Source organism: Nymphalis io, chromosome 25 (genome assembly GCF_905147045.1).
Source record: "Nymphalis io chromosome 25, ilAglIoxx1.1, whole genome shotgun sequence".
Taxonomy (NCBI): domain Eukaryota; kingdom Metazoa; phylum Arthropoda; class Insecta; order Lepidoptera; family Nymphalidae; genus Nymphalis; species Nymphalis io.
The window spans coordinates 5,182,230-5,254,318 of record NC_065912.1 but is presented as its reverse complement, the minus strand read 5'-3'; the positions used below and the strand labels follow the sequence as shown (position 1 = coordinate 5,254,318).

The following is a 72,089-nucleotide window of genomic DNA, read 5'->3' as shown; positions in this document are numbered from 1 at the left end:
TTATTTTTCTTTAACACTGCAAAACGTGTAGTCTCGTTAATGTCATTTTACAACTGAATTATTAAATGATGAGTTTATGAATCCGCAAGAAATGCACGAAAACGTGATCATAAAAGTATATAAATACATTTCTATGTCTGTCCGTTAGCGATAAACTCAAAAAATACCGAACGAATTTTCATACGGTTTTCAACAATACACATAGAGCTTCATGAAGAAGGTTTAGGTATGTAATTAATTACTGTTTTGTGTAAATTGGCCGATATATACGCTGATTTTTAAAAGATCTCGGAAAAAATCACACCGACTGGGTAGGTACCACCCATTCAACAGATATTCTACCGCAATACAGCAGCGCTTGATATTGTTGTGTTCCGGTTTGAAGGGTGAGTGAGCCAGTGTAATGGCAAGCACAAGGGACATAAAAACTTAGTACCCAAGGTTGGTGGCGAGGATGTAAGCGATGGTTGACATTTCTTACAATGCCAATGTCTAAGGGCGTTGGTGACCACTTACTATCAGGCCCATATGCGCGTCCGCCTTCCTATTTTATATATATAAAAAATACGATATGAACTTTTACGATAGGATAAGCAGGGCCGACTTGTAAACATTTTAGCATTAATTATAAGCCTATTATTGAAAACTATATGTATGTATACCTATGTAACATAACGTTACAACCTACGGATCGAGCAGCAACATATAACTTGAGCTAACACAGAGCAGCCAGTGGTTTAATAGAAATATATCATATGTAACCAACTTCATCAACTCTATATTGATCAGAGATTTAATTATTCGTAAATTAATTAGTCTCATATGTTCTCATGAACATTTATTATTATAATTAACTTTATAATGAGATGAGCGTGAATAAATGAACATACATTTCCATTAACCATTCTTTATGAGGTTAATGTTTTCATCCATATTTTAGTTAATACAAAAACTATTAAAACGATTGATGTAAATGACGAATAATCAATGAATACGATACCGATGATTGTTGAATGATTTTAAATTAATAATTCGTATAATTATTCCAATGAATAATCTTATAATAATCACTTCTAATCATTATTATTATAATTTTGACATACAGTCTTTTAATAGACTGTCACACAAAATATGTAAGTGTAAGTTGTACACACACACACACACACTAACGCACCATACATTATGATTCTAATACATATAATATAAATTACTTTGTGGTAATTCTTTAGTATTAATTAAATAATTAAAATTAATTTAGAAAAAGGTTTTTCTTTTTTATAATTTCCCTTCGATAGAGAAAGTTGATCTATCAAAGTTGTATCTATCACAGCACCCCTTTTTAATTTGTCAAGCGTGAGTCAATCGTCGTAATAAACTGCTCCCCTATAATAACTTAATTATGACCCAATTTCACTGTCGGTTTGTTTGTCGTTTCTTTGTTCAAAAGTATCGTTTTATTGGATGTACTATATCTTTTAAATTATGATATATATACTTTATTTTTTATATATATTTTTTTATTTATTTTATTTTGGACAACCAACAGTAGATACATTAGATAGTTAAATAGAGGTTGAAAAGGTTTTTTGACACATGTTCTACATCATGCCTCACATTATACTATATAGTCATTGAATAAAGTTAATAGTTAACAATTACAAGTCCATAAAAACAAATTTAGAGAACAAAAGAAAAACAAAAAAAAAACAATTTTAGAGAACAAAAAAGTTAAATGTAGTTCGCTATGTAGCGATAAGGTCTTAAAGTTGTATGCTACTCATAATTAGGTTGTATCCATGTTTTGTAATTACTTTTTTAATATTTGCGGTGTACCTTAGTATTCTTCGTCGTCGTGACACTTCGCCATCACTTCGCCTCACGAGCCTTCGCCATATGTCCCTGTCAGTGGTAAGCCTCGTGCATTCATGCAAGGGACCGCCAACAGTTGTTTTTATTTGGTCGGTCCATCGCATGGGCGTCCTTCCACGTGGTCTGTTGCCATCCACCTTGCCTTGAATGACAAGGCGCTCTATGGAGTTATTTCCTTGCCGGGAGACGTGTCCAATAAAAGTTAGTATGCGCTTTCGAACCAGCGCCGAAAGACGCTGTTTGATGCCGAGTTCTTGAAGAATGGAGATATTGGTGCGAAATTCGGTCCACGAAACTCTTAGCATTCCTCTCCAGCACCACATCTCCAGAGCAATACCTTAGTATACCTAATAATAAATGAGTACCGAGATAAGTAAAGAGCAGTATGATTAGACGAATTTTTTGTAATGCGTAACTACTAAAACAATATACATAAAACATAAAGGAAGATGCAGCGTGTTTCGGTTAAAGTTTTAGAATAAAATTTTACTTATATAAGCTGCGCTAAGGATATTTGAGAGTATTACGTGTGTAAAGGATGACATTATATTTACTGTATTTATATATTCGTCGGTGGTCTTGTAGCTGATGTAAGGCCGCGGACCCGGAGGTCCTGAGTTCAAATCACAGGTCGGGCCAATAAAAAGTTATTTGGTTTTTCCGTCGAAAATTCTCTATAGCAGCCGGAATCTGGAAGTTGATAGTGTGTACACTTCCGTGCCTCGGAAAGCACGTAAAGCCGTTGGTCCTACCCCTGAACTCTTTTCGGGCGTGTCGGATTGCCGTCCCTTCGGATTATGGAAGTTTGGGAATAGAGAGTGCACTTGTGTTTGCGCACACTTGTGCACTGTACTGCCTCCTGCGCAGTTGGCTATTCTCTCTTGAGATTGGCCGCCATGGCCGAAATCGGTCTGGAAAACCTTATTTATATATTAAAAAATACATTGCATTCCCAACCGCTGTTTGATTCGTTTATATATACATATATATATATATATATATATATACATATATATATATATATATATATATATATATATATATATATATATACGTATAGTGTTTATAATGAGCAGCGTGGTGGAATAAGCTCTAAACCTTCTCCTCAAAAGGGAGACAAGGCCTTAGCCCAGCAGTGGGACATTAACGGGTGGTTATTGTATCCTAATCACTGTTTGATATAAATATGTAAAAATATAATTGACATAAAAATAAAATAGACTGAATTTATTATTTCACTGAAACACACTACCCTTTTTAAATTTTTACATCAATAGATTTAAATTGCTGTATTTATTTAATTTAAAAACAAACAAACTTTACATATTCATAAATCACAAATACTGTTATCTCCTTCTCACACATATAATTCAAAAGTGATAGCATATTTAAGTCGAGTTAAATTATTTTATATACTCTACAATAAATATAATGAAAACCATGAATGAAAGATTTTGCGGTTGTAACGATAATATGAACTGATAAAATTATAACAAGGCGTGTTTAGAAACATCAATAACGGTAAGGACTATGAGCCATAAAGTCCCTTCTGCAACCAATTAACTTATTGCATACGCGGGGTTACACAAAGAGTAATCAACAAACAGACGTGGTGTTCATTATTAAACGCAATGAAACTATTTCTTACTGCTTCGGAATCTATAATATACATATATATATATATATTCATATATATTACAATTCATTACGAAATCACCTAAACTATCCTCCCGATTGACTTAAAATTTGTCACAGTAATCCTTCCTCTGGCGTGGTTGGTATTGATTTGCCTTTCACGTCGAAGGTTGTGGGTTCGATTCCCACCCAGGACAGACATTTGTATGCATGAACATATCTGTTTGTCCTGACTTTGGATCTAATCATCTATATAAGTTTTTTTTTTTTATATGTCCGTGATGGCAAATGACTCTACTCCACCTGATGGTAAGTGGTAGTAGAGTCCAAACGCGACGACGGCCAGTACAGACGGGAAAAACGTTCTGCACTAGCCGCCTTCGCCTTGCCGGCCCGCAAGATGCCTCTTCACGCCTCGTTTGAAGGAACCCGGGTTGTAAGAGGAGGGGAACACGTGAGCTGGTAAGGAATTCCATTTTTTGGAAGTGCGACAAAGAAAGGAGTTGCCAAATTTCTTTGTTCGCGATGGAATTGATGTCACAGTTAGTTAGTATCTGTTTACTAAAGAAAAGTATTATATGTAGTATATCAGTTGTCTGGTTTCTATTCTGGTTTTCATAGGACAAGGTCTACTTAGTTTGGGAACAGATGGCCGTATGCGAAATAAAAAAAGAAATTGAAAAAAAAATATGGAAGGATTAGGGATTTAAAACGATGACATCGAGATCTTCATAAGCAAGTAACCAAGGACGATAACAAAACACTAAATTGAAGCAGTTATTGCTTGTAAGTAACAACATCTGTTAATCATTCTTCTCGTTTATGTGATGATGTCTGGGCTTGGCTTCATGAATGCGAAATAGCAATACAAGCAAAGCAATGTTGATTTGTTATGTACAACACAAGTAGGTATATAATACTTCTCGCCTTCGACATATACAAAATCGACATTGGATGGATGTTATCGATACTACAAAGATTATTTTTATATTCATATTTTTACTTTGATTGCAAATTATTTTAAAATAATTATTTTCCGCTTCCGCTTTTCGCTTTAAAATGAATTAAAATTACATTTTAAAGCGTTTCACTATTTCATTATATATTTGAAACAGATGATAGCGTATATGTATATAGTAAGAATATTTTTGCCACATCTAAACCATTATTCGAACATTATAAAAGCAATTGGTCCCCGTTCTATTGAGTTTTAACGCGCTTTTGTGGGTTAAGAAATTGGTCCAGTTTTATATGAGCCGTCCATCCTCTACAGCCCTTTTATTTTACAAAAGCTATAGAGGTCGTCTTGAATTGGTTGTCCGATGAAATTTATTTGTTTGTGATTGAATTATAATCGATCTTAGTTTCGTGATAAGAATCTTTATAACACTATAACTTTCATTAATAAATGTATTGGAGGCTGATGGAATATCTGTTTCATTAACAATTATATCTAGTTGAAATGTCATTAATTTAATATTATTTACAGAGTTAATTCGTCATTGTCTATTTTGTGTCTATGTCAGGAATTACATCAGAATCATCGTATTTTATTAAAACTCTAAATAAACTATTAAATGAAAAAGTTGTTGTATACGCAGATAAATACATAACCTCATAATGAATGTTGTGTCTAAAAGTAAAAAATATATAAAATTTAGAACATATATTTTGATTTATTAATGATAACAAACTATTTCTTCCATGTCTCATCCAACCTTACGTATAAACGTAGGTGCTTAGTACACAGTGATTCCGCTCTTTCTGTAATTATTGATTTGACATTCGAAAGAAGAAGACACAGCATTGTTTCATTAATCACCCGTTAAGTAACGCTTAATTTTTTTTAACGGTTTTTATATTATTAAGTATTACTAATTCAATTAATTTCAATAAACTGTGAAAAAATATAATTTTTTCATATTAAAATATTATTTATAAAAATAGGGTACGGTTGTCTACGTTCTTAGAATATATTTAAAACAGCATGATATAACAATTTAAAGCTATATGAAACTATTCTAAAAAAATCTAAATCGTAAAGTACATTTACCTACTACTACTAAATGAATATATATATACATATAATATAAATATAATTATGAAGAGATTGAAAATAAAAATGTTTATTGAAGTATTAAATTTAATTTAAAAAATATTAAAATCTAATATTTTATGATTTGTACGTATATTACATTATATAAATAATTATATATTACATATTATAAATACATTATTCTATTATAAATAAATATGCTTGATTTTTTAATTTCTACCTTATACAAGCTTTTAACACTTCGTTTTAAAAAATAAACTTACGTATGACAGCAGATAAAAAAACTATTGTACCAAAATGGTATCGAATAAACAATAACCAGCAGTTGTATAACAATCTGTTGTCAAAACAAACAAAACACTTTAGCTGCCTGTCACAGACCCGTGACAACGAATTTAAAAAAAACTTGGGTTAGGGTTGACACATATAAAAAAATATCAAGCATTATATATTCTTCATTTTAATATGTATGACCTAGTAATAAAAAAGATATTCATATAGCTAGCTGCTTCACAAGTGTAGCTGTTTGCCGTTAGAATATCTGATGAGTACCTATCAAGACGGGCTGGCACAAAAACCTTAGCACCAAGAGGTAAAAAAATTATTTCTTTTATGATTTTAATTTACACGTAGTGCAGCTGATCGATAAAAGCTTGTTATTAATATCTTTGACAACCCTACTATTTCAATTCAAATATGGAGTGAGCTACAATAAAACTGTGGGGTGTGATCGAATTATACCATAACTGCGCATCTGATATAATCGTTTGATGGCGCATTGATATACTGATGTGGGGTGCGCGAATTTAATTATTTATCTATTTGTCTTCTAACCTACATGTACTTTCCCTTTGGATAATTGATTTTGCTTTTATTAACTTGCTTAATATGAAGTGTGACTGAATTACTAAATTTTATTTTTATATAGAATTGGTAAGCGGCCGGGAAAATAGGCCACGTGATGGCAAGTTGTCATCATCGCTCATAAATATTGGCATTGTAAGAAATATAATACCATTCCTTGCATCTCCAATGCACCACCAACCTTGGGAACTAAGATGTCCCTCGTACCTGTAATTACACTGGCTCACTCACCATTCAAACCCGGAACAGAACGATATTAAAAACTGCTGCTCATGATTCAAATGTGCTTTTAATAGTAAATTCCCAATAGCACTGCTAGTACAGCTCTATGACGTACGCCACTATGGCCACGTAAGTCACAGAGCCTAGGTTTTCATTCGGTCATACTGCCTTCGGTGTACATTCGACTTACGTACATTTTTACGTTATTTTCACAATAGTACAACGCAAAATCTGATGATCGAGCCACCCCGCGTACTCAAATACATAGCTATTACCATGTTTATTTAACTTATAAATATTACTTTTAAGCAAAATTTTCCATGGTTGTCTAATGTAGCTAACCTAAAAGCCGAGATTGTCCAGTGTGAAAAGTTGTGGGTTTAAAACTCCGAATTTTCATGTGTTTATGATTCGGCTCGTGTTTCGTATAAAAATCTGACTCATGTGCATACAACTCCTGTTTAAAAAGAGGAGATTTTCAACAATGGGTAACAATTTACAGGCATTTACCTCAGTTATTCTGGATTGGAATTAAACCGAATGTATGGTAAATTCGGCTCCATCGTCCCGCTATAGACATGAAAACTCATGCCTTTATTAAAATCAAATAACTATTTTTTGAATAACACAAAAACCATCAGCAAATTTCACGACACAATACGATCAAACCAAGCGTGAGAAAGCAACAATAAAGTTCATCGCATTGGGACAACATTCACCCCTTCTAATTTATATCTCTTTTGAACAAGATGTTATCCATTCATTGAGCGGACAGTCAAGTGCAGAATTCACTACTGCACCAACGCTTTGCAGATTATGGGAATCACGCCTGGTTTCCAATTCTACAAGGACGTTTGTATTATCAACAATGTCATCTAAAACTAAACTCTATTACACACTGTAGAAGGTTTAATTTTGTTTGTGCATGATATGGATTACTGTCATTTTTGATTTCATTTGTGCAATAGCGTAAGTGTTTCGCTTATGGTTTTCTATTTCCAACCGTATTTCTTTAATAATATGGTTCAATTTACAATGTCTCAAAGAATCAATATCGTGTCGGTTAACGCGCGTAATCTCTCGGGGTTACCGTGGCCCCAAGCTTTGTAGGGTTGGATTGCTAGTTTATGAAGGCGCACTTGTTTCTGGGGAATTACAAAAACAGTTATTGTATGAGAGGGGACTTTATGAGTTAATAAAACGTGAAAATTGGCAGTGTGTAATGTGGCGCGCTTGAGATTCAATTGTCTAATGATATTTTTATTAATGGGATTAGCTTATGTTTGAAAAATGATGTATTGTGTCAATTGAATTCCAAATTCAAATACAAAAAAAAATAATCGAAATATAGAAATCATTCGAAATCATTTGCTGATACCATAACAATTCAAGAAACATTTAAGTTCAAGGGAAAAATCAATCATGCGTAAATAAGGAGGATGTAAATATTCATATGATATTCAAAAAACTTAATTTCTCGCAAGAAGTATTCAGAAATGTCTTTTTGATATTCACAACACAGTTTGTTTTATATCCGTACGAATACTAGTCATCATACGGAATATGAATTAAGGAATATTCTAGAAAGAAGCAATGTTTATTAGTTTGGATTATGTGAAGGTAATCGGGAAAATATCGTCCACATCTCCAACATGATATGATAAAATCATAATCTCTTTTCAAAATCGATTTAGTATAATCATGGGAGAATTCCTCACTTTTAGTTCCGTGTGACGATTCCCAAATTATAATTTGTCTCTCGAGACTGAAGTTATGATGGGGTATATCGTCAAACCAGAGATGTTGATCCCGCTCTTTAGGGTTCCTATTTATTTTTACAACACAAAACTGTTGTAGTACGAATATTCAAGGGTCATAATACAGTGGTCTTTCAATACATATTCACACGAATATTATGTTATTTGAGACACAAGGATTATCTAGCGATAAGTGAGTTGATAGCTATGGGGTCAAAAACGAACATTACAGAAATATTATATTACTGATTTTGTAAGATTATTTTAGCTAAAATTAGTCCAATTTAATTGTAATACTGTTTATTTTAAACATATTAATAATCTATGTACAAGTAGACTGTTAATTCGACACACGAAAACTTTCTGTTTCGAATGTGAAGGTAGATTAAAAAAAAATAATGCGGTAAGATGTATAATCATTTTGCATAGTACGGTCGGTTACAGTCGCTGGACACGATATTTGTGCACAGACGTTTTTTTTTGCCGTGACAAACTACGATTGATTCGCTGTGTGTAAACACGGTCGTCGAGTTGTATGGATCACTATTGAAGTTAGTTAACTGACACGGCAACACGGGGCGATGGCCACGGACTTTTTCGCGGTAGAAATTATTTGCCTAGCCGTTATATCGACGGATGTTTTGTCATTGGTATGTATGAGTAGACAAATATTGTAAATATAAATGTAGTTATTCTAATTTCGAATCCAACCCAAGTTTGTTTGGAATATATAGTGATTTATGAAAAGCAGTGACTTGGAATGAGAGCGCTTTTGCTAAATAAATTGTCACATAAGACCTTTATAAGACTCGTATTTAATAATAAGTAGTGCAATTGACGAATTTATAAACATTAGATTGTATATATATATTCAGTTTAAGCAGATCTCTCAACGACATGAGCAGACCCGTTTCCCGCAGGTGTTGACGTCCTGAATATTTGAGCACAAGACGGTCAAGGGTCAGATCTAGCTGTCATCTGTCAAAGTCAATTTTAACTTAAAATTTACTCTTTATTTTCATTTTTTTTATTCAAGCGGGGAACATAAAAGCATTATCGAGTAGGGGCGAAAATAATAGGGAGAGAGAATTTTTAACATTGAAAAGTTGATTCATTAAATATTTAACGCTTTAGTTTTTTTTTATAGAGACGGGGCAAAGACAATTAGAGTGGCACTTTAATTGTTATTATTGTCTGTAAATAAAAAAAAAAAACTTTAAAATGGGGTATAGGGTAAAACTGTTATTTTGAATTATTTATATATATTATATATGTATAGTATATTGTGTATAATTTAGTATATTATATTTTGTTATGATTAAATTGTGTTAAAAAAACATTCTTTTAGTCGTTTTAGTTAGCACTATTTAAGAGCCTACTTAATTAAAATAGATATATTTTGATTTTCCCGTATATTATATAAAAAAATTATTACTTCATGTACTGAAAAGTTTGAAATATAAAAGATACTTTTTTAATAAAAATTGCTTAGGTTTTCCATTCCATCTGTATATTTCTCAGAAACTGCTAATGCGATTTCGATAGGAGTTTTGTTATTTTAATTCGTTAAATTCATGTTGTTTTTACTAAAAAAACACTATCATAATTATAGGTACAGTTTATAAGGAAGAAGTCTAGCGATATAGCTGTCATTAATTGTGCGTAATCCTTTCTTAATGAACTTCGACACAGCGGTCGTAGTCCGATGTGAAGGCAAGCCGATATAAAAGGATAGAGTTGAGACTCTTTACCAACATTGCTCCCTTTACATACTTTCCGCGGCGTGAGATTGCATCACCTCCAACTACTTACCTTTTGACTACTAATGCGAATTTCTTAAAATAAAAACCATATAATTTTCATTGATCCACTCCAAGATGAAACCCCGAAACTTTATACTCAGGAGCCCTGATATCCTTCTGACTGATTTCACCCAAGGTTGTCAATCTCTAGGGACTAGTCAACCGTATAGGACATATTATAGTGTACAAGAGAGTACGCAAACATAGAAACATTCTCTATTCACTCATTCTCATAATTCGACGGGACTGCGAATCCAACACTTCCGGAGAAAGTTCAAGCGCGGTATCAACGGCTTTACGTGCTCTTTTTTTTTTTGTCGCTGGAAAAACGCATTACGCGTTTCCCCCACGGGAACTGTGGAGGGTTATGTGAGGCTCGCCGATGTCCGAGGCGCCGAGTGTGCCCCGAACAACGGAATACCCACTAAAAAACCAGCGATACCCTTTCCGTCATAACAAGGAGCGCCACGGGATCGCTTGCGCATACTACCACGACGCTCTGACGGGCGGCCTGCCTATGCAGGCCTCCATTCTCTAGGGGGGGGGCTTTACGTGCTCTACGGAAGTGTAAGCACAGCCGACTTTCAAACTTCGAGATGAATACTGAGATTTTTTAACAACAAAACTTAACAACTATTCATTTGCGCACCCAAGGCCTTTTTTATATTATAGGTAGGCGAACGAGCAGATGGGCCACCTGATGGTAAGTAGTCACCAACGCCCATAGACATTGGCATTGTAAGAAATGTTAGCCATTGCTTACATCGCCTATGTCCCTTGTTCTTGTAATTACACTGGCTCACTCGCCCTTCAAACCAGAACACAACAATATTAAATACTGCTGTTTTGCAGTAGAATATCTGATGTCTGGGTGGTACCCAGACGAGCTTGCCCAAAGCCCTACCACCAGTAAAACCTAGCCTAGCCTAGCCTACCCTGAACCTAGTACCTCCTATCTTATAACTTAGCCATTATACCAACGAGCCTCAGTTATTACCTATTATATTGGAATATTAATATTATTATTATTGAAATTTTCAAGAAATATACATTAAAGTGTGTTGTAAATACAACTCAGATGCAGTGTTACATGTTATTATATGTTCGCAATTCCTATTTGATACGACTGCGGTCCCGTAATGAGTCGGATGAACGTCGAGCCTCGTTTCAGCGGCCATAGATATACATATTTTTAGTAATGTACAATTGAGAATTTATTTTAATGTACTTTATCCACATTTTTTTCTTATAATTGTTATCAATGATTATAAAGTATTTTATGAATTATTTAAACGTATATATTTCAGGACGAATACATGCCGTCGATAATAAAAATCCGCCAATCTGACGGATATCCAATTGCAAAGGAGATATGCACAAGTGCGTACAATCTCTATCTACTATATCCATAATCCCAAGCCGTAGTTCGATTTACATTCAACCGAATACGACTGGAGAGACCCATTATACAAATAGATTCACGTGCTTTCCAAGGTGTAGACACTGCTTGCTTACAAATTGTAACTTACAATGTATAACAAATACCTTTCTATGTCCCTCGGCTTCTAGAACAAGTTGAACGTTAACTAGAAAAGTAACCTGGCAAGCAATGAGATCGTTATAGTAATGTTCCTATGTTGTCATGAAAATGAACGTCCCCTCTGTATATTCAGAAGTCTACGTGAACCTCAAATTGCTCGCCAGCCGGGATTATATTTGATGCGGCGCTAATCAGTCTCACTTACTCGCTAATTGCTTTCCGCACCCTCTAATAAATAATACTTAAGTGTTTACTACGTAATATTACGCGTTATAAGATGATTTTGTATTTAAAAGCGATATTATGTCATTAAGGAAGGAATACGTTTATTTCCAAATAATTAATTCTTCGTTATAATCTTTCGATTGGAAGCTGATTAATGAATTCTTTTATAAAGAGACTAAAATTTATGAATCTGAAAGGGCATTGAGGGAGATTGTATATAATAATTGCTTAATTGAATGTAATATTATACTGTTTTACCTTTTACTATCGAACGGCCAGGCAAACGCGACCGAAGCGCCATAGGTACACAGTGGAAATTCGCCGCATACGTACGAAGCGCTTTGAATCTACATCGTCATTCGCACTGCGAAACTTTGGAATGCTTTGCCTGAGTGAATTTCCTGATAGGTACAACGTTAGTGTCTTTAAATCCAGAGTAAACAGGTTTCTTCTAGGCAAGCGTGCTATATCCTAGACCGTGTCGATGCTTAAGATCAGGCAAGTCAACGGTCAAACGCTGGCCTATTAAGTGTAAAAAAAAAACTGTTTGTATATCAAATGAAAATAAACTAATTGTTGATGAAGTAAAAAATTATAATAGGAAGTGACGTAAATTTTTCAAATGTATAGATTTTCGCTATGTACAAAATTGTTTCTTGCCTATACGATATCTGTTTGTTTGTTTATTCTCTTTATCGTAAACATAACATGAAATATAATTATATACCAAAAATTGCTAATGCTATTTTAAATTATTATTAACAAAGGGAGGATTTATCCCAAACAGGAATCTCTTCCAATAATCTTCTTTTCTAAGTTGTGGATCTGTACCTTCGGTTCTTAGACCATATAAGGGGATAATGTAGATAATGTTGTCACATATTATTCTATCGTAAGGACTCAATCCTTGTCCTTGCATTTCAAGTATACTTTTACAAGTGTTTTTGAATCGTCAAGCGTTTCCACCGTACATGTGTTTGTATATACGTGGCACAATAATCGTTATTATAATTATGTCCTCTTGACCGATTTCAGCCACGGTGGCCATTTTTAAGGGGGTCTCCCTTAAAAATGGCCACCTTAGCGGATTCTCGTAGCCAAATGAGCTGGACATATTAGTAGTGCACAAGTGTGTACGCAAATATTGGTTCTTTATTCCCTCACTCTTATAATCTGGTGAGGTGACGACGCGACCACAAAGAGTTCACGCACAGGACCAACGGCTTTACTTTCTTTTCTAGGTTCGGTATTGCACACACCAACTTTCAGACTTCGATACAAAGTCCCAATAACTTTTTATCGGTCTGCCCTGAGTTGAAGCGAGGATCTCGGAAGATGACCCAGTGGTTAGAACGCTTGAATCTTAACCGATCGTGGGTCCAAACCCGGGTAAGCACTACTGAATTTTAATTTTAGTGTTTGTAATTCATCTCGTATTTGACGGTGGAGGAAAACATCGTGAGTAAACCTGCATGTGCCTATTTTCACAGAAATTGCCACATGTGTATTCCACCATTGGAGCAGTGTGGTGGAATAAGCTCCAAAGCTTCTCTTCAAAAAGGAGTCCTTAGCCCAGAAGTGGGACATTCACAAGCTGTTAATTATCTCGGGATATGCGGTCTTATATCTAGTCACTAGACCAACGAGGTAATCCATAATAATAGTACATGTCCATAGCAATCGTTTTTGACCATGTAAATCGTTCCTAATAGGGAAAATAAATAAAAAATGTATTATAGCGTGTAAGACAAGACAACGCATTAATTTCGCTATGATCTAGTTGCTCTGACTGCCATGGCGTGACGGATAAATTGTTCACGAAAACGTCGATGTCAACTTAGCCTCCTATTATAGTGAGCTTAATGTGATTTGGTTGTATGAAATTTTATTATTTTCATTAAGATAAATTGTAATAAAATCATTTCATATATATCATGTCTTACACATAACATAAATCGATTTGATACGATTCTGTTCCTCCTGAAGGGTCATTACCGTTTCTAATACAAGCTTTAATTGTTGTTTTGTAACTTAATGGTATTTTTTTTTAAATGGCCACCCCAGAACTGTGGTGATGTAAAAAATTTATTCAATAACCAATAATCATCAAACAATTCATAATTATTGCAAATTATTATTAAAAATAAATATGAACTAAAGGAAATAAAAACAAAATTTTGTTAATAAAAGTAATATAATTTTCTTATAATAATAGTAAAATATATAGTGATGTATAGTAGTGTCGGCGAGAAAGCCCGTCATGCCGTTTGCAGTCACGGCGTACGAGTCCAATATAATCCAAGTCCGTCAGTCCAATATAAATCCAAGGAACCAATACAAGGAATCCTTTCTATTACCCACTCACGCTACAGCAATTATTATTGAATGTCGGTCTTGGGTTCGATTCTCGTGCCCCTTAGACTCATTTTGGAACTAATTTGAAACAAATGTCACGCGATCGGTGACAGCAAAAAATTAAAAAATATATGTTTTGAGTTTTATTAATTTAATTACATATCATAAGAAAACAATTGCTCGATGTTACGTGTATAAGTGTACATCATGTTCTTAAAATAATTGTTTTCCAGAATTTTATTACTTGATCTATGAGAAAACTTAGCTTGGAGCTTTTTTTTTATATATACCTAAAACTCTTTCTAATGAAATGTGTAGTTTGTATGATAAGTTATCTAAAAAATGATACACATCATTGCCAGAAATATATATAAAAAAAATAATACATTCTTAATTCAAAATCTAATTTAAAATGTACAAACTATTTTGAGTTAAAAAAATAGAGCATTAATTTTAAAGTTGCATTCGAAAAACAAAAGATCCTAATGACAGCGCGGGAGTCACGTATTTTATAATCTATGCCATTACAGACCTCCTTGCACCGCAAGGATATTAAAATTATATTACAGTGTAATTGAGATACTAAATTGTCGCTAAATCGTCCGTTTTTGGACGGAAATAGGCTTTTTTATCTCAAATCGATTTCGTTTAATGTAGTTTTGGGACAATTGTTTTCCTTGATCGCTCCGGTTTTGTGTAATTTGAGGTTATGAGATAGGAAGTCAATCTAATTGTATTTTACGACGATGTAATTTTAGATCTCGGAATATAACTATTATAATAGTCGTTTAGTTCGTTTTTAATAAGGATATGCATATAGTAAAAAAAAACTAGATACAAGTTTTATATAAAACTGATGATAGTCGAGAAGTTTCCTTCATCTGGAGCCAATCCTGGTAAGTCATGCGTACCAAAAAACGCACTGTCATCAGTAAGGCTGTTCTGTAAACGGTTCTGAAATGTCAGAAAGTGACATGTGAATAACATTTCAAGGACACACGCATCGAAATAGTATATCACTATATGTCGGTTATCAATATGAAGTAATCATTACTCAGCCGTGGAATTAGCCGTTCTTACAGAATAGCACTGCATAATTTTATAGGATAAATAGATTTAAATCAACTTGCAAGATTTGACTTAAACTAACAAACAAGTTCAAGTTAGATCAAGTTAGATAAAACCTTATAAATATGAAATGAATGTTTATAAGGTTTAGCAAACTTTAGCAAAATACATAGGATATATTGTAGCGTAAAAATGTGTGCCCACTCTTTTCTTTTACTCATAGTCCGATAATATATCGTGACAGGACCCACGTATTGTTATTTAATACGATTATTTTGTATTTGTTTACAGTTTTGCACATGGATAGTTAGATATCTGAAGAAAATATTTATTTTAATTGAATTCGCTTAGACTTTTTCTCACGACAGTTTATTTAAATATAAATCCAAAATACATAGGGTAGCGTGGTGATACATACATAATCACCTACTATATTTGTATATACATTGATTTAATTTTTTTAGAGTGGTCATGTATTGATGCCATGTATTTACCGTACCGTTTCTTTACACCTTATCTTTTTATTTATTTATTTGGGTAACGAACAGTACATTCATTCTTAAAACTATGAATATTTCTTATTCATTCTTTATTTGAGTCATTCCTGAGTCCTGAGTAAATTTTCCGTCACCAAGAAGCAAGAGACATATTATGAAACTAAGAAGTGCTAGATTTTAACCCCCTCCTATGTTCCGTTAAAATTTAGTCCGAGAATGTACCAAAGCTATTTGTTTCAATTTACTTTTATTTCACATGCTTATTGACTGTCAAAAGTCTGCCAGGTCAAAATGAATTACCTCAGACCTAAGATGAATCTGTGAAAAAAACTCCGTGGTTTTTTTTAGAAACGTCGTTTTTATGACAAAGTTAAGGACATATATTTGTTTGAAACGACTTTTTTTCATTATAACTTTTATTTTATTTGACTTAATTCAGATACTCAACAGCTAGCTGATGATTGAACAATTATTTAACAACGATAATTAAACGCTGAGATCCATCTATCATCGTATGGATTTTTGTGCTTAAGTTTTTAAAAAAATTTGAAATTGTCTTAGCCTCCATTAATTTCGAGACCATAACGTAAAAAAAACATATGATTACTAGTATTATAATTCAACTAATATTTTGTCGTGTATCTGTTTTTCATCCATATTTTTATATAACAATTATCTTAAGCTTAAAGCAACATTAATGCGTACTATATTATTTTTATCTCCACAGACGTGTTGTTCATACATTTGGTGTATCTGTCTATTATTTGCTCGACTTTGGTAGTTTTCAGGCGACATCAATAAATCAATTGAATATTTTGCTATAATATTAAAAAGCTGTTATTTTATATATAAATGCGTATTTTAGAGCATTATATGTAATTATTAGAGCGAAACTTGATAACCCAGGTTATGTAATATTAAAATGCAAAATGAAACAATATTGTGGTATATATTTTCGTTTATTTTATTAAAACATCTAGCAACCGGCCAGATCGATGAAAACTTGTCGATACAATTATTTACAATACATCTTGAAACAAGTTCTCTTTCTAAATTCTACTATATTATTACATAATCTCCTATTTACATTTACGTACATAATGTTACTAAATATAAAAGCGAGGAATTCTTATAATATAATTATATTATCATTATACGAGTGTTCATATAAAGCAAGTGACTTTATAAACACATATGTTAGTAATAACGGATATATTTACGGATATATAATTTTTCTATATTGTTTCTGTGAATTTTAGACTATTTCGAATGGAATACCATAATTGCTGTCATTATTGTGAATGCGTTTATTGGACTTAATTTTTGCCTGTAGTCAGAATGAATGGACTGAAAAGTGATTTAGATTAAAACTTTTATCCCGAATAATTCCACACAGTGAAATATGTAATTTTTGATAAATGATATATATATAATGTAGGTAATATGGATAGAGAGTTGAATTTTGTTTTTTTTTTACTAGCAACATAAAGGTAAACGAGATATATTTTGACAATGACAGTTAAGTTTAATGGTTCAAATATTATTCTAAAATTAAAATACTTTTTTTTTAATTTGCATTCCAAAATTGAATTTCTTGAGTATGATATCCCTAAATTATTCTGGTGCTTATAAACGTTGCTTATCGACTGCTTAGTTGAGGAATGCCTTGTCTTCTTCTTTCGAATGTCCAATCAGTAATGACAGAAAGAGATAAATCAGTGTTTAGCTAAACAGTCGCTAAGCAACCTTTATAAGTAAGACTGTTAGTTACTAAATTTAAATTTATTTTGTGAATATTTTATATTACATATAACACAATGAGATTAATCTAAGTACCTAAATAATTTCACAAATGAGATAAGTTTTACGTACTTTAAATTATAATTTCCACAGATACTATGTGAGCAATGTGAATGTACCACTGCTGGGCTAAGGCCTCGTCTCCCTTTTTGAGGAGAAGGTTTGGAGCTTATTCACAACACAATACTCAACATTGTTACAAATTTTAGTCGACAACTTAAGAAAATTAAACATAACTTTTGTGATGTGACGTGTCGATAACATAAAATTCGCCATTTACTATTTAGTGGAGACGTATTTTTTAACTATGTTCGATAATTCTTACATTTAAAAATAATTAAATCACTAACTTACAATTAAACACTAATTATATAATACTGTTTCATTTATTTACATTTTTTTCTAAACTTTTAATATAAGTATGTAAGAATATAAGTAAGAAATATTTAAAGAAAGCGATATTTTTAGAGTAGACGCCGTTAGATCTTTTTTAATGAATCGAAAAACAATTGCATATACAAAAGATTCAATATGATTATGTCAACTGTCATAATTAAAATAATCTACTTCGTTCTATTTAATATCGATTTATTGTTGTATTGACTACATATCAATATTAAATCGATTTTAAGTAAATATTTTATATTATCGATAGAAATATTTGTATTTGACTTCATATTTGTTTACTTTTTTTCGAATGCATTTGATTGTTTGAATTAAAAACAATATTATATCATGTCATGAGTGGTAGTAAAAGTGTTGATATGTTTATTATATATATATGAAATATTTATATGTTAAGTAAAAATTTTGTAATTGATTGGTAAGAGATTTTTTATTTAATTCAAAAATTTTGCTTTTAAATTTTCTGGAATATTCTAGTCATTGTAAAGTAAATCTTAGTAGTTTTTGTGTAATCTATAAGACTAGATTTTACTTTTAATTTCACGATTTGTTTTACAAATACATCTAATTAAGTAGACGTTAATTGTTGATATAATATTTACATTTACATAACATAATAACATAGTCCTTATAAACATGAATGTAGCCTTAGGTTTTACAATAAATATACAGTTTTTATTTAATTTTTATTTGATTGGCATATCTTAAATAGAAAAGCAATGTCATAGATTGATATCTTCTCATATTTCGTATGAAATAACATTTGAAAATAATTATCTTGAATGAACTTTTTCAAGATAATTATTTTCAAATGTTATTAAATACATTGAATTTATTATTTTTATACACTTTTTGAAGTAAAGCAATAAATCTTAATGTTTAATGTTTGTTTTAAAAGCCTTGGTTTGATAAGTGTTTTCGTTTTATATGTTTAAAATTAACATAAACATTTTTATAGCCGCGATATCAGACTTCACAAAATGTTTACGGCATCTTTTTCTTATTGTTAGGTCAAAATGTCTTGTGTCAATATTATAATATATATTTTTTAATATTAGCTTTAGATTTTAAATACATTAAATGCCACAGATTAAAAATTATTGAAATCTAAGATGCACGTGAAATAACGTTTTATTTGCTTTAAAAAAATATCAAAATCCTGAATGTTGATTACAATTATTCTACACTATGTGCATTTTTGTAAATGGTAGCGAAACAGGCGCTTAATCTTGAACGGTCACAAAAATAAGCACTGAAAATGCTTAACTAGTGTAGTAAGTACCTACTTAGCGAGCTGAAGAAATATTTTAATGTACTTAATTATTTATATTAAAAACTCAACAAATAGGAGACGCGACAGGCGGAGGATGAGGAGGTGGAGCGGAACCCGGTGCATTCATAAACGATCCCTGATTCCCTGCCCATGGTTGAAGATTTTGTAAAGCGCTTAAAGCGGTGTTGGATTGTTGCTGCTGTGCGGCGTTAGCGGATGTCTGATAATGAAGCGCTGATAACTGAGGTGCTCCGGGAGGTGGTTCTGGTATGTAGCCTTTGCTCAGCGCTTCCGCTTGAAGTGATAACATTAATCGGTTGGCTGCTTGACGTTCTGCCTCTCGTTCTTCAGCTGTTTGTCGTCTGAAACAATGAATTATAATTGTTGAAATTAATCTTATAATTAAATCCAAATATTCTTTTTTTATAGAATATGAAGGCGGACGAGCTTATGGGCCACCTGATGGTAAGTGGTCACGAACGCCCATAGACATTGGCATTGTAAGAAATGTTAACCATCGCTTACATCACAAATGCGCCACCAACCTTGGGAACTAAGATGATATGTCCATTTTGCCTGTAATTACACTGCTAGATTCTTATTTGCTAGAGAGGAGCTTGCTCCTTTTTAACCCAGCAGTGAATTATATAATAATAAATCGACGAATAATTTAAAATACATTTGTAAGCTAACAGCCACGATACACTATATCATTATAAATGCTATAAGTTTGTATTCTATCGGCAAAATTGTATTTTATATATATAGGATATACTGTTTCCTCACTGCCTCACTCTTAATCCGATGGGACTGTAAATCGATACGACCGTAGAGTAATCAGGCGCAGCACTAACGGCGTTACGTGTTTTTCGAGGCATAAGCCAACTTCCAGGCTCGGGGCCAAGCAATTACTTTTATTGGCAAGTCGTAGGTTACAGCTAGTCATTAGGGCCAACGAAGCAATCGCATAATACGTACATATATCAGAAATCATCCTATTACTAAAATACCTTTACAATTCAGTATATGGTAATGGTTACCTTACCTACTTAGTTATAAAGCCGATAAGCCTTTATCAAGAATCATTGGAAGACTATAAAACTCAATATTAGATGTTATAAATATATCAAAATCACGGTGTTTGTGGTCGAACTCCTCCGAAACGGCTCGACCAATTTTTATGAAATTTGTTATGTATATATGTGAATTATTTGATGCTCGATATAATGTTTATCGTAACGACCGTGATTACGAGCAGTTAGAAATGACAAAGGGAGGTGGTACTCTGATAGCGGTCCGTCGCGAAATTGATGTTGATGTGAGAAATGTTCAGTTGCCTAATTTTCCTAGTGCTGAAGTCACTTATATAAAAATTATAACTAAACGCGGTATTATTAGGAAAATTCTGCATCTTTTTTGTTGTTACTTTCCACAGAATAATTCTCAAACGGATTCACAGCTTAATTTTTTTGAATTTATATCTGATTTGATTATAGAAAATTCACAAGATGATATAATTATTACAGGTGATTTTAATATACGAGATGCTGTTTGGTCATTAAATAATAATAATTCAATTTATATTTTAAATCCCTCGGAATGTCTCCTTGTACATCAAATATTTGTTTTTATGAATTTTACTGGATTACAACAATTAAATTATATTCTTAACTTAAATAACAGGCTCTTAGACTTAGTACTTTCCAATCTGAATTGTAACATATCTCGTGTGGACCCTTTATCAGAACCTGAAGATGAACATCATCCTTCCCTTTGTATTAAAGTTGATATGAATACCATTGAGCGAAATTTAAATCCAGCTATTCGTGTTGTACGTCGCTTTCACAGCGCTGATTATGATAAAATTAATTTTGAATTAGCTAAAGTTAACTGGCAACACGAATTTAAAAACAAAGATATTAGTCAGGCAGTTGATACGTTCTATCTTATCGTAAATCACATTATAGAGACATTTGTCCCGTCTAAGTGTATAAATGAGATCAATAAATATCCACGCTGGTTTACGCGACCCTTGATAAAATTAATTAATAAAAAATTAAAATTCCACAAAAAATGGAAAATTTATGGCCAACAAAACGATTATAACAAGTTCTCTGAATTACGTCTACAATCAAAAAACTTAGAAGGAACGTGTTATAATGAGTTTCTGGAACGAGCAGAGAATAATATTCGTTTTAGCTCAAAACAGTTTTGGTCCTATATAAAGACTAAAAAAGGTCATACATCTGTACCTAATGTAATGTATTTTAACTCTCAAGTTGGATACAGTGGACACGATATAGCAAATATGTTTAATTCTTATTTTCATTCAGTTTTTGAGGATAATAGTGGAAATCAAACAATGGATCACTATTCTACTAGCGCAAATCAGACTATCATCAGCTCTATCGAGATTGTTGACAAAAAAGTAGAACGATATTTATCGAACATAGATACATCCAAGGGTTATGGTCCAGATGGAATACATCCCATTTTCTTAAAAAACTGCAGTAAAGTGTTATGTGTGCCTTTAACAATGCTTTTCAAAAAATCATTGGACAACGGATTATTACCAACTATTTGGAAAAAATCTTTAATTACGCCGATTTATAAGTCTGGAAATAAAAACCATATAAAAAACTATCGCGGTATTTCTAAATTGTCAGTTATTCCAAAACTTTTTGAAAAGATTGTCTATGATACGATATTTCCATTATTAAGGCCTCTACTTACCTGTAACCAACATGGTTTTATTAATAAGCGATCCACTGAGTTCAATCTGTGTGAGTTCTTGCATACAGTATTGAGTGCTATGGAAGTTGGTTTCCAGGTAGATGTCGTATACACTGATTACTCGAAAGCATTTGATAAGATATCGCACAATTTGTTATTACAAAAACTTAACAACATCGGTATACATGGTGACCTTCTACGTTGGCTTACATTTTATTTCCGCGAAAGATCTCAAGCCGTTGCTATTAAAGGATATACGTCTAGTTTTATTCCTGTAACATCGGGTGTACCACAAGGTTCTCACCTTGGCCCTTTACTTTTTAACATTTTTATTAATGACGTAACTAATTGTTTCAAAAATTCTCAAGTTTTATTATACGCTGATGACACTAAAATTTTTAAGATAATAAAAAATAATCAAGACTGTTTTCATTTACAAGAGGATTTAAATAAATTAGGACAATATTGCATTGCTAATAATTTGCAGCTTAATGTTGACAAGTGCTGTGTAATTACATTTTCGAAAAAAAAAGAACAAATAATTTTTGACTATTCCATATTTAATACTAAATTAAAAAGGGTAACCGAGGTAAGAGACCTTGGGGTACAACTAGACAACAAACTTATATTCGATAAGCATATTGAGGAAATAGTGATGAAGTCGTATAAAATGCTTGGATTTATCTTTCGGCAAGGGGCAGATTTTAAAAATATTCATACCTTTGTAATTTTGTACAATGCTTTCGTTAGATCACATTTAGAGTATGCGTCAACTGTTTGGAATCCACAATATGCAAAATATGTCAACTTAATTGAAAATATACAAAACAAATTTATCAGGAGGTTGCGATACAAATTTACTTTTTCTGACTCTGTTTTTATGCCACTTGAAGAACGTAGAGAACAAAGAGACCAAATGTTTCTTTACAAAATATTAAATAATTTAATTGATTCTCCATATCTGCTCAGTGAGATTTTATTTAAGTGTCCTCGTTTTAACGCTCGCTCTCAGGATACTTTTGCAATACCCATTTATAAAACTAATTATTTCAAAAATTCTTTTATTCTAAGATCTTGTAATAGTCATAATAGAAAATACAACCACATTGATCTGTTTAAAAATAGTTTAAGTAAATTTTATAATCTTGTGAAAAATACTTATTAGTAATTAACCATAACCATATTTACGTTAAAATTTTACTTTGTCATAAATAGTTATATTTTATGTAACATCAAAATTAGTCCACTTCCCTGTTAAAACAGTAGTGGAAACTTAACTGGCATAAGTGTTAAAATATGATTATTATATTAAGTTGTAATATACGATATGCTGTATGTTTCCCTAATAAATAAATAAATAAATAAATAAATATTTGGGAGGTATGAGAATAGGTCGTAAAGTATATTTCATACCGCTAGCTGATAAGGGTGACCTTATCTAGTTTTGTCAATGTGCGTGTGAGCATGTCATCATTGAACGGTTTGCTCATCGGCACGTATCCAGTAACAAGGATGTTCCTGAAGTCCATTTGCACGCGAGAAAATATCGCAAAGGACTTCGTTCCTCCCCGGGTATCTTCTTCCCCAACCGTACATTGTTTTTTTGTTATCGTTTTAATTTACACGGGACTTATATCGTGTCTTCATCGCAATTTTATGGAGGAAAGTCAAGAAACCGAAATTGTAGCAACTGTAAATAATGCAATCTTGAAAAATAAGTTAATAAATCATGTAAATTAATTCAAGTATACATACATACATATATTCAATATACACATGATTCGAGTGTTTACTATTGACGGTATAATCAGAAAAATGATAGTATATGCTCAGCGTCAAAAAAACTATCGAAAGAAAAACAAAATCATCATTATTTATTAAACAATTATAACAATATTTAATTTATAGTAGACTCTGTGTTGATTGCTTGAAACTTTTAAAGACATTTTTGATGTTTAATTTATTGTTAAAGTGTTTAAATTACTTTGACAATATTCATAATAAAATCCTTTAGAAACAATATCATTATTCTGAATCAAATTTAATTATTTAACGCAATAAGTAAAACTTAATTCCATTTTAATTCTGTTAGCAGCGCCACCTTGGAACAGACTATGTTTGTTTATATAGTTTGTGTGAAATAAATCATCTCGAGTAGTGTAAAATATTAAACTATATTTAAAAAAATATTTAGCAGTTATTTAATTTGTCTTTTTTAAAAGAAACTGTTAGTTGCTAATAATTGAATCGATTCAAAGGCAATAAAAAGACGCGGTTGCCTCACTGGAATTATAAAATAATTAACTAAATGAATATCTTAGTCACGGCAAAATTAAAATTCTCTCGCAAGAAGAAAAATTACGGTGATGGCCAACGATGCGACAGCGAAATAGCCAGCGTAAATATTATGTACTATATTTATCACATATTCTACCGCCAAACATCAATATTTAGTATTGCTGTGTTCCGGCTTAAAGGGCGACGGAGCCAGTGTAACTACAGGCACAAGGGACAATTTAGTTCCCAAGGTTGGTGTCGCCTTCGCGATGTAAGGAATGCTTAATATTTTTATAGTGCCAATGTATATGGGTGGGGGGTGATCATATACCAATATTATAAAGGGTTCTTAATAACGGAACACTTTTTTCAAAAGTTCTGTTTCATAATGTGGGACGAATGTATGATGAGCCACCACTCACAACCAAAATCCGTAGACATAACCTAAGACAACAATAATAAATAAACGCATGAAAAAATTCGCAGGGTGATGCTTTATGCAAATACGTATAATGACAATCAATAAGTCGCAAGACCAAACGATGTCCGTTTGTGGCTTACATTTGGGCACACCATGTTTATCACACGGACAAGTAGGTGGGCAAACCATCGAGCTTATTTGTGTTGGCTAAAGATGGACTGACAAAAAATATTTTACACTCAATTGCTCTTCGAAATTAATTAACTGCTTTAGGATAAAATATATTACTTTTTACACTTTACATTTAACTTTTAATCAAACAATGAATATGTCCATTACATTTATGAAATACATTGAATTGAGAAAATGAATGGTTGGTGTTCTTTTGTTTTTATCGGCGGCTATCGTCTACAGCGCTCCTTTCCTTTTTCTGTCATAGATCCCATCCCCACACACTTACAATAAATTCGTTACTTTTTATTTAAAAACCAAAATATACAGTAGATATAATTTATATGGCAGAACAACGTTTGTCGGGTCAGCTAGTTATATAATGAATATTGACTAATATTTGTCACCTTGTACAAAAATATAACATTTTACATTTTTTTAACTGGTGGTTATTGATTTTGGTTAACGGCGTTACTTATAAACGGTTCTTAGCGACTGTTTTGTTAAACGCTTATTTATCTCTTTCTGTTTCATTGATTTGAAATTTGAAAGAAGAAAACAGTACCTATTGTATATGATCATCTGCTACGAGGCTGGTAGTCATTATGGCGGAAATGGAGGTTTATCAATGTTTTACTTTATTTTGATAGAAAATTACGTGTGATTAAGAAATTACGTGAAAAATCATGAAATACCTCAATTTATTTTTTACATTGTCGTTTCACTTACTTCACATTTTTGAAATCGTAGATGTAATTTCTGAGATCAGCGCGTTCAAACTATATAGATTCATTTACATATTGTGTATAGATTTTAAATAACCAAATATCAACAACACATATATTAATAAAACAACATAATACATATTCGAACGTATCAAAAACACGAATTAAATTGACATACATTTGTAGAACGTATATAATTAGTTGAATAATCTATTCGACCAATCATCGTGAATAATTGAATCGGCCATTAGTGAACAAACCAATGGCGACTAATGATTTCTCATTGTGAAAACATATACACGAGTATGCAATTGGACATAATTAAATTAACATCAAAATAAATGTATTTTTGAACGTTGTTCATACTCAAATAGTATAAGAATGGGGCACAAAATATAAGCCTTTTATGTATATGTTTAAGTTTAATTCGGAACTAGTTTTCACACGCGTGTTATATTTACGTGCTCTTATAAGAAATTTCTATTTTATTTTTACATTAAAATAAATAAATATTTATCAATTAATCAATTTCTAAAAACTAACCTAAAAAGTATTAGTAACTAAGAATTAAGGATTGTTTGAATTTTATACGAGTATAAAAATTCCTTCCTAAGTAAGTGTTTTGATTCATAAAAAATAATAAGACACATATAATATTGTTTAAAACTATTAAAATCAATCTGTTGAATTTATATTATTATTAGTATTTATAAGTAATTAAAGAAATTTTGTTAGGGAATAAAGCCTTAAGTTGAACTTGCTATCATTTAACACATGATAACAGTTCTTAAGTTCTGAGAGAGTAATTATTGAAATCTAATGTATCAATTAGGCTGATAACGTTACTATCTATCTAAACTAATGTCTAAATGTGTCTAACACATAGAATAATATTATAAATATTAGGTGTACACTTAACTAAATTAATTTAGTAGACTAAAACGATTAAACTTTGAGAGCCTTTAAAGGTCTATTCAGTAATACATAATACATGAGTTTTAGAAGCGGAGCTACTCAATCCGATTACCGTCAATTAGTCGACCAAAGACAGGCTAGTGATAGCTGACGTAGTTCATTTAAACATGTCTGAAAATTTGTACTTTAAATACGTTATTACTAAACACTGTGAGATAATTTATAAGCTAATGCGAACGCGAACTAAATTTAATATGCGAAATGTTTAGTAAAATTTTGTTGTCATTTAATAAAATTCGTACTATATTGTTTGATTGATGTGTATATATTAAAATAAAAAAAGTCGAGATGGCCCAGCGGTAAGAACGCGTGAATCTTAACCGATGATCGTGGGTTCAAACCTGGGCAAGCACCACTGAATTTTCATGTGCTTAATTTGTGATTATAATTCATTTCGTGCTTTACGGTGAAGGAAAACATCGTGAGGAAACCTGCATGTGTCTAATTTCACTGAAATTCTGCCACATGTGTATTCCACCAACCCGCATTGGAGCAGCGTGGTGGAATAAGCTCCAAACCTTCTACTCAAAATGAGGAGAGGAGGCCTTTAGCCCAGCAGTGGGACATTCACAGGCTGTTTCGGTCGGTTTCGGATGTGTATATATTAATTTGTGTGTGAGTTTGTATGGAAGCAGGTTTTATAACTCAGCGTCATAATCATTTTCTAAAGAACGTTGATACTTGACGTATATTGTAATTGTATCCGTTAACTTTTAAGCTACACTTTGATTTTAATAAGATTGGGGTTGATCTGTGGGCTGCATTCTAAACGGCAGGCCACTTTCATATGTACCTACACCGTTTACGCACCGTTAACGATCGTTGTCTAATTTGTTCTTGTTTGTTGTTGTTGTATACAATTAAACCCTATAAAAATATTTTTACTCACTAAAAGATTTATTTTAGATGATGTTCCAAAATCAAAATTGAAATAACACGTCAATTAAAAAACATTAAATGTACCCTCGGTTCAGAATGTAGACTCTATAAAGAAGAACAGGAAACTCAATAGTTTCTTACATCAATTTACATTATTTTCTACACAATCATTTGTTATATACAAAAAGGGGACTGCTACTCATTAATACAGAATATTTTACACATAGCGAGGAGTACAGTATTTTACCAAAGAAACTATAGGAACTTACCTGATGAATAAGTACCTTATGTTTATATATAATTTTTTATTATTATTATTGAGCCGTAGACATTAAAGCATGTCATTCTATGACGTACTGTTCAATATTTTAAGCTTTAATCAGCAATAAATAAATTACATTGTCAATGGTATAACAAATTTCAAACGGTATTACGTAATATATTTATATAGCATTTCGTTCCCAAGACAAAGACCTCTGGTCTCTAAACTGTAAGCTTGTGGTTGTTTTCAACAAAGGCATTGTCTGAATTATTAATTATGACTCGAAGGAGTTTTTATTGGTCGAGACGGGATCTATATTGCATAGATTATAAATGCGAAGGGTATTGTATTATAAATAAATTTTAAAGTATTATATTTATTCAAAATATATATCTCTTTGTTTATAATTGTATAATAAATAAATATTACTTTGTAAAAAAAAAACACATTTTTCGTGTTCCTATTTTTTGTGTCGCGTTAATTATTTTTACATAAGTCGCAAATATTTTCCATGGCATACATAATAAATATACGTATTTAAGGTACGGATAAAAATTTAACGTATATAAATTATCTTAGTTCTCATGTCTGAAGTCGTATTAATACATTTTTCAGTGCTAGTCTCTAGAAGTGAAGGTACCATTCACCATCAATCAATCAGAACTATTTGTAACTTGTAACAGCCTGTAAACTTCTGGGCAAAGGTCTTCTCTCCTTTTGAGAGGCAGCTTTAGAGCTTATTCCATAACCCTATTCCAATGGGGGTTGGTGGTTATACATGTGGCATATTTTCACCAGAAACATGCAAGTTTCCTTACGATTTTTTCCTTCACAGCCGAGCACGAATTGTATTATGAACAAATTAGACACATGATAATTGGCCAGAGCTTGAACCCGCAACCTTCGGTTAAATTTCAAATATTCTAACCACTGTACAATCTCAACAAATTTGTGTCTTACTAGACAATAAAAAAATAACTGAAATTTTATTTATTATTCATACAAAGCTGCTATAAATAGGGCGTACTATAAAAGTAATGACATAATGGCTAAATATAATCAAATAATAATTTCGCCTACTGTATAATTTAACATTCCTCCAAATAAAGATCTCATTTTAATGACTTTTAATGAAGTAATATTCACACAGCCTTGAATAGCCGTAATAGTCGACACCGCAAAACCTAAATTGCAACCCAAACATGGATCGGTTGAGCAACTAATCGCTCAACAGTAAATTGACTATCGTCCTTAATATAAATTATTTCAGCTGGAAGAGACTTTGCTTAGAAGTTTGAATCTCAAGTAACTTGTTTCGGTTTCATCCGCGTTAAACGCTACTGCTTGGTCGCCGTGGGTCGGAGCTTGATATAAATATAGTCTACCAGTTATTACCCGTGTGTGTTGGGTGTAAGGTATTAGCTACTCTATATCCTTTTCAATACCCCTAACAACGTGTATGCAAAAAAAAAACATAATGATCGGTCTAATGGTTCAGACGTGAATACATGACATACAAACAAAATCACTTTCGCATTGACAATATTATTTATGGTAGAATAACATTCCTTAATACAATATCTATCTAAGGAAAAAATAGTTTTCAAATCGGATTAGTAGCTCTTGCGATTAGCGTGTTCAAACAAACAACTCTTCAGCTTAATAATATTAGTACATATACGTAAATAAAATAAATATATAATGTAAATATAATAAATACTACTGCTGCAGATCCCAGAGCAAGACTAACCCGACACTACACTGAAGATTTTCAGGACGTCAGTCTTTTCGAGATTAGAATGGCTCTCGGACAACTCAAAAACAACAAGGCACCTGGTGATGATGGTATTACAGCCGAGCTTCTGAAGGCGGGTGGTACACCGATCCTCAGGGCTCTTCAGAGGCTTTTTAACTCCGTCATTGCCAAAGGTCAAACGCCAAAAGCATGGCACAGAAGTGTGGTGGTACTTTTCTTTAAGAAGGGTGATAAAACCCTTCTGAAGAATTACAGGCCCATCTCACTGCTGAGTCATGTTTACAAGTTGTTTTCGAGAGTCATTACGAATCGTCTCGAGCAAAGGCTTGACGACTTCCAGCCACCCGAACAAGCCGGATTCCGGAAAGGCTTTAGCACCATAGACCACATACATACGCTGCGGCAAGTTATACAGAAGACTGAGGAGTATAACCAGCCACTTTGCTTAGCGTTTGTGGACTATGAGAAAGCCTTTGATTCGATCGAAACCTGGGCCGTGCTGAATTCTCTTCAAAGGTGCCAAATTGATTATCGGTATATCAGGGTGTTAAAGTGCTTGTACGAGAACGCCACCATGTCGATCCGACTCCAGGATCAGAACTCAAAACCTATCCAACTGCAGAGAGGTGTAAGACAGGGAGACGTGATATCTCCGAAACTGTTTACCGCTGCATTGGAAGATGTTTTCAAGCTTCTGGACTGGAACGGACTTGGCATCAATATTAACGGCGAGTACATCACTCATCTTCGATTTGCCGATGACATTGTAATTATGGCTGAGACCTTGGAAGACCTCGGCACTATGCTCGATGACCTCAGCAGGGTTTCCCAACTAGTGGGTCTAAAAATGAACATGGACAAGACGAAAATCATGTCGAACATCCATGTTGCACCCACTCAAGTCAAGGTTGGAAATTCTGCACTCGAAGTTGTAGACAACTATGTCTACCTAGGTCAGACCATCCAACTAGGTAGGTCCAACTTCGAGAAAGAGGTCAATCGTCGAATTCAACTCGGCTGGGCAGCGTTCGGGAAGCTACACGATATCTTCTCATCCCAAATACCGCAGTGTCTCAAGTCGAAAGTCTTCGACCAGTGTGTGTTGCCAGTGATGACTTATGGATCAGAGACGTGGTCGCTCACAATGGGCCTCATAAGAAGGCTCAAGGTCACTCAAAGGGCAATGGAGAGGGCTATGCTCGGAGTTTCTCTGCGAGATCGAATCAGAAATGATGAAATCCGCAGGCGAACCAAAGTAACCGACATAGCCCGAAGAATTGCTAAATTGAAGTGGCAGTGGGCGGGGCACATTGCTCGCAGAACCGACGGCCGCTGGGGCAGAAAGGTTCTCGAGTGGCGACCACGAACCGGAAGACGCAGCGTGGGCAGGCCCCCTACAAGGTGGACCGACGACTTAGAACGAGTCGCGGGAAGCCGTTGGATGCGGGCAGCGCAAGATCGGCCAACGTGGAAATCCTTGGGGGAGGCCTTTGTCCAGCAGTGGACGTCTTTCGGCTGATGATGAATAATAAATACAACACTCAACAGACGTATTATTATTATTATTATTTTACTTCTTTTTTACAAACCAAAATAGATTTTTATAAACGAAAATAATTTTTTTTGTCAAAATATGAAACCGTTAATAATCACGAAAAAATAATCGATCGTGTCCTTTTCTTGTCGCTTCTCTCAAACTTATTATCTTTGATATTTAGAGTGACTTATCTTGTGGCCTTTTCTTAAAAGGGGTGAATACACTTTAGTCTAAGCGACTCCTTGCTTAAAATATTAAAGCGCAAATTGCAGTTTGATCTCAACCTACTGTTATATGAATATTAATAATATATTAGTAAAATACTTAACGTGAAACTTGAAAACTATTTGATATTTGATATATATATAAATAGCTCAACTTTTTTTTAAACGCAACAGAGTATAATATTGTTGTTATTGTCGATTTAAGCTTTATTTGTGATTCGATATGCAAGATCAGTAGTGAAATAACGATCTTAGAAACTTCATAGCATATGGGTCACCTGATGATAAGTGGTCATGAACGCCCATAGACATTGGTATTGTAAGAAATCAAATGCGCCACCAATCTTCGAAACTAAGGATTATATTATGTCCCTTGTGCCCGTAATTACACTGGCTCGATCACCCTTCAAACCGGAACACAACAATACAAAGTATTGCTGTTTTGCGGTAGAATATCTGATGAGTGAGTGGTACCTACCCAGACGAGCTTGCACAAAGCTCTACCACCAGTAAAATGTAATGCATGTATTATAAATATGGTACAAACACCAGAAATAAAGAAAAAATTTAACACCAAGTTTCCATCTCTGCAGTCACATCATCTTCTCGTGGGCGAAGTGTGCACTTCTAATTAATAAATTTAAATATCATTAAACAAAAACATTGAGTGTTACTCAATAAGAGGTTATATATATGATAAAAAAGCGTGGAGTTAAGTTTCGTTGATTTCCATGCAGAATAAATAATTATTTAAGTATCTCCGTAATTTAATTAGTGTAAAACAGTAATTAATAAGTATCTTAGAAATTCTTCTCGATAGAACGAACATTTCGAAACGATGGATTCGAAGCTTTAAAAATGTAATCTTGTAATCTAGGTAAGAACTCACTTCATTTCTCACATTGGAAATGTTTACAATCGACTTATGGTGGTATACTATTTTATTGCGTGTATTCTTGAAATGTTATAATTATTATGGTCAATGTCGCATATCACTTTCTGACATTTCACGAACGTGTTCTGCGGTGAGCGTCGAATTCGTTCTTGCAAAATAGCACCTAATTGAATAAAGTTAATTTTCATTTTGATTGTAATAATAATTGAATTGAATTTGTCATTGTTTAATTATTACACTAGCGTACTAGTAATAAGTTCTAAGTCATATCGAGAGATATCCTTATCGTTGTTAAGCGCCTACATTAGTAATTTGAAAAGGTCCATACATATAATATCTTGTATCTTACTAATTAAGATAGTACGTCTTACTGAGTGGTCCCTGCAATTCATTTGCATGATTACTTACACTTATTTCACGACCTTATATATAAGGACATAGAGTTTAAAATTAAATTAAATTTTATTTCTAATTTGGTATTCATAGTATGATACAAAGTAAAAGGTATTTTATGGAAACGTTTTAAGGTTGATAATTGCTTGGTTGCTGACGTATGTATTATAAATAAAGCTTTTAGGCTTGCAAAGATATCGCACGTTTTGACCTAAAGAGACTCAATTAAATCGGAACCCTTTTATCGTAATCGGAGTTATAAGGCCTCTGTCGGTTAACTTCTTGGAGTCAGATTAAGGTGTTCAATTTTAATGATCATTAAACGTATATTTAAAGCATTTTAAAATGTATCTTAACGAAATATCGAAAATTATTCGCGATTTACGTAATTAAATTTTAAATATTCAATTAAATGCAAAAAACGGGTCGCGATAATAATGGCAATTTATTAAATTTTATTTTTAAATATCCGAAATGTTTTAATTAGATGATAAAAAAGTTTAGTAAAAAATTGGTTGTGATTCTATTTTTATAATTTAATTAACATGATATTGCATCTTTCATATCTATTGAATAACCGTAAACCGTAAACCGTAACAGCCTGTGAATGTCCCACTGCTGGGCTAAAGGTCTCCTCTCCTCTTTTTGAGGAGAAGACCTTCTCCTCTATTGAATATATAGATAAAATTTTAAGTAGTATTTCGTGTGATTTTTATAGAGAAGAATCATATCAGTAAATTATATATTCTTTAATATTAACAATATAAAATATTTATTTAAGTTTTTTCTGTAATTTATGAGCCAATGGCTATCCTATATCCTATATAATGATTACATTATTTATAGATGTATAATTTTTATATTGTTACTCTGCAAGAATTCAAATGTCTTCTTCTTATAGCACGGATACAGGAGGGATAACGTTCTTTCTGATGGTAAGTGACAATCTTCGCTTGTTTACGCAAACATTGACACTTATTGATGCGGATGCTGTGAACATCTATTGACGCGCCCTGGGGTAAGGCAACTCGTAAATAGTGACGACTAGCAGTGACTCACTTTTATACTGTCATACCCCTTCTTCCCCGCTTTTTTCAACCCTCTTGTATATATTTTTTCGAATTGATAGTAGCTATTGGCCCAAATGGCCTCAAAAGCGTCACCAGCTGAGTGCTCAGAATACGCGCCTTCTGTGAGCCGAACTTCACGTTTATGAACCTATTCATGTTTGGTAGAAGAATTTATGAGTTAGTGACCTAGGCTAGTCAAAATCGTGACAAAAGTCTACCAACATCTAGTCTATAAAAAAGCTTTTAACTTGTATTGTATAAACTGAGTTGAGATCAGTTGAAAAGTAACTACAGGCACAAGGGACATAACATCTTAGTTCCCAAAGTTGGTGGCGAATTGGCGATGAGGGTGGTAAGTGTTTTTCTTACAATATCTGTGGGCGGTGGTGACCATTTACCATCAGGTTGACATGTATATTTTACAAAAAAGGCTTGGAGCTTATTCCATCACGCTACTCTATCGCTTAGATTTATTTTTATTTATATTTAACGCTTAGAATAAATTTTGTTAAACTTAAGAATAATATATAAATCAAATTTCTAATTCTAACTGCATAGATATCTATAAATTACTAACCTAGACAATTTCAAAGTAGTAGATAGTATATATTTTCAGGCGTCGGATGGGGGAGTTGCTATAACAAGTTGAGACGTGGTTAATTAAAATGGGCGGCGTTGGTGTAATGAATTATTGAGCTAAGCCTATTATCGAAGGAACTTTATTACGGTGGTTAATGGAGGCGTAGGGCTGGCTTTGTTAAATTTAGAAAATTACAATTTTAACGTTTAATTCTATGGACGAGAAAAATATGTATATTGTAATGTTGCCATTTTTAAATTAGTCATTTAAAAGTGTTGTACGAAGTTCTTTTTAAAATATATTTTTTTGTACTAAAAGTTGCATGAATTATTTATTTTTAAATATTATTATTATTATTGAATATTTTATTTGCTTATTTTTTTGTATAGCTAAATCTTTTATCTGTTTTTAGTTATTGTTCATTCCTATTATTTTAAATACTGATTTTTTTTTATGAAAAAAGGTACTTACTATTTATTTTTTATATTTAAATAAGGTCTTACTTTTTATGTGCCTGACTAATTGAGAATATTTTTATTATAAATAATTGAGAAGTCTGCACATTAAAATATGTTTTGCTTGAGTTTACTCGTGCAAATCTACATACTATACATCAATAGAAAATATAAACAAAATTGGTTAATGTTACAAAATTTTATGGTTCCCAAAATATTAATTATAACCAGAAACGTAAACTTTATCGATATTTCATTTCCATTCTGAGTTTCCGCATCCCTGTAATTAGATAAGAGGCAGAATGAAACTTCGTTTAAATAAGCCAAACGCGCCCCGAGCCGGCTGGCAATTAGTAATTTCTGTCTGATTATTTTATTACTTGTTCAAGGATTTTTCGAGGTTTCTAGAACGGTTAACAAATAGACAATAATTTAATTAACAATCAAGTTTTTACATAAATTAATGATATCTATGTATTGTTATTGTACAAATGAATATAATTAATCGACATGGAATGTACGTGATGTATTAGGAGTAATATAATTATATATCCGCTTTATTATTACTATTAAAAGTATGTTTCTTATCTATGAAGTATAAATATATAGTGAGATATACAGTGCGACCTCGATATAACAAATCGGAAGGGAACAATTAAATATTCGTTATATCAAGAGATAAAAAAAATAGTTTCATTCACCTCAACATTACTTAATTATTAGATTAAGAGTCATACATTGGTGGGAAATTTATATAAAGGTTTTGGGTTGACAAAATCCGTTAATTAGAGGTATATATACTTTTTCTTGATTATTGAAAATTCGTTATAAAGAGGTTGTTCGCAAAAAATGACCATAATGTAAAGGGATATTTTACATTGACTCTTATGGACAATACAAGGGGATTACGAAGAATTTGTTTAATCGAGGAAGTCGTTATATTGAGGTACGTTATATTAAGGTTGCACTATATTCACTATTATTTGTTGGCTAAAATACATAACAGCATAAGTATATGTTCTCTAAATGCCATTTCTAGTTAAGCTATAACAAGGATCGTTTTATTTCGACGGTTGGTGCGGTACAGTTAATTCAAACAAAATTATGTTAGCTAATTAAGAACTGCTTTATTAATTAGTTCGCTCTTCTCGACGATATAATCTAATTGTTTTTTTTTTTAATTTTATTAGATCCGACTGATTTTCCTGGTATTTTTCATAATCATTTAAGAAAAGATAAATATTATTTTTAAGATTAAAAGAGCGACTTCGCGCTTACTTGTGCAAACTGATAAGTTTGGAAAGTTTTAAGCGTTCAACTTAACGCGATTGTACAAATAAATATGTTATGGTTATATGGTTAGAAGCATGAGCAAAAAAGCATTATTTTTAGAGTAAGTTTCATGCAGATTTCAATTACATTGTTTTAACACAGCAAGAAGCAACAAACTTTGCTAACACCACGAACGGTTTTGCAGGAATTTAATCGCGCAAACTGAATTGTTATTATAAAACCTACGTGTTGACTGAATATAAAGCAATTTAGATCTCTTCACGTATTATATTTTTGTTAATCCCCAACTGCTTGTATCAATAAAATAAAAAAGTTAATTATTATTACTAAAATAAATTTCGGACGAATTGGTGGATATATTTTTTAATGTAAAATCTAATAAACAGTAAAAATGAATCAGAGAAACGTTTTAAAACTGACTGCTATCGTAAAAAGCTCATACATATTAGATGGATCATGAACATGAATTTATTATTACGGCCGAACTTGGACGTTCTTCTATTGGTCTCTAAAATTCACGGTGAAAATTACCCTTATACATTCAACGATTCTTTTTATAATATATGTATATATAATCATATGCATACTAATATTATAAATGTGAAAGTTTGTGTGTTTATTTTTTATAGTATAGGTAGGTGGACGACCACCTGATGGTAAGTGGTCACCAACGCCCATAGACATTGGCATAGTAAGAAATGTTAAACATCGCTTACATGGACAATTTGTCACCAACCTTGGGAACTAAGATGTTATGTCCTTTGTGCCTGTAATAACACTGCCTCACTCACCGTTGAAACCAGTACCCAACGATACATATTGCTGTTTTGTCAGTATTGAGTGGGTGGTACCTACCCAGACGAGCTTGCACAAAACCCTACCACCAGTAAAGTTTAGATGTTTGTTACTCAATTACCCAAAAACGGCTGGACGGATTGGGATGAAATTTGGTTTAGATATAGCTCTTTTCCCGACGTAACTCGTGGGCGAAGCCACGGACGAAATATATAATATAAATATACGTTATTTCGACTTGAGAAATAATTTCGTCTCAAGTCTCAAGTCGAAAGTCTTCGAACAGTGTGTGTTGCCAGTGATGACTTATGAATCAGAGACGTGGTCGCTCACAATGGGCCTCATAAGAAGGCTCAAGGTCACTCAAAGGGCAATGGAGAGGGCTATGCAGAAATGATGAAATCCGCAGGCGAATCAAAGTAACATAGCCCGAAGAATTGCTAAATTGAAGTGGCAGTGGGCGGGGCACATTGCTCGCAGAACAGACGTCTGCTGGGGCAGAAAGGTTCTCGAGTGGCGACCACGAACCGGAAGACGCAGCGTGGGCAGGCCCCCTACAAGGTGGACCGACGACTTAGAACGAGTCGCGGGAAGCCGTTGGATGCGGGCAGCGCAAGATCGGCCAACGTGGAAATCCTTGGGGGAGGCCTTTGTCCAGCAGTGGACGTCTTTCGGCTGATATGATGATGATGATACGTTATTTTTGAACGTGTAACATTTTTTTAATTGCGATAGTATGAGTATAAAATATAAAGGTAGGTATGTAAGTATAGGACTTACAAAATAGTGTTTATATTAAGTTTTTTTTTAACCTTAACAATTATATTTGATTGCTTTTGTTATAGTTTGTACATATAAGTCGATAATATACAACAATTACGACCCCTATGTGTTACCTTCACACGAACGATACAAACGACGTGCAATAAAAATTAACGTGAACGCAACTTACATCCCTCCCAGCTTCAACGTCAATCACTAAAAGGATTTGTTTCGTAATTCAGAAGGAGACAGCCTACAAGTAACAATTATCCAAAAGACATCTGAATGAACAGGCTAACAAAACGTCTCAACTCACATTTAACTACACACAATATTCCATCTTATTTTAAACGAAATACGACGTATGTTTACCCGAATACATAAACAGTTTTGCCGAAATAAGTTACAATATATTGTGTATAGGAAATTGGGCTCTGTTTTGTTATTAATAGAGGCTATTTTGGTATAAACGGAGGCCCCCCTAATTCGAGTTTAATATTCACTTACAGAGGCAAAGAATTACAAGAAGAAATGAAGCAGGGATAGTAAGTAAATAAATAAAGACCCTCCTTACATTACGTGTTAGATGGTGGTTCCTGGCAATTCGATTTGTTAGTGTTTCCTTGTAATACGGATTGCCTTTAAGAAAGTGAAAATTGATCGTGTGGGCTCTAATATAAAAAATTAACCGTGAAATTGTAATAAGAATTTGGAAATTCAAGAGTGTGTAGTTCTATCTCGTTTTATTTTAAAAATTTTGATAATAAATATATTTATTATGATAACATTTTAAAAAATATATATAATATTTGTAGTTATTAATATATATATATATAAATATGCTTTGCTATAGTGTTATATTTCGCCGTTTTTAAGGTATTAATATTCGATTCAGTGGTGGAATTCATGTAATTAAGAAGTAAGTGCAACGCTTCTGCGTTGTATAAATATTTGACTTTTACTATACAGTAACTACTAAACGTAATGTTCCCTTCATTTGAATTGTTCCTTTCTAATTTAAAAAATTGTGTAAATGATCGATTGAATAGTTAAGACGTGAAAGCGAAGTTAGTATCATAAAAATTGCAAATCAAAGTAACTTTTTTTTTAATACAATTTAAAAATCACTCAACTTGATCACCTAGATCTAGGAAGCCTCCAATCCAATCGAAACCAAATTTTGCACAAATCGACATTACGTAATTACTTTTACTTTAAAATATGCAACTCACAAGCACCCTTAGTTAGTCCTGGACACAATACAGGAACGACATGTTTAATTATGATTGGTATTTGGGTAGAAGTGAGGCTGTCATTACTTGAGTTGTGTAAGTATCTATATACGTGCGCCGTTTGGGGTCGGGAGTTTTACACGCACTTATCATCCCTCAAATCATTTTTTACATAATTTATGACATAATATACGGTATGGCTATTCCGTAAAAAAAAACTCGAAACTCACCGCAGAAATCGGTCTTGAAATGTCAAAAATGATGATATATTATATAAATAATGAAAAGGCTTCGAGGTATTCGTTTATTATTGCTTGACAAGTTGACTTTATTTGAGTTAAATGTATGATTTAATAGTACATAATAATTACATGCATATGATTAGACAAGAAACTGAACTTCTTGCGTGTTTTTTTTATATAATAGGTTGGCGGACGGGCGAATGGGCCACTTGATGTTAAGTGGTCACCAACGCCCATAGATTGGCATTGTAAGAAATGTTACCCATCACTTACATCGCCAATGTGCCACCAACCTTGGGAACTAAGATGTTATGTCCCTTGTGCCTGTAATTACACTGGCTCACTCATCCTTCAAACCGAAACACAACAATACCAAGTACTGCTGTTTTGCGGTAGAATATCTGATGAGTGGTTGGTACCTACTCAGATGAGCTTGCACAAAGTCCTACCATCAGCAAAGTTGTTCTTGGTAGAATCTGCATTCCGAGCCGGTGGTAGATTAAAATTTTAATTAATCTTTTAATTATTTTAATAGATTACAATGTGCGTGTTATAAGTATATTTGAAAAAAGATTTTGTTCGTATATACAACATTAAAAACATGATACTAACTGAGTATTGTATTAAAACTCATACAAATAACTAACCCAAGCATCACGTAGACACATAAAATAACCTCAAGTGTCTACAATAAAAATGGGTACAATGTAAAAACGTACATTCTTTTCCGCTGTTAAATAATTGATTATCCAAACTGCCGAGTTGTGTACCTCATGAAATATTAAAGCCCCAACATCGTCGTGTTGCCGCCGGCTCGATGCGATAGGTATAAATATGGGCAAACGTTTGCGATACAAGGATTTTACTTTTTGCTTGCTATATAGTAGCGGCGACCCTTTTAAAATGGCTGACTACTAAATACGTAATGTCGAAAACCGAATACTAACATCAATTGTTTTCACTAGATTAATATGTATGTAACATATCGTATATCCTACAACTGGACAAGGACCTCTGCTCATGGGAGGTTAATAGCTTAATACATAACGCCGCTCGATTATGGATTGGTTAAAAGTGAGGTAGAATATAATCCGACAAAATGCAAAATTCCTTAAGATGTTTTCCTTCACTGAGCACGAGACGAATTATAAACAGAAAAAAATCAAATGAAAACTGTATAGTTCTTGTTCTACATTATCTTGTGAGAAACTTTAACTATAATATTATTCCGCAAATAGGAAATGCTATTGAATTGCTGCATTAGATCTTTGCGCTTTTCTTTCATAAACATTTCATGAAATTTTATTAAAATATAATAATACATTTATCTTATACTTAAAAATGACAACATTTTTATGTCATCTTTTACTACATAGCAAGTTTTAAAGGAAAAAGTAGTACCTCTTTGATATTGGTATTGGTATTAAAAAGTTTATCTGTGGTTCTTATTTTAAATTCATTTTAAAATTTCCGAAAAAACATTCACCACAGATAATTAATATCTTACATGAAACAGAGTCATAATAATTAAACAAAATCGATTTATGGCCAGTGAATTTTTTTAATCCTCATCTTAAAAAACTAAAGACATTGTAGCCAACAGTACTCGCATAACAAAATTATTATGGATTCAAGTAATACTTCTAAGCCGGTTTCTTATCTGTATATTAGAGAAGTAATAAATCTTCCTTACTTCTGAGATGAAAATCATGTAAATCTTTACGTATCGTCATTGATATCACATTAATAACAGCGCATGAACAATGAGTTTTATGAGGTAAAAAACATATATTGTAGTCTCTTACAAGTGATCTTTGAATGGGTATTATACATGGTGGTTCGAAATGTTTTTCTACTAAATAGAACTTTCTTTAGTTATTCGTATACATAATATAATATAGTATAGCCACCATAAATAAGTTATTTATTTTTAAATATATAAGTTTATAAGTTTACATTAGTGCCATGGTCGATGGGACGTGTTCTTGTGTGGGATGCAACTTGCGTAGATACGCTGGCAGTATCTCATATCAAGAATATGTCTCGTAAGGCCAGTGCAGCCGCTTAAGCTGCTCAAATACTCAAGTGCCGCAAATATTTGCTTTTATCAAATAAATATGAATTTGCGGGGCTGGGTTTTGTAACATTGGGTCCATGGTCATCCGATACAAAAAAAAATCATAAAAGATATTTCTAAGAAACTGGTCCACACTTCTGGTGATCCAAGAGCTGGCGCTTATTTAGCCCAAAGGCTGAGTCTAGCGGTGCAGAGAAGCAATAGTGCCAGCGTCTTGGGTACAATGCCACAGGACAACCTTTTAGACGGCGTGTTTCTGCTTTAAATTTGTAATGTGTATTTTGTTCTTTTTATTTTAATTTTGTATTTTATAAAAATGTCTGTATACATAGGCAATAATATTAAAAATATATAAGTATAACCTAAGTATGTCAATAAACTTAACGTGGACGTTTATATTTAATCATATGTTAATAAATAATCAAAAATTTAACTTGAAAAACTACTTACGTTAACTTCTTATGTTTACAAAAAGTTGATGACGGTTTAAAAACCGTCAAAACCTTTCTCAGTTTTTTTTTCTAAATTCATACATATATATAACTATCTGCATTTTTTTATACATTTAAATAATTATAATTTTTCAGTTTTTTTAACTTCTAATTTCGTAAATGCATATTTATCTGCATATATATATTTTTGATGAAATTCAACACGAAGACCGAAAAAAATTGCCAATATTTTCCACCAAAAAAAATAACTACCCAAAAAAAATATTTTAACATATTTCTTCATGACTTACCAAATAATGAATTAGGTCTTGCCTCAAACATTACAAAAACAAATTCCAAACTTCAATCATTAAAACACGATTGTATAAGCTCGTTTGTCATAGATTAAATATCATTTCATTTGCGTTCTGCTAATCTATATACGATGACGTTTCGAATAAATAACGTCTAAATGAGACAATGATCGAATATTATCTCGAGTTATAAAACACTTCACTCTAAAACAGGTAGCTGTCATATTGATATTGATCAATCGATTTCAGCTTCCCTTTTCGTTGGACGTTGAAACGAGTTAAAAAACAACTGATTTAATTTCTGAGGATATTTAAGTAATTATTTAGGTAAGTCTTATATTGCGGTAAATATAACTTGTGCAAAGACTTCAAATACTTCATTTAAAAATAAATATTAAATTTTATTCCATTTTGAATTTCGAAGGATGATAGAAGCGTTTCTAAATTTAAAACTTTTATACCAATTTTTTGTTTACTTTACCTAAATATTTTGCATACAGTTACTGTATTTTTTTTTTTTTATAGAATAGGAAGGTGGACGAGCATATGGGCCACCTGATGGTAAGTGGTCACCAAACGCCCTTAGACATTGGCATTGTAAGAAATGTCAACCATCGCTTATAGCCAATGCGCCACCAACCTTGGGAACTAAGATTTTATGCCCCTTGTGCCTGTAATTACACTGGCTCACTCACCCTTTAAACCGGAACACAACAATATATAGTATTGCTGTTTTGCGGTAGAATATCTGATGAGTGGGTGGTACTTACCCAGAGGAGCTTGCACAAAGCCCTACCACCAGTATTATTGCATTTATATATTATAAAGGTTTACTTAGTATCACTTTAGAGTGTAATTTGTGCTTAATAGGTTCAATGTGTTTATTTTATATGAGACCATTATACAAAGAAGTAAATTTTCTCTTGGCGCCGGAGGGAGAATAAGTTTTTTATAAAACTACGCTTATTTACGTTATTATTACGTTATGGCCAGAAGTATAAAAGCGTTTTATGGTATTTTTAGATTAAACAGAAAGACAGAAGTATATATTTACTACTAGTACAATATTTACGTAATTTTTATTAAACCAAAATTAAAAACATTTTTGTCAGTTAAAATCCACACAAAAAAATCCACTCAACATTAAAGACACAACAAAACAACAGGTACTTAATAAATAACAACAAAACAACAACCGATAAGCAACCATTAACACCGTTGCTTAATACGAAGAGACGTCTGATAAACCGACCGAATAAAATAGATATTTTTATAGTGAGTAACACATCCCGATTCCCGACTCTCGACATTGCTTTTATTCGATATCTAGAAAGAGATAGAAGCACTTTATTTGATGCAAATAATTATCTTAATAATATTATAAAATTATAAAGATTTTTGTTCGTGTTTGTATTGGTTATTATTGCACTCGAACCGGTACGGATTCTAATAAAACTGTTTATAATTTCGTTTGCGTGGTATTAATTAGTTACTGCTTATACATATTATTATTATACAATTGATAGGCGGCCGGGTAAATATACTTATTTAACCCAAAAAATATTTACCTTGGAAACTAAGATGTTGTCTTTCGTGCCTGTACATTGGCTCACTCAAACAACAAACGACAATACTAAGTACTGCTGTTTTACGGTAGAATATATGATGAGTGGATGATACTTTTCTAGAAGAGCTTGCACAAGGCCGTACCACCAAGTAACACATATTTAATGAAATTATTTTAATATTATAATTTGAAGATCTACCTATCCTATCGACTTTAATAAATATTATGCGTTATAAAGAACTTTTATTGAGTAATATAGACTTTTCGCTTAATCTCTTAGAAGTGAAGTTACATTAAAGTCTACCAATATGAAACCAAAAAACGGGAAACGAGGATCACAGCTAGTTTAGAATGAAAATCATTAACAATATTTAATATAATAGAGATATGTACCATATTATTTTATTAATATTATACTTTATTTAAAAAAAGTTTAAATTTAATATTAATGAAGTGCACCTTTAGCGATTTAGGTCACGGAGGCCAATCTTAAGATTGTGCAGGACATAATACAGTGCACAAGCGTGTGCGCAAACACATATGCAATTTCTTTTCTTTCAACCTCATAATCCGATGGGACGGCATTCTGAAGCGATCGAAAAGAGTTCACGCTAGCGGCTTAACGTGCTTTCTGAGGTAGGAGAGTGCACACATTTTTAATTCATTATTTTGTCTGTACTTACGTCAATGTAATTGAAAATTTATATTAGTCATAGTCTACGATTGGAAGAAATCTCTTATAGGAAGGTTTCGCTCTTAAGCAGTTTTTTTTTTGTATTCAAGAACATTATTAGTATATTAATAATATAATTAAAATAAATAACTTTCGTAACTTAGACATAAAATTTTACGATTTAAAATGATGCTTGAGAAATCGGTTGTCAGTTATTATAATTTAATTTGACTAGCTTTTTGTTTTGCAAAATTAGCTCAAAACAAAGAAGATTTAATAAGAAAATAATCTTAGTTCGAACAGTAAAAGTAATAATAACATATTTACGTCAACGCAAAACTATCTTAATGTTAACTGTATAAGATTTAAATTTCAACGATTTAAATAATTTCGCATTACAAAAAAAAAAAACAAATTATGCAATAAAAAATTTATCACTATTAACAATTATATACTATTTATAAAGAAATCTGTAAATGTGATGTGAAAATGCATTCAAATACATCATAACCCTTCACTGCAGAGGCGGGTAACAATAAAACGAAAGTTCCTATCGTGGGGTATAGCACGTAAGTTTTTTCTCGACGGTGGCATGGCGCCATATTATCGGTTTGTTATCAGCTCCGTACACAAACACCGCTTGTCCATTAGACGATTATCAGAACGCCACCACGATTCGAACGAGTCTCAGCATTGTCTCACAGCGATTCGGAATTTTGTATATTTGGTTATTTGAATATTATTACTGTATTAACTATCAGCTCCGACTGCACACTGGGACGATGAATGTTTTATTAAGTTTGGATCATCAGTGGTTAGAACACGAGAATCTTAACCGACGATTGCGGGTTCAAAGCCGGTAAGAAACACCAACGGTTTTCGTATGCTTAGTTGCGTTTAAATGGTTTTTATGATGAAAATGTGACAAATTGTATCCGCAAATCCGCATTGAAGCAGCATGGCGGAACAAGTTCCAAAAATTCTCATAAGAAAATGAGAGTTACACGCAACGAAATTCATAACCGTATTATTGTGAACTAGTTATTTAAATGTTGTCACTACACGCACACACACACACGCTAATAGATACATAAACTAATTGCGCCCACGGCTCGTTTGCGATGACTCTTGATGAGTATATCCTTATGTTTGGCATAAGTGTTACCATAATCGTAATATTAAAAAGCTGTGATTTTATTAAGCAAAAGATAAACAGTCGGCTTCTGGCAAACCCATGAAACGTTCATGATTAATAGCCTTTTTGTAAAGTGAGAGAGCTTATACTTCATTATAACAGTAACAGAAATAGAAACTACTTTCAATTTAAACACGACGTAAAAAAATTCTCAATTAATTAATCAGCGCGATCTCAGTATATCAATAATTCTTGTATCTTAATACTAAATAAGCCGTAGTAATTATCAGTGAATGCAACAAACAAGAACAAATTAGACAACGATCGTTAACGGTGCGTAAACGGTGTAGGTACATATGAAAGTGGCCTGCCGTTTAGAATGCAGCCCACAGATCAGCCCCAATGGTGTTCAGTGGGACCGTATGTAAAAAAGATACTTAATCTTATTAAAATCAAAGTGTAGCTTAAAAGTTAACGGATACAATTACAATATACGTCAAGTATCAACGTTCTTTAGAAAATGATTATGACGCTGAGTTATAAAACCTGCTTCCATACAAACTCACACACAAATTAATATATACACATCCGAAACCGACCGAAACAGCCTGTGAATGTCCCACTGCTGGGCTAAGTCCTCCTCTCCCTTTTTGAAGAGAAGGTTTGAAGCTTATTCCACCACGCTGCTCCAATGCGGGTTGGTGGAATACATATGTGGCACAATTTCAGTGAAATTAGACACATGCAGGTTTCGCAATGTTTTCCTTCACCGTCAAGCACGAGATGAATCATAACCACAAATTCAGCACATGAAAATTCAGTGGTGCTTGCCCGGGTTTGAACCCACGATCAACGGTATAAATTCACGCGTTCTTACCACAGGGCCATCTCGGCTTTTTTAGTAATTATCATAATGTTAGTATCAAAAATCAAAATCAAGTTATTCTTTTTTCAAGGTGTCTCATTAAAGTACTTTTGAATAGCCAATTAAAAATATTGAATTAAATGTAAAGTTACCATCAGAATGTAGATCCTACCGAGAAGAAGCTGCAAGAAACTTAGTTACTCTGTACCACCAAATTAGAAAGGTATGTTAATTACATTCAATATATATATATATATATATATATATATATATATATATATATATATTTACTTTTTAAAGTTTATAATTAAATAAATAAATAAGTATATATCCTGGGACATTATTCACGCACGGCTATCTGATCCCCAACTAAGCAGAGGTTGTTCTATGGAAACCAGACAACTGGTATACTACATATACTACTTTTCTTTTGTAAATACATACTTAATACTGGATGTATATAGATAATTACACCCAGACTCAGGACAAACAGACATGTTCATGTCAGATTTCGTCATCATAGATGAGGCGTCGAAGTCATTCGTCGAAGTCACTTAATAATAATATTCTATTATGAATAAAATAGTGGCGTATAAAACTATATAAATCTTTCCGCGTTTTATAATATTGATAGGAATAAAACCTCCTTTTAGTTTTAACAATATATTTGACATAATTAAATCGCTTACGTTAATCGATAATTTCTTATACATTTACGAAATATGATAAAATTCAAATTATTATTTTAAATTGATATTATTGTATTATAATATAATAAATTTGTTATAATCAGGACTAGCGATTGTTTGTAACATTGCTTATATGGGTGTCCATTATGCAGAATAGTGATATACTGTTGACTGTTTATTGAAAAATAAAATGGACTTAAATACAATAATAATAATTATAAATAACTTTATTCACCAAAAAGAAACAAAGGCAAAATTAAGATACAAAACCATAAAAAAGAGTTAACAATATGATATTTGATAATTTGGTGTAAAGGTCGTAGTCTAAGCTAGGCTGCTTTTCAGTCTACGTCTTGTACATATGCTGCCAACACAAACTATAAATTACTTAAATAAAATTACTTAAATAGTGATTCTGCTTTTGATATGTCAGCAAAAATTGTGCATTCACGTTAAAGGGTTTTTTATCCTTTATCAAAGGAATTGTCAAATACTTGGTAGTCGACAATGTATACTGGGCATAGATCAAATGTGGTAGATTTATGATAGCCAATAAGTAAATGTAATGCTTCTGTTTTGAATAAAGATTTTTGACATTGAATTTATAATAAAATCCGTAAAAAATATTACATTTGCCGACGTTTATATAGAGTTATTAGGAAGCAGTTAAAATTGCTTGAAAAAGTTCATTTTAATAAGGATTTTTTTATATTTGTATACTTACATTGTCAAGTCAAAAGATGTCAAATGTCAAATTTTAAAATATAGGTAGGCCAACGGGCATATGGACCGCCTTGATGGTTGTTTCACCACCACACCAGTGGTCACCGCCTATAGGCATTAGTGCCGTAAGAAATATTAACAATTCCTTACATCGCCAATGTGGCAGATTGGGTACTAAGATTTTACGTAGGTATTAGTGCCTAAAGCTTCCGTGGTTCAGTCACCCTTCCAACCGGAACAGAACAATACTGAATATTATTATTTGGCGGTAGAATATTTGATGAGTGGGTGGTACCTACCAAGAAGGGCTTGCACAAAGCCCTACTACCATGTAAAAAAAATAATGAAAGTGTACAAATATTATCCAGTCCAAATGAATAACCAATAAACTTGGACTATCTACTACTATCTTTTCAATATATTTTTATATACAAACATGACCTGATAAATACATTATATGTATACATATGGAAATTAAATAATATGTTAAATAATAGGATGAGAGATTAAAGATGTCAGAGCAAATTTATTATCTGTTTCATAATACTTATAATTGACATTTATATCAAACTATTAATTATAACGTTATTAAAAATATATTATAAAAAAAAACTTTTAATGTTTTAAAATTGAATCGTATTATAATATAAAAAATAATAATAGGATCAACGATTCTTATTTCAAATTTATATACGTTATTTGTATTACATTTAAAATTGACATATTTATATGAATCTCTTATCGATGTAGTATTTATTTATAAATTGCGTATGTTTTAAATATAAAAATTGAATAATTTAATTTAATTATTAATATATAAAAATTAACAAAATAAGGATATATATATTTAATACAGAATGTGTTCATATATAATTTAAAAAAAATGTTAAATAAAAACATAAATCTCGATGATACTCAAATGTATTCTGAAGTGAACTGTACAATGTTACTTTAACAAAATATTTCACGATATTTTGTTTTATATACAGTAAATCCTATCAACATTTTTTTTATTTCTATTCGTCCGCGTTGAACGATTATCTTTTTAGTAGATTTTGTAGGAACATGTTCAACACTTTACACTTACAACACTCGCTAATATTGAAGCTTTCTGTAAGTCAAAGATTTTTCAGAAACGGTTTAGTAGGTTTTTAATTTATTCAATACAAACAAGCATAATCTTATCTCTTTATAATATTAGTGTTGATTTACATATCTGCTTATTTTCAATAAGTAAAACCTCCGCGATTCTAGTATATCGCGATTCAATTGTTTTTCCTCTTAACGAAATTGAATAAGAATCGTTTCCTTTACACGATAGAAATAAACATCCGGCTTCTCCTCACCTTTACTATACTAATAACTTCACTCATATAAACCTGCGATATTTGTACCTTTGTATATTATTTATTATGCAATTTTTTTCTGTTTCTACAGTAGCTAATTTTAATTTTGATTTGTATATGACGAAGACTTTATTGTAAATAATTTTGTGATTTATATAATTTAAAAAAAAAAACTAGAAATAAGAAATTGATTAAATAAATATTTCTTATAATGGTGCCAATTGTGACGACCATTTACCATCAGGTGGCATATTTGACAGTCTGCCATCTTTAATTGTTAAAGAAATCGTAGATTTATTATCATTCTGAATGTCACACATTTTTGGTCCCTGTTTTCTTTTATAAGTTTATTATTTGTTATTTCGTTTTTATAATACCTTACTTACTTATAGACCTTTAGCTAATGCCGTTATTTGATTTAAAAATATAATTAATGCGTTCGAAAACTGATTATACGTAACAGACTTTAAAGGTTTTTCCTTCCTTTCGTTTTTAAACGTTACAAAAATGTTGCTCTCAAATTCGATCGGTCTGCGTGAACTAATACGGTAATTAGAATTTAAACAAAGATATTGACACGAAAAAACTTTTCGCCGTTATGTTTTATTGTGAAATGACTGAAGAACAATGGAAACAGTAACGTTACTGTAGTCACAAGGGACGAAAGAAACAAGGAGCGTTTTTGCATTGATCTGTCAAATTAACTTTACATTGTCTCTGAATTCGCCAAAAGTGGGACCACTGACTATTAAGCTCTTCCACCTTATCTTTTTATTTCACGAACTGCTTTCTCTACATTCATATAGTTTTTGAATTTCGAGTTTTTAAATTTAATATCTTATTTTTAAATAAATAGAATGTCGAAATTATATAAAAACTTTTTATTTTTTTCACGTGATTCATTAAATAGATGAAATAAATCTATGACCTTAGAATAAAATAAGTCTACCATTGCTGAATATTTTTTATTTTTTTCAGCCTTTTTCCTTCTACACAAATGCTGGAATCCGAAAATGCAAATCCTGATAGCGGGCAGCAGCGCTATTAGTGAAAGATTTCCAGCCACTGCGGTCACCAACCCGCCTGCCAAGCGTGGTGCGGCGAACCAACTATGAGCGACGACACAAATTCACGGCCCTCAATTCCCGGTAATCGCACTATTCCTGGCCACGGTACCGGCCATGGTAACGGTGCGATGGGGGGTGCTAAGAATCCCCGGGCTACGGCAGTGTTGCTCAATATACTATTATAATATTCCTCCTTAAAGTAAGTGTTAAATTTTCTTAGAAATGATTACGAAAATCTTTTGAGGTTTGAGTCGAAACTGAAACCTTAAGGCTGTATATTGTAGCACGTTACAATTAAAAAATAAATAGATTGTAAATGTGATAGAAAATATTTTGAACGTACCTCCATTTCGTTCTTCTATTTTGAAACCATGTTTTTACTTGCGCATCTGTCATTTTTAAAGTTTTAGCGAGTGACGCTCGTTCAGCAGACGCTAAGTACTTTTGTTTATGGAAGCGTTTTTCTAGTTCAGCTATTTGCATCCTTGTAAACGACGTCCTCGGCTTCTTGCGTTTTGGTGGTGTTCGGTTCTGGTAGGGATGACCGATCCGCCTTGTAATTGGAAATGAAGCTGGAAAAAAGATATATTTATTGATTAACCTCTACTCGCTCTTTAATTACTTTAAATTGAGCCCATCTGAATATATAAACATAATATCCAATTATAACATTTTTTAATAAAAAAGGAAATAAATAAGGATTTCAATCAATTTGATTAATTCGTAATAAGAATTATTTATTTTAGAATCGTAATAATTCGTATTAGGTTATTTGAAAAAATATTGGAAACGAATTATGCAAAAAAAAAAAAAATTAGTGTTCTGACAAAAAAATATTAATATACCTTTTTTCTTATCGTATTAAATAAATCGTTTGCAAACAATCTATTTAAAAAAAAGAACACAAAAACAAGAAATAATTGACATTACAACATAAAAAAGCTTTATACATTTATACTTTGTAAATTATGATGAAAAAAAATAGTCAATTCATATTTCGATAAGCAAATTTAAATGACTATAAAATTATTGAAATTTGAGGAAATTTGTAAGAATGAGTATTATACAATTCCGGTGTAGTGATTTATCATAAAATAGCATCTGAAATATAACAGAAATTACTCAGTCATACTCGTACATTTAAATCTTATCTTTGTAATTGAAATCACGACTTAATCGAGTTGAATAATGTTCGACGATTACAGAATGCCATGAATAAATAAAAAACTCATTAAAGTCCGCATTAAGTATGAATCGCTACGATTGGTATTATAATACGTACACTGTAATCAACATTTTTCATCCTTAATAAATGTTAAATTACATAGGCGTTCGTGGAAACTTAACTTGGAGATCAAACCGCAAGAAATCTCATAATAGCCAAAAAAGGTTCTTTAAAAAAGAAGTCGTAATTGTTAGCAATCGTTTTAAACTGCCAGTTACAATTCTCTTTTCGAAATTACTCCCAAGATGGCGGGAGGTGATTACGTTTTTAAAATTCGAAACTCAATAAATTACATTCGTTCAAGCGGCGCGCTGTGATTGGTCCAGCGGTCGGTAATGATCGGTATTTTCCGTAATAGATCGATTTGCATTAAATGGCCCGTGAGATGAGATCATGTCGATACTAACTAGTATTGCATTCAATGCCAATGGTACCTTATAATCTGATCCTCCATTATCAAACCTCATTGGCAATACGATTGTTAAAACTCATTTAATTTTTAACCTTTAAATGCAACAAAGGCCTTTGCTGTTTATTTGTAACCATTTTATAGTAATCGAAAAATAGAATCAAATCAAATTTTAAATTATTAAACATGTTTTGTTTATAAGCCCAAATAAAATCGTATCTTTATTAGTGGCATTCATAATTATTTTTATCCATAGTTATTTATAGTCATTATATATATTATTTGTGCTAATATATATATATATATATATATATATATATATATATGTATATATATTAATTAATTTGGCATAGCATTACAAATATATAGTTATACTAGTTGTTATTCTTATGATAAAGATCTAATTTATAGAAGATATAAAAGAAAAACAATAATATATATTATGTATTTTATCAAATATTGTACCAATTAACAAACAACTATTTGCATTTCGTGCCTGTATTTCAGTTTAATCTTTTAAAAACAGAACGAAGTTAAACGATATGTTTTAATTGGTTGAGCGAGTGTAATGGCGGCCTTACGTGACCACAAATTATGTATGAACTACAAATTGTGTATATAACTTTACATTGAAATAGGTTTTTTGTTTTGTAAAACATGCTTCACATGTAAGAAAATGACCCCGGATTTATTAAAAAAATATGAATATCTCAGGATATCATTTTTATTTACTATTTTAATAATAAAAAAAATAAAAAACTTTTATTTAGGTACGCTTATTATTATTTATAAAAATTTAGTTCTATTTCAAACATGTTTAAATTTAATTTAATCTCTAGTTAATTTGTAATTCGCGTAATAATTATAACAAACAACAAACATTGGGTTCCTACATTTTTAAGTAGCAGATTGAACAAACATTAGTAAATAATTGTAGTAATGAATATAAAATTAGTTATAGAAAATTGTTCTTTGTGTTATGTATTTTAAAGTCATGTGATGTGATTTTTTTTATATATTTAATTGTTTGATAATTTAATTTATATATTTCTTATTGTAATGGTAATTTAAGAAAGGGGGTGTAATGTATGTGAATATTGTCAGTACTGGCAAAAATAATTAAGTACTATTTTTTATTGTATTGACGTAAGTTTGAAAAGTGGCAGTTTTCATCATAAAATGGTAATCCAAATGTGTATTATTCTTTTGAATATAACAGTAACCTAAATATATATTTTTGTTAGTGACGAATTTTTTGAATAACAGATGTTGCCACTATAATTTAATTTAAATAATAATTAAAAATATATACCTAAATAGATATATTATTATTATAATAATAAATGTTATATTTAAAATAAAGGAGGAATATATTATATACAAGGAATTATATTTAGGTCTTCAAAAAATACGCCAGTAACTGAGGGTGTAGTCCACATAGCCGGGCTTGGAGCGTACTATGCTAGGAGTCTTTGTAGGACTAAAAAAAAGAGATTATTCGCCCAAAAACCGACAGAGCTTGTAAAACAGTCTGCAGTGCAGGGGGTTGGTTAGGACAGATGGCCGTTGTATCAGATGAGACCGCCAATCGCGAACGCAGGGTAGGGCGCTCTTCAGCCAAGTGAAACGATGTCGGGTAACGACTGTATCCATAGGCGGAGAGCCGGAAGAATCGACGCATCTTGAGACTCTGTGCATGACTTTGCGCATTGTAGTAGTAGTAATTAAATAGTAACTTGTCAGTATATTTCATATACAAAAATAAGCCAATCCTAATAAAAATAATTACTTTCGATTCGATTTATTTATAAATCTATAACATAAAATATATTATTAATTTTTACCGCAACAAATATAAATAGAGATATTGTTTTATGAAATCCCACAGATTATATAAAACCATATAATGTATACGTAACAAATACCTACGTCACGGCATCAGTGAGAAGGGTGGTATAACAAGATTTGGTGGGTCTAATCCGGTTAGGGTATGATTCATGCGTGCCCACACGATATGGCTTGCGTTTCTCGTGTACGCGGGAGGTTTTATATTCCTTTGTTAAACAATTCCCTAAAACTGAAACGTATTTGTTTTTTAAGTATGCGTTCGTAATTAATTATATTTTTGTAAAAAGTATATATTTTTTTATTAAGACTTTCAAAAGAGCCAGTAAAAATAGATCGCATAAAATCTTTTTCTTTTTAATGATATTTATTTAATTGTATTTCAAAGACGTCAAATGTTATACTTTAATATCGAAAAGAATTAATTAATTTTATTTTTATAAGAACAGTTTATTTAAATTTATTTATTATATATTAATTGTATTAATGAAACTGGTACCTGTATTGTCTTGATTTGTGAATTTACCGATTTAGATTAATTTTATTGTAATGTTTATAATCAAACATAATAAATCCTACGATAGAAAAAAAAATTGAAAATAATAAATTACTTTGGATTAAAAATGATAAAATATAAAACGATTATTCATAATTTAAGATCCTAAAGGAAAATTTTAAAAAGTTTCTCATTTGCACGTCTTATCTTTTTATATTTCCAAGCCAATTAACATGATAATGAAAACAAAAATGTGAAGAGGGTTACTTTAAATGCAATAACACTAAGTTAAACGCGAAGAAAAATTAACAAACAAATTAACATTGAAGGGTTTAACCGTTTCAGTGTAACCCTTAATGATATTATACCTTTGGGCTGAATCCCTTTTACCCTTGCTTTAAGTTGAAGTATGAACGAATTTGAAATATCATTTTTATAATAAATTTGTTTATGTGTGCTTATTTTCATACATATTTGTTTTAATTTGAAATTATTCATTTAAATCCTAGCCCATTTTTATTTACGATTAAAAATGAATAATAAGTTTTTTAAGAGGCATCAAACAATCTACCGTAAAGACAAAGCGCAGATAATATAAAATAACAACGTACTTCAATGCATCTGTTTAATTTTTCACAAGCCCATTCCAGGCACGTTTTAAAAAATTATTCATCGTAAAGCGTCGACTCAAATTTCGCGGCACTAGCGTTCCATATTTCAAATTTAAAAGCGGGAAATTCTCACTCATATTTATTTGCCACCCTACAGGGAGGCGTAGGAAGACGAATGCTTGACGTCTAATTGGACTTAGACGTCGCTGGGGATTAGAGGTAGTCGTTCCATCACTCCAATAGTCGTATTTGTCCACGCCTGCTCACTTGAGCCCACTGTGCCGTATGATTTAACACCTCCTCGTTACTCATAAGTTTGAATTATAAATTATTTACACTGTAATATTTGTTTTATTGTTGTATTTTTCGAAAAGTTTTAACGATTTGGAATCGTTTTCGATATCGATTCGATGCTAATTACGACAGTATAACAATCAATCGTTTCACACAACATTAAAACGCGTTTAGTATTGACGAATTTGTAGTCGATAAAATTTGTTTTTTTATACCTTTTATAAATTGCATCTGAATTGCCTTTATTGCTCGTAAATACTGAATCACCGATTCGAAATCAAAAATACGGTAGCGCGACGCAACATTTTTCAATTACGTCGGACAGTGGTCCGGAGTGAAAAAATGAACGGACAAAAAACTCATACATATTGCACACAACAACCGATACCAATCCCCGCTAGTTACGTTACCAAACGTATCTGAATCGAGTGTACTGTGAAACTCATGGAAAATTCAGTGGTTGAAAGCGGGTTGCAATCGGAATACGAGTTCGGTTGCATTTAGAAACAATGTTGCATTCATTCCGTTGAACAAAGGCAATCTTTATGATGTTTTCCTTTTAGTGCTGCTATTTCTCTTGTATATTTAGTACACTTCTTCTATATGTGCCTTTAATGCTTTCGACTTCTCCATATACGGTCTTAAAACGTAGTGCAGTTTACAGTGCACTTAGACACTAGAGTTCTTATAAAATTATGCTCTATATTCTATGATTTATTATGTAGAAATGTAAGCATTAAATGAGGAAAAAAGCATAAAGAATACACAATAATTTTAAGGAAATTATATTTTATTGGTACAAGGCAGTGCTTGGTACAGTTAGATTAAAGTTGCAACTTAAAAATAAACAAGTATTTTGCTTATTTGTAATAAAAATCCTGTAGATTCTTATTACGCTCAGATTTATTTCCATGAGGCTAATTTAAATAAATAATTTATATTTTTATACGACTATACATAAATGTATGAGTAGTAATTTTTATTAACACACGTTTGTGCATTTATGTTTATCTGAAATGGTATTAAATTTTTATTAGTTCTTTACATTTGATTTGTTAAGTTTGCAATAAAGAAAATACATCTAGAAGTTATTTGCATAAAATATATTTTATAGCTTAAAACCTTCTTGATATGAAACTTCTATTTGCACTCGTATGCCGTTACGGCAAACGGCTTCACGCTGTCTATTCCCTTGTGTGTATGTGACGCATATATTCTATGTATTCCGAGGTATTATAATAATATATTTTTATTTAGTGGTTTCCTTTAATTACAAAATCCGATTTTTGACATCTGCAAGGTGTCCTCTGACGATTTTTTTTTTTGCATTAGTGTTTTAAATAGAAAATTGTCATTTCCATGTAAAATAACAGTTTTTAGTTTGGTTAAGGTATTTCATAGCAACCTCCAGCTAATTATAGCCATCGTGTATTCTCATGCATTAGTCGCTATTACCCGCACGCTTGTTTTGATCATTAAAATTTTGTCCAAGCGTTGTCATCGCGGGACCACTGGGATTATGTTATAACTTAATTGAGCATAATAAGTCGGATTCTCTTTTATGTAAATTTAACTTAAATACAAGCAATAAGCCTTGGTTAACGTTTAAATGGTATTTTTGTTGAATCGTTTTTTTTTTTAATTATACTGACTTTTCAAATATAATTTAGCTCTTTGGTAAGTTTTTCTGTTATTAGATATTCTTCCATATTCATAACATATATTATTAACAGTAATTAGTATCGTTCCGTTCCGGTTTGAAGTGAAAGTGAGACAGTGTAACTACAGGCACAAGTTATATAACATCTTAGACCTAATGTCTACGGACGGTAGTGACCATATACCATCAGGTGATCCATTTGCCGATCCGCTATTTAATAAAAGTTAAGTTTTAAGGTAATAAGGTAGTTTTATTTTTAAAACTATTTTCACTTTATAATTGTACGACCTTCGTTATTTTAATAGTTTTATAAAATATTTAATAACATCGATACAGATAGATATAAGCGATTCTTGCAAACCTTTAATTCTCCTCCATAGTAATAAAAAAAAAATTAGACATTGTTCAAGAAGACACTTGCAAAAAAATAAGAAACACACGTTAAACATTTTTGTTCTTTAGTTCAACTATTACTTCTTTTTAAAAATAATAAAACAAAGTAAATATTATTTTCTTTCATGTCTATATATTTGATGTTTATATCTAATGTACATATAATGTTATACCGTAACAGCCTGTGAATGTCCCACTGCTGGGCTAAAGGCCTCCTCTCCTCTTTTTGAGGAGAAGGTTTGGAGCTTATTCCACCACGCTGCTCCAATGCGGGTTGGTAGAATTCACATGTGGCAGAATTTCAGTGAAATTAGACACATGCAGGTTTCCTCACGATGTTTTCCTTCACCGTAAAGCACGAGATGAATTATAATCACAAATTAAGCACATGAAAATTCAGTGGTGCTTGCCCGGGTTTGAACCCACGATCATCGGTTAAGATTCACGCGTTCTTACCACAGGGCCATCTCGGCTTCTATATATATATAATGTTATACTGCAAGTAAATAATAAGTCATGTTAACTCAAAGACATTGCAAGTATAATCCACTCCTTACACCATTAATGCGTCGCCAACGGAATCGAAGATCTTAATATATCCCTTGTGTAATTACACTGGGTCACTCACCCTTCACATGCACAAAGCAATTCAGAGTATTATTCTTTGACGGGAAAATGATGTTAGGTGAGTGTATTTCGATATTTAATTAATTACTTTTATATCTTCCATCCTAGGGTTGACTGATAGATAATGCCTTCCATGTTTATTAAACTTTACATGTATATATCTATTTTTATATACAATAAACATTAAATAAATATACTGTTTAATTTAGGAAACAAACAGTACAATATAACACATTCATATAAAGATAATACAACCAATAAAGTTTGCACAAGTACATCATTACAATACACAAACACAAATACAATACACAAATATTACAGGTGGTAGGGCTTTGTGCAAGCTCGTCTGGGTAGGTACCACCCATTCATCAGATATTCTACCGCAAAACAGCAGTACTTGGTATTGTTGTGTTCTGGTTTGAAGGGTGAGTGAGCCAGTGTAATTACAGGCACAAAGGACATAACATCTTAGTTCCCAAGGTTGGTGGCGCATAAGTGATGTAAGCGATGGTTAACATTTCTTACAATGCCAATTTCTATGGGTGTTGGTGACCACGTACTTATAAAAAAAAACTAAGCTACTAAATAGTAGTTTTAAATACATATAACACTCAATAAAATATGCCCTTTGCATGCATCATATTACAGTCAGCAATTATGTTTATATAGCATTGTTTCTTTTCTTGTTTTTCTTTTTCCTTTTTTTACTTGTATTTGTATTTTTTCCTTGTGAGTGTGCAATAAAGTCATTAAATAATAATAATAATAAATTCTAATAACTTCTAGTTAAACAGATCAGTCATTGGAAACATTAAAACACATTTGATTTAAGTTTTAGTAATTGTGACACTTCTTTTTTTAATTAATCACGTATCCAACGAAACGACACTTGCTCATGACTTCATATATACATACATAATATATATAATCTATATACATAATAATATTCAAACATTTTAAATGTCACATCCCCCCGAATGATCTAATCTCTCTATATGCTATAAATAGCAATATAATATTTTATGTATGTCCGCGTCTCCCGTCGGTAGCTTTCTCGTATATTAACACATTTGAAATATGGCGGTTTTTATGACCTATCACGTTATGGATTGCCGATAAAATATATCAAACTTCAGCTGATACCTTAAGCTAAATATTAGACAAGGGGTCGATAATGCAGACATTTTACCTATTCGTATAGCTTAGCCGTATATAAAAGGTTAGTAATACCTTTTATAAATCGCGGTTGTATAGATACACAATGCTTTGTCTTCTTCTTTCGAATGTCAAATTACAGATCATAGAAAGAGAGAAAAATCCGTAAAATAGGGTAAAGTCTTACGTAATATAGGTAAAGAAAATATATTGTTACGAATACAAACGCTTATAGTATATACTTTTCATCGTTAAATAAAAAAAAATATAGTTAATTGTTATATAGTTATATATTATATAACAATAACAGCCTGTTAATGTCCCACTGCTGGGCTAAGGCCTCCTCTCCCTTTTTGAGGAGAAGGTCTGGAGCTTATTCCACCACGCTGCTCCAATGCGGGTTGGTAGAATACACATGTGGCATAATTTCAATGAAATTAGACACATGCAGGTTTCCTCACGATGTTTTCCTTCACCGTCAAGCACGAGATGAATTATAAACACAAATTAAGCACATGAAAATTCAGTGGTGCTTGCCCGGGTTTGAACCCACGATCATCGGTTAAGATTCACGCGTTCTAACCACTAGACCATCTCGGCTATTATTACTATTATTATATATATATTTAAAGTCATAAGAATATTCATTCCATATATCATATAACAGAATTTAGTAATAACTGTTGTAGGTAGTGGCGAGTTGTTAATGTGTTAGAAATAAGCCAAAAACATTAAAGAAAATAAAAGATTGCTTAAGATGTTTACGTTTGTAAACATTGTTTCAATTTTCAATTATAAAAAAAGTAAAAGAGTAAAGTAACAACCTGTGAACGTCCCACTGTAAACGGGCTAAGGCCTCCTCTGCTTTTTTTTTAAAGGAGGTTTGGAGCTTATTCCACCACGCTGCCAATGCGGGTTAGTGTAATACACATGTGGCAAAATTAAAGTGAAGTTAGACACATGCCGGTTTCCTCACGATGTTTCCTTTACCGTCAAGCACGAGATGAATTATAAACACAAATTAAGCAGTTAAGATTCACGCGTTTTAACCACTGGGCCATTTCAATAAAAAAATATATAAATATTTTTCAAATTATTATCTTAGTTAAGAAGAACAAAATAACTTTTTTTTTTCTTAAATGTTTTGTTCAACGAAAAAATAAAATTAGCTCATAATTTAAATGAAGGTTTAATTGCAAATCTATTTAAAGGCAAGTGTCTCACGTCTGCATAAAAGTTTTGTTAAAGTATATCAAGTATAAGAAGTACACATACGCTAAGAATAATGAACAGTATCTAGGTTTTCATATTTTAATCTCCTTAATATGTCTACTTTATGCCTCTTTAAAAAACAATATGTAGGGTTGACAACAAAATCGATTACCAAGTCTATAAAATTATGATTTAATAGTAACGCGACAGTTCAAAGCAAAAATATCATACGGTTACAGCAAAAATAACATACGTTTTTAAAGGCAACGTACGTCGTAACTGACATAAGTTATTAGTTTTCATATGATGTAAGTTTATTTTTATTTTAGAGTCCATTCAGCCAACATCTAAATTCTGTAAGTGATTGCTGATTACAATAAAACCTCTTTAAAATTATTTGTTATATATTAAAACATTATTGTTGGATATTTTATTATAGAATTGGCATTTTTAATACATATGCGAGACGTAATTGAATTCTGATTAATTGATTATCTTCTTTAATTCTGAAATAGATATAATCAGGCTCGATTATGGACCATGTACGGGAATAACTGACTCGACGAAACAAAACAGGCGAATTTGGATAACTTAAAACGTGTATTATATCGTTGTCGGTAAGAACGATAATCACCATCAAACGGTGACGTTGAGCGGTAATTATAAGTAAAATTAAGTTGACGGTACACAGGTTTACATTGTTGTTTCAAATAACAATCAGGCGCTCCAACAAGTATAAGTATATTTTTAGAAGTTAGAATTATCTAAGGCAGTTGTCAAATTATTGTAGTACAAATTAAAAATAAATATTAGACTACATTTATAATGTTTAGGTAATTGATATTACCACTAAATAAAACTTTATTATACTATACTTAGATATTATATAGTAAAAACAATATATTCGTGTTTTTTTCTGCCGTATGTCGTAATTTTTTTTTTTAATATACAGCAATAATATTACGCCATCTCTAAATTTCTAGTAGTAAGACAATCGTTCTATGAAAAAATATTTAGAATATAATATAAGGGCTTTATACAGAGTCGGTGTGGATATCATCACATATCGGGGCGCGTCAAATTTTCATAATACCCCTCGGGAAATTCCGAGAAGGGTGTGCCAATGTTTTACTGTGTCGATGATTTTGCGGCATACGTTAACCAAAGAGGTTATAGTATTTTCATAAACCATAAAACCTTATTTGTTATGTTATTTCATTTAATACATGTAAAAGTAAATATTGTTTATTCAGGACGGTTAAATTTTCAGTAGCAATATTTATAGGCGGTGTTGACCACTTACAGTTAACTCATTTGCCAGTCTACCTACTTATAGCATATATTATATATGTATAAATGAAAGAAACGCTAATCGCTACAAATATAAATAATAACAATGCCTTATATATTATTATTTATTATTGTAGATCAATTAGTTTTATTTTAGAAATAATGTAATTTATAAATGACTACTAAAATAATAATATACGAGAATTAAATAGCCCTTAGTTCCCACTGATAATATTAGCAAGTTCATTTTAAATGGCGCGTTTATTGACTCAAATAGCGGTAAGTAATAAAGTTGTATATTTTAAAATGTCAATTATACGTCACAATTCATCACGTGATTAAGTGATTGGTCGGCGGACCTCAGAGGTAGTGAATAAAAATCGTTTACGACTGTTTGTTTATCAATTTATATTATAAAGGCTTAATAGTATTGATATGTCTCTTGTTATTAAAATTTTAAACTATTTAGAAACAAGACACATTTTATGTGTTTAAAAAAAGAAAACACTTCTACCTATTACGTTTGTAAAAGTCCTATTGTTCGGTAAACAAAAGGTTAAAAGCGTGTTCTCTGGATTTAAACCCATGACATTTGCTCAAGATTGAAGTGTTCTAGCTAACGTGATGGCTAGAAAATATAATGAAATATAATATGAAATGATGCATAATAATAATTAACGATACCATCCATGACAATTATGAATGGTAAAAGAAAACCGATACAAAAGATTCTTTAAACACGAATTGATTACAAAATATGATGATTAGCAACGAAATTATATTCCAAGGTTTTATTTTAATGTCCACATCTATGGATATAATAATAACATTGAATATATGAATCGCTTTAAACACATGTAAGATTATTCCGAAATATATAAATACTTGGTGATAGGGATTATTGCAAGCCCGTCTGGGTAGAAACCACACACTGATATTATATTCTATCTCAAAACAGTAACACATAGTATTTTTGTGTTACAATTGGAAAGGTGAGTGAGCCAGTATAATTACAGGCACAAGGGACATTATAAAGAAAAAAAATACATCGAGCCAGACTCGTTGGTCAAGTTATAAGGCTGCATATATCGAGGGCGTGGGTTTACAATTAATTGGCTTCGTAGTATTAAAATTAATCAACTAACTATGAGCAAACTACCTTTTTTACGCTGGAAAAACGCATTACGCGTTTCCCCAACGGGAACTGTTGCTCGCCGGTGTCCAAAGCGCCAAGCGCGCTACAAATATCGGAATACCTACTAAAAAACCAGCGGTACCCTTTCCGTCTTAACGAGGAGCGCCACGGGATCGCTTGCGCATGTTACCGCGACGCTCTTGAGCAAACCACCTTATTTAACAGTTAATACGTACAATTTATGTTAAATATAAAAATATTTAAACCTTTATATATTTATAATGAAAAAGCAACAAATTACAAACGAATCAAGCACGAATTCAAAATTCAAAACGACATCACAAAATGAGGTTGTATAATGTTGTTGCCACAGATTACATACCCTTTTTTGTAATCTGTTGTCAAGTCTTTGAATCTGTTATTCGTTGTATTACAAGCCTATAAAATCGACTTGTAATTATTTACATACGTTCTACGGGATTGTGAGTTAGGGTTGTCAAAAGTCCGGTTTTATTTATGTGAATTTCATTAGCACGTCTTTAATTATATAGTTTTAGACGAGCTGGTTAAAATTTAAGTTTAATATAATTGTATTTAGTTTTTTATAGCGTCTGTCATAATTAGAAGTGGTAGAATTTAAGATTATTTTAAAATAATATTTCTAAAATTATTTTAACTTTAGATTAAATTATATTTGTTATTTTGACGTTATGTTTGTATATTATATACGTCTTTTCTTTTGGAAATATTAATTTAAGTTCGTAAAATTGTTTATTTACATTAAAACATTAACATAAAAAAAAATTAATTGAAATTATACAATTTTTCTTATGGCGGTTACCGTAACATTATCCCATAATATAATAACAAAGACGTTAAATTCTATTAGACAAAATTAGATCATAATACATTAAATAATTATTTAACACAATTTTTTTTTTTTTTAATTTTATGAATAGAACCTATAGCTGAAAAGATGCAGCTGATAAAGAAACGAATAAAGGCTACGCAATTATTAATCATATTCAAGACCTTGAGCCGTGCATTTCGGGCAGAAATATAAATTGCTAACCAACGCGGATATTATACCAGCTTGAGCATTTCATATAAAACCATCTGCCGCTGGTAGGTTATGCTTAATTTTTTTTAAAAATAAATAGATAAGATGAATCAATATCATTTATATATGAAGACAAGTAATTACACATTTACTTCCCTTTTATAAGTATTCATTTTAATGAATACCTCACTCACAAAATGTTCATTATAGTTCCGCAGCTGCGCATTGATCACGTGATCACGTCTCTAGATATATAACTGTTTTTTTAATAACTATTGCATAACTTAGCAGATATATATGTTTGAAGTTTCCACACGCTCATTGTCATCATAGAACACAGTCTTATGATTGTTATAAAAAATATTGCGCATACGTTATATTTAATATGTATATGTATTTTTAGTAAATTATCTTATGTTTAATGTACATTACCTCTATACTCTTATTAGATTGTTTTTAACCCGCGAGTATATGCCGCATTGTATACACAAATAGGGAAATGTCTATAGTGTATGTCTGTTCGAATTTTCGTTGATTACATATCTATATGTTTTATCCATTAAGGCATTTAAAAAAGGAATGTTACAAGAAACCGGTGTGAAACTTTTCACCGGCGGCGGTCGGACTTGAAGACGCATGTCTTTATCATCCGTAATCCAGATTGTTTATTCCATGAATGTGTATCGCTCTCTTCCGTTTCCGGTCCGGAGTAAGCAAGTGTAATTATATACATAATAACATAGAATCTTAGATAAAAGGTTACGTAAAAATTACTACTTTCGATCACTTGGCCATATATAATCGTACCCAAAAAAAATTAGAAAAAAAAACTGCTGTCATCCTTCCCAAAATGTTGTTCTAATTTCGAATAAATTATTCAAAATTCCAATATGAATAGTATAATCTCAGCACAAGAGGTCAACATCGCAACATGTTTATCGATAGATTTAATTGAGATAAGATCTTGATGGTAGCGATACAGACGTAAATTATACGCTGTTTACCGGTTTACAAGGTGATGATGATATTTGATAGCGATGACAGTAATATGAGTCACAACTATTTCATCAATATATTTAAATATTTTCGTTAACTTTATTGGTTTGAAAATTCCTTAATTATAAGCAAAATAAAAAAAATATATATTTTATTGTAATGATTAATATTATTTATATTATATTTAATCATCATATTAGATTTTTTAAACGTAAAGTTACCACCCGTGCGTAATACTTACTTTAGGTTAGTTACTTACCGCCTTACGGTAAACGTTATTTAGTGAATGATTAGTTAAACGATGATGCGTCTTCTTCTTTCAAATAATGACAGAAAGAGAGAAAATAGTGCTTAACAGTCGCTAAGCAATGTTTATATGTACGGCCGTTAGATCTACCGAAAAGACTTAGTATTCTAGTAATTATTTTATAAATATAAAATATTAGTTATTTACGGTCAAGTTTATTTATTCATAAAGCAAGTAAATGAAAATTTCAATAAGTTTTTATTTTTCTTTAATAGTCTCATAATCATGAAGTTTGCAAAATATTCTCTAATATTGCTTGTTATTTTTTATCATAAGGTTAGTTCTTGCTCGCGTGAGTTATGTGCCTTTCTGACAACGTGTAATCCCAATTTGTTGATGACTTCAGTAGGTAAAACGTGAAAACGTAACAAGAAAACTATTAAACAAAATCACTTTCGCATTTATTATATGAATATATATTTCATTTTAACCGTATATTATAATTGATTTTAATACTTTTTTTTTAATCTTGGATGTGCTGGAAGAATTATCTTACAGAGGTTCTTATCCCTGTAAGATAATTTTATAGTTTTATTTTATACTCATTTCTCTTATTTCTGGTTGTATTTGATAATGGTGTTAAGTAAATTTAAAATATAATGATCGTCGTAACAGCCTGTGAATGTCCCTCTGCTAGGCTAAAGCCTCCTCTCCCTTTTTGAGGAGAATGTTTGGAGCTTATTCCACCCCGCTGCTCCAGTGCGGGTTAGTGGAATACATATGTGACACAATTTCAGTGAAATTAGACACATGCAGATTTCACAATGTTTTCTTCACCGTCAAGCACGAGATGAATTATAACCACAACTTAAGCACATGAAAATTCAGTGGTGCTTGCCCGGGGAACCCACGATCATCGGTTAAGATTCACGCGTTCTTACCACTGGGCCATCTCGTCTTTTTTTAATATTATATATCGCTTTTTAATATATATATTGCTTGCATTATATTTTAATAAGTAAGCAAGCAAAGTAATAATTTAATTTACTTAATCGTGTAAAACAATTCTTATCTCAGACTGTCTGGTAAGGTAAGCATAAAGTAAAACAGCGGTTCCTAATGGCTGTTAGGGCGGAAATGACCGCTCATTACGAGAAACATGGCCGATTACACTCTCCATTGATCGCGAAACGATCACGACCGACTTGAGAAAAATCGGTATTGACAGGGTAATAAGATCAGACAAGAAAATACTTGTTTTATAACTTGTATAACGGTAATAATGATTTAAAAAAATATATTATTACAAGTACCTATCCTTACACAAGATCAGACGTTTTAATTTTTTTTTTTTTGTGTAAGGTTTTATTTTATTATATATCAATTACAGTTCTATAAACAAATAAAAACATAAATGATAACCTAGAATGCCTAAACTCTTTCTCGCCGTGTCCGATTTACTATCCCATTGGTTATGAAAGTAAGGGATTAGAGAATGCACTTGTGCTTGCACACACATAGTTTGTCCCTCTTGAGACTGGTTTCCGAGACTGCAGACAGTCAGGCTGGCATCATCATTACTATACAAGAATGCCATTCGGGCAGAACTTGTATGTGTGAATTGGATGATAATCATATTGTAATACAAAGTGTACGAATTGCTGGGTTAAAGGTTTTATTGTTTTAAATCAAAATTAATAATACCAAAATTGAAATAATGATATGCTAATATAATATAAACCAGTTGGTTTGTTTATGTTGGTGCGTTTTTAGTAGATTTGTCTAAATATCTAGTCGAATCAAAGGCTCATCCTTTTGAGTGGTTAGTACCTCACCATGTTTATTTGTAGTATGTTGAAAGTGTACCGTTAAATCTACAAAAAGAGATGTTTTTGTTGTAATACGGAACTGAGAAAATTACTTAACCAATATACATAAAATACTAGAAAATGCAGCACGTTTCGGAAAAGGTTTTAGTAGATAATATTATTAGAAACAGAGTTTCAGAGTGTCACCCTTTTTAAATTTAGACTATTAACGTGACAAGCGTGAATTTCATATTCTTGTATTAAATAAACAATGATCGATTTAGTAGCTATTATTTTGTAAAAAGCATTCCAAAATTGAATGGAAAGCCATTATGTTATAGATAAAATGCTAAATTGTTAGAAAACATGTGTACGTAAATTTATTAAACGTGTTTTTGTAAATCTTATCTAAACTTGTCGTCATATTTAATAGCAGTTTAGAAAAAAGAGGTAGTGACTGTATTAATATTCAGCACAAATTGATAATATTTATTTTAATTTGAATAAGATCATCAAATTTGATAAAGAGTCAAAGATTATTGATAAGCTAACCCAAGCTTATGTGTTGGGAGCAAATGTACCTACAATGCTAATTGGCATCCAATTTGCGCATGCACAATGAAATTCCAAAGAATGGTGGTAATTTTAATAAAATATATTTCATCTTCACAATGACACAGTTTTACATCTATTCTATTATTAATACTATCAAAATATATTCATTTCAAATAGAAGATGACAGTTACGATAAACATACCAGCAGCAATCTAAGTTGATTAATAAACTCCTTTGATCCGATGATAAGCGAAGCATTGACGAATAAGGAGTGGTGTATACCTATCATCAAATGATTCCAAAAATATATAGATGTCTGTATACAAAGGAATTTAAAAAATAACGAGAAAACATTAGTAAACACTCAATTGGTTGATTACTAAATATTTAATTGCTAATCAAATTAAATAAATTACTAATATATATCTAATTTAATCTATCTAAATCTTTAATAAATCTAATTTTGACAAATGAATACATTTCCGGTCTAATATATCTTTGGTTCGATCATTTACTATATTGATAATTAGACTAGGAACTTTACTTGCGTCGTTGGTCTAGGAGCTAATATTTAACTAGAAGATCCCGTAGTCCATGTGGGTAAAAATTCCCACAGTAGCATGCGCAAGCGATCCCGTATCGCCTCCCGAAGATATCACTGGTTTTTTAGTGGTTATAAGAGCGCACTTGTCGCTCGTGTGCCTTACACTTCACGTGGAGGAAATGCAGAAATGTTTTTTTCTAGTAATAAGAAAGGCAGATTTCAGAATGGGTACAAGGAAAGCTATAGAGTTTTTTTATCGGGAAATTGTCAGTAAAGAAATTTGCCAGTGATATGATTCCGTACCTCGGATAGCACGTAAAACCGTTGGCTCTACGCTTGATCTCTCTCCGCTCATATTGGAGTGTTGTTCTATTAGACTTATTTGATGGCACTTGTGCTTACGCGTTCGCCTGTGCTATATAATTTAATCTGTGCAAATAAATAGTCTTTGAAATCGACCGTTATGGCTGTTATTTTGTTAGACCATTATAATGCTCTAGATAATATCGATCGGAAAAAGTAGTTGTTATATGAAACTTTTACAAATTTTTGTTTACTTAAAACTCTTCCAAAACCTAAATGACAAACAAATTATGATTGACTTTCAGCTTAACGACGGTAAGTGACAACGCTAACCGCTAACTAGCGGACTGTCCCACTCAGATACGCTCCAAATGATTTAACTTATCTCGTGATTTAGCTTTGCTTTCTAGTTTAAATAAACAAATAATATGTAATGACAACTCCTGACTTCAACTTCGTTCAATTTTAAAACTTTTCTGTGGATACTTTTCGATATTTAATTTAAAAAAAAAACACGAAACTAATCCTACATACCATGAATTGAACAATTTAATAATAAATATCCGATTAATTAAAAAAAATTACATTTGTTTATTAAATAATATGATACGAATGCTTAGAAAGCAATAACATTTCTTTCTGAAGGAAATAAAAGTGGCAAAATCCATGTCTACTGCAGTTATTGCTTTATATCATATTGACATTAATATGATTTATTAAAAGTAAAATTAACAAAAAAATATATACTATTACGCAGTAGCTACTTAATAGAATAAGTACAAAAATATTATCTCATGTTCATTTAATATAACTATGCTGATTAATATAAAGACATTATCTTCAATTGGTCATCTAATTTGTATTTTCTTTATTTCATCATTTTAATTCTAAAAAACAATTTTATTGGCATTAATCTGCAGTCAACGACAACGTTACGACTTTTTAAGTAAATTAATTACGGATAAACTTAAATAATGTATAAATTTAAAAAGATTTATAATAGCTTAAATTATTAATATATTATATACTTTAATTCAAATGGACATAACTTTTGGAACATAATAGGCCTCTATAAATATTTAAATTAAAGGTCAAATCCTCTCTTTCCTATCTATTTATCTAAATTGAGGATATAATTAATCTTATATATTTTGATAAAAATAATTTTTTGATAAAAAATCTTTTAATTTATTACCTACACTTAGGTTAATATAAATACAAAAAAATAATATTATATTCTGTATTGCAGTAGATATGTAGACGTGACATAAGCAGAACTTTTTTGCACAAGAAAAATATTTATTTGAACGTTACATAATTATAAAAACTTCGCACTCTTGGACTCTTTCGTGTATTAGGATTTTTTGTATAAAAAACGACCTATCATATTGACATTGAAAATGGCGCCAAAGTAATAAAAATATTTATATGTCTTTTATACGTGACATTGGCAGAATATTTTATATATACTCCAGAAAAGGAAAAAATAAAATAAAGTAATTGGCCATCACGTAATGAGGTACTAAGTAGTAATATTTTTCGATTACTTCACGAGACTTGACTATCATAAAAATATTATATAAGTAGACATTTTAATTATTAAAACAAGTTTTGAAATTATTCCTAAAAATTCAAACTACATTGGAAATTGATATCTTTTGTCTTATCTTTATGTGATCTGTATTAATTTAAATAAGGAAATATTAAGTATCAATATATTTTAAGCGAATAATTCTTACTATAGCTACATTTATCAGTATTTTATTGCCGTTAAATAATACACTTTATTTTCTTTTATCAAATGAAACGAATATGATAAAAGTTAAGTATAAAAGTAATTGAACTAATTCGAACGGGTCAAATAAAAAAATAAACCTATAAGGCGCTTCCTCTGCGAAGTCAATTTAAAAATTAAAAAAAAAGAACTGTCAAATTATTGGCGCTAAAATGACAAAGGTGTTTTTTAGTCACCACTTCAATATTTCCGACGCACGCACGCTACCTATTGTCTCAATTATAGAGTGGACGTCCGCACTTCCTCAGAACCGGGGTGGTCGCAAAAAATACCCAATTCCGTTTTACACGCGTTCGGATTTGATTGGTTTTAACCTTTTTTCGCAGAAAAGTTTTGATAGTTGTGTTGTTTTTATTAAAACTTAAAGGTGATGTAATTGTAAAATGTACGACGATCAGGCGATTGTAGAAGAATATCAAAGGTAATTAGAGAATAGTCATAAATTACAAGGTTAAACAATTGCAAGAATTATTATGAAATAAAGTCGTATGAGTAAAAGTCGGTTAAAGCAATTTGCAACAGACGATATTAAAAACCTATTTATGTATATATACATTTGCAAATATATATACATAAATTCGTTTAAATTTACGTACTTTTACAGCAGTAATTAAAAGAATTCAAATTTATCTCTACACAGTTAATCACCCCATTTTAGTCAGTGGGTTATTCAAAGTCGAAAAGGTTTTTTTATACACAAATCCGAAATCGGCGCGACAAATTACAGTAGACGAGGCGCCGTGACCGGAAAAAGCACCCAAAAAAAAGTAGCCCTAGATGTGTCACTACACCATAATTGTTGGATATCGCCTTTATGTGGACGACACAGATTGCATAAAATGCGGACAGATAAGGATGTTTTTTTTTTATTTTATCTGTTGAGTAAAGATACGATTTACATACTACTTAAAAATATTTATGACTTCGAGATTAATTTTTGATTCGTTAGAAGTTTTTCATTCGTTAAAAAATCTAACATTTGTAAAAGTCCTTTTAAAAATGATTTACACGTGACAATTGAAAGCGATAGTTGCATTAGTATTTGACATAAATAACTAGATTTTTCAAGTGTCTTGTTAGCATAAAGTAATTTGTAACATTTAAAAATAAAAACACTAACATCAATTAACCCCAGCCAAGATGGCGAATATTAATGTTCAAAGATAAAATCACGCATCAGGTCTGTTCCAAATGCTTTTAAAATAAAAACCTGTCATTATGTTTTCTTTTTATTTACATATCCACATATTCTGTGAATGATGATTACATATCCACATATTCCATGAAAAATTGCATACATAATTATGTATATTTTTTTCAGATCTGGTTGGCAAATAATAAAAAATAAATAATTATATGTAATATTGTACATACTTAATGAATACCTCATATAATTAATTACTTAAATATAAAAACGATTTATAATATAAAAAATATAGATATTTACTCACCATTTAATCTGTCTTTAACAACTTGATGCGCAAATGCTGCAGCGGCAGCTTGCCTCATTGGGTCTAGGGCTACGCCCCATGCACCCAACGCACCCAGAGCCCTATGTGCAGGCACTCTTACAACCCCCGGATTACTCGGAAAACCATAACCTCCTCCTAAGCCTAGCCCTGGTCTTAACAATAGACTACCGTTTGGGTAAAGTCCCGGGTTGTGAGAAAAACTTAAAGGCAACCCAGCTTCTTTCGCATCGTCTTTAGCACTTTCAGACTCTGTGTCCTGATCACTTCTATCATCACTCTCCCTTGAATTCCGACGTTTGTCTAAATCTTCAAATTGTTTACCTAATAACCGAGATATACTGAAAGGTAGGTTCACTCTCTGCTGAGTATCTGTCATGTGGTCGTTAGGGGAGTCCCTATATCGTTCATTAAAACTATGTTCAGAATCACGGTCTTCAGAAGCAATGCTTCTGTCATATTGACCTGATAATCTACTATCAGAGTCCACATTGATCTCTTCCTGATCGTCATCCGAATGCACAGACGACATTTTGTTATAAAGTCCTCAAAACACTGACACTCTAAGTTCACCGTAAATAAATCGACATTTTATGATTCGAACATTGCTTAAATTTTCTTTAAGTAAAATTCTATGTTCAAAAAGTTCCCGCGTTAACCGACCGCGCGCGACCGAATCAAAACACGATATCAGCAAAAACGAGCCAATCAGCTACCCCACCTCTTCAAACGTGATAGTTTGACCGCACAAACGCCTCAACTATGCCCGTTGAGTGGAACAATTTCCGACAAAAGCTTAATACGATTTCCAAACATAAAAACTCGTTTGGACTCACTAACTTTAACAGAATGGCTCGCCCCGTCTCTTTCCTTAACCGTCCCGCTTCAACGCTTCCCCCATCATATACACGTTTACTTAAAATTGGCTTTTCTGTCTATTGTTAAAAGGTTCAAAGTGAAACAATAAATACATATAGTTGTAACATTTTCCTCTAATTCGAAACGACGTAAGCACATGAAGGATCTTT

The 72,089-nt window shown here is 31.7% G+C and overlaps 1 protein-coding gene across 1 annotated transcript; it reads right to left on the bottom strand.

The window, feature by feature from the left end:
• Positions 1 to 19,323: 19,323 nt before the first annotated feature.
• LOC126778223 (T-cell leukemia homeobox protein 2-like) lies at positions 19,324 to 71,593 on the bottom strand. The gene is made up of 3 exons (XM_050501701.1): positions 71,044 to 71,593; positions 50,276 to 50,504; positions 19,324 to 19,730 (listed from the first exon to the last, which is right to left on the bottom strand). Exons 1-3 carry the CDS (start codon positions 71,591 to 71,593, stop codon positions 19,433 to 19,435), a joined length of 1,077 nt encoding a protein of 358 aa, XP_050357658.1. The 3' UTR covers positions 19,324 to 19,432.
• Between the last annotated feature and the right edge of the window lie 496 nt (positions 71,594 to 72,089).

Bases quoted from the DNA above. Each gene is read 5' to 3' on its own strand.
- LOC126778223 (XM_050501701.1), bottom strand. From the start codon at position 71,593: ATGTCGTCTGTGCATTCGGATGACGATCAGGAAGAGATCAATGTGGAC. The intron at 50,505-71,043 runs GTGAGTAAATAT...TCTTTTTTCCAG, and splicing joins TGTTAAAGACAGATTAAATG to CTTCATTTCCAATTACAAGG. The intron at 19,731-50,275 runs GTACGTTCAAAA...TCATTGTTTCAG, and splicing joins AATAGAAGAACGAAATGGAG to ACGACAAACAGCTGAAGAAC.